Below are 72,089 nucleotides of genomic sequence, written 5' to 3' on the forward strand. Positions count from 1 at the left end.
TGGGGTGGGGTGGGGTGGTGAAGGAAGAATGAAAGGAAAACTGTAATGAAATCTACTGATGAATAAAAGACATTTGGTAAAATTTACCATTATCAATATTTAAAAATAGGAATAAATAGAGACATCCTAAACAGGACAAGCAGTTTCAAACTCAGTGTTGAAACATTTGGGCATGACCACTAAACTTAGAAGCAAACCAGAGGACCGCTATTCTATAGGGTTGTTCTGGACGTTCCAGCCAGGGCAGTAAGACAAGGTCCGGCGGGTGAGGCTTCCGGATACACTGGCTGCTGCTACTGCTACTGCTACGAGTAATAATAAGTTGGTTTTATCTCTGACCCAGGAGTTTCGTGTTCCCTGATAGCAAATTGTCTTCCAAAGTGGCTGCACTGTTTTGCATTCGCACCGGCAGTGAATGAGCGCTCCTGTTGCTCCGCGTCCTCACCAGCATTTGGAGGTGTCAGTGTTGTGGGTTTTGGCCATTCTGACGGGTGTGCGGTGTTGTTTTTAACCTGCATTTCCCCGACAACATGATGTGGAGTATCTTTTCACAGCTTATCTGCCATCTGAGTTTCTTCTTTGGTGAGATGTCTGTCAAGGTCTGTGGCTCATTTTTTTAACCAGGTTGTCTGTTTCCTTCCTGTTGAGATTTAGTTCTTTTATGAGACACATCTTTTGCACATATTTTCTCCCAGTCTGTGCATTGATGCTTTATTCTCTTGACAGTGTCTTTCTCAGAGCAGAAGTCTTTGATTCTAATGAAGTCCAGCATGTCAGTTCTTTCTTGGATTGTGCCTTTGGTGTCACATCTAAAAAGTCATTGCCAAACCCAAAGTCATCAAGATTTTCTCCTGTGTCATCTTCTAGGATTTGTATCATTTTGTGTTTTGCACAAGGTCTGTGATTCCTTTTTAGTAATTTTTTTGTGGTGAGTGTAAGGTCTGTGCCTAGATTTTTATTTTTTGCATGTGGATGTCCAGTTGTTCTCAATCTTATTAATTTTTTAAAATGAAATTTAACCCCCCAAAAAGGAAAATAAATAACACCCATGTTACTGTCATCTAGATTTTACATGTTACTGTGTTGCCAAAGGCTGCTGTCCCGCCTTCTCTCTCTCATTCTCTCTCAGTAGCCATTATGTATACACTAATAGAGCCGTTTCTTAACTTCCCCCTTCGTCTTCCTCTCTTCAGAAAAAAAAGATGATCTTTTATGTGTTTAACATTTGCATGCATTTTTTTGCTTTTACTACACAGGTATATGTCCACAAACAATATCCAATTTTGTTCTGTGGATTTGAAAAATGTACGTAATAGTATCTCAGTAAAGTATCTTTCTGTAGTCTGCCTTCTGTTACACAACATGGTGCTTTGGAGAGTCACCCAGGTTGATTACGTACATCTGGTTCATTCATTCTATCTACAGAAAGATGCTCTATAAATAGACTACAATCCACTTCTTCACTTTTCACTCAAGGGACAGTTAGGTTGTTTCTACAAATACCAGGGCCCTTTTCCAAATGGAGAAAATTGAGTTCACATACAGCATGGACTGTTAAATAGCAGTAAGAAAATTTCTATTTTACACTTTCCACGCAGAATGATACTGTCATTTGGATTGACAACAGTAATTAACTATGTCTCTGAGACCTCTTACAACAAACTGAATTCACCTCCTAGTTACTATCTTCCTGGGAAGTTAATAGGTCAATTACATCGTAACAGTGTAGTTGATGGCGGCTGGCAATATTCAAACATCTCTCTCTCTCTCTCTCTCTCTCTCTCTCTCTCTCCTTCTCCTAGTTTTGCATGTTAAGTTGAGTTGTTCCCTTTATGAGACTCAAAATCCCACTGAAGCCAGTTTTTTTTTCCATTCTCCCCCATGTCCTTGTACATATAGGAAGAGAGAGACAGATTCTTCGAGCCCCAAACATGAGATATTGAGGGATGATGTGCAGATGTTGGAAGCGTCTGAGGATTTCATTTACCATGAATAGTGTCAGTTAATTCAAAGCAGTCATTCTCAAGTGGGGGTGATTTTGCAGCCCCCACCCCTGCCCTGAGAACATCTGGCAGGATCTGGAGACATTTTTGGCCATCATGACTGGCGTGGGGATGACCTGAGAGCATCTAATTCGTAGAAGCCAGGATGCTGCTAACCACCCACATGGGGAGGGCAGCCCCCCACCCTGTAATGGACAGTCATCCCACCCCAAATGTCAGTAACGCGAGGTTGAGAAATTCTGAATTAAAGAAGCAGAAACTAAAATTACATACTTCAGCTGCTGTCTTTATCCCAGGAGAACCACTGGTCCGAGGTCCAACTTGACACTGAATCTGATTGAGGAAATACACTGTTACAAAACAACATCCCTTCTGTCACCTCCCACCCAGGCCCCGTCACCCCTCACAGATGGTTGTAGTTCCTCTTGTATTCCCTGTTCTGTGACTTCCCACCTTCCTTTGAAAGCTCCCCCAGCTCCAAGCCCACGTACCCTTTGGAGATGAAATCCGTTAGCATCCTTCAGCTGCGGCAGCCAGTGCACCACCTCGCCTTTCCGAGTTTACTGCTTCCCCTGAGGCTGTTCTCTCCAGCCCTGAACTAACCTCCGGGCAGTAGCCGAGCTGGCTGGTTCCCTGGGGGTGAACAGGAGGGACTTTCGGCTGTGCTGTGAGAATTCAGGGAGCCCTGCCCAGAGCCAGCCAGCCAGTCTGTTCAAGATTGCCTTAGTTGGATTGACTCCAGCTTTCTGAGGTGACACTGGCTGGTGGCATTCCCAGACACACGTCCAGAAATAACCTGGTGGTGAGGATTAAGAGCAGGGCATCCTCAAGGCAAGGTCATGAGCCTGTGCTGGGTTCTCCCGTTAACTAGCTGCATGACCTTGGGCAAGTCTCTTTCGATATAAGATAAATCACAGAGCAGACAGCATGTTCTTAGGCTGCAGGTACCCAAAGGAGCCCAAAAGAGCTTCTACCTTTGATGGACTTCATAACCTCACATTCTAGAAACAAGGGTTTTTTTTTAAAATTTATTTCACTATTCATATGTCTTATTTTCACTTTAAATTGCAGAGTCTTTTCAGTGTTTAAGATTTCAAAAGGTCTTCATCTAACTCTCGGTTGTGAGGGATGTCAGATCTAGTCTCCAGAGTTTTGGGTCCAGTTATCTCAGTGTTCAGACTGATTCTAAAGACAGAGGGCTTTTGACCCATTCTTTCATAAGAATAATTTTCAGTGCCTATCATGTACCAAACACTCTGCTAGATCCTGGAGTTTGTGGGCATGAATGTACTACAAAGTACAGATCACTTATTATGCAGACATCTACTGAAGCCCGCTCCGTGTGAGACAGTGTATGTATCGGTCAGCCAAGAACGCCTGCCTCTCTGCTGTCACAGTCTAGCGGTCAGAGTAGAGACGTGAGCTCTTCAAGTAAGTGACACGGAGGGTCCTGAAAGTCCAGAGAAGGAACTAATACAGCCTGTTGAGCGGAGGAACCTTCTGGGGGAGGTGGTGTCTCGAAAATATAAACCGTGTCAAAGTCTAACGGCTCCCATGCTTGCGTGTTTGCGTTCATCCTTTCGGTGAATATTTATCGAGTGTCTGCTACGTCACAGGCATTATGAGAAGTTTCAGGAATTCAGAGGCTAGGTAAATGTCACGCAGCTTCGCGTCTGCCAGGCCTTAGTGACCTTGCAATTTAAAGCTCTCACTTAGAGTTTGTGAAAGTGCGGCTTGTAGATAAATTCCACACACAGTCTGGCGGGTAGCAGTTGCCAGGCAGGTCCCCCAAGTCCTTGGGCTTCCTAGGGAGCATCTTCTACTTCGGCAGACTGAACTCCGGAACGGCTTGGATCCTTCAAAGGAGTCGTGTCTGGGGAACTCCAGCCGCACGCGGAGGACGCCGGCCTCGTGTCCGTCACCACGTCCGCCTTTAGGATCTGCCTTCCCGCTGCCCTTGGGTGACCAGAAGCTCACAGAAAAGCTCTTCTCTTGCCTCATACGAGGGTGTGCTCTCCCGTGCGTGACTCTTACAACGCGCTGCTTCTCGGCTGCTGAGGGGAGTCTGTCAGGCTACAGGGTTCTAATGAATTTTATCTTTAGTCTTCTGTAATTTTCAAATTATCAGATTATCCATTCCAGCAATTATTTCCAATGTTATTTTTTTAACCTCAGTGTCCTCTTTCAGTTCCGTATCACTTATTTTTTTTAAATTTTGGCTACTTCAGATGGTCCCTTCTAGGACCATGCACTCATGACTGACAGTTACTAATATTATTAAAATCACTTCTCCCTTGATCTACGTTTCTGTGAAAATGCTAGAAAGGCATCATTAATTCCGAATAGAGTACTGAGGCAGGAATCCAGGAAGGCTTTTCTGTCATGAGGACTTACGCGTTGTCTGCCACGTGGGGTGCCAGGCGCCACGTTGGGCACCAAGGTTACAGAGGTGCAGGGGTCACAGAGTGAAGAGACCGGTGTCCCCACACATGGGAACGGTCACATTCTTGCCTTGAACAGACCCCAAACAGTCAACCAATGGATGCGTTAGGGTATTTCAGTGAAAACTTTTCTAAATAAGACTAATAACTAGTATAATACAAAAGGCAGTAAGTTTTCACCCTAAGTTACTACAAGATACTGAATGTAGTTCCCTTGTGCAGCCAGTATGAGCTTGTTTGTCGGATTTTGCGAGAATCCTCCTGTATTTCAAAGCAAGAAACACTCTGCCAGAGTTCAATTGGTGCTCTGTGTGGTTCAGTGTGTTTGTAGATGTAATTCTCGGTGTGTTTGTGTGGAAGGATACAGAATGACCTGACATAGGACCACCTGTGGGGAGGCCCTCTCTGAAGGGACCGCTTTAGGACAGAACTTGAATGATGGGGGTGGCACTGGTGACACCTTCATCTTGGGGAAGATGATTCCAGGCAGAAGGGAAAGCACTGGGGTTGGTGGGAGGGCGGCCAATCCTCAACTATTGGAGAAGCAGAAAGAACTGTGGGGCAAGGATGGATTGAATGAGAGGAGAGGGTTAGGAGGGGGGTTTGAGGGTAAGCAGGGGTGATTTAATAGGCCCCTGTCAGATCACAACAAAGGTTTTGCTTTTTCTTTTTAACTTTTTCTTTTTCAAGGTAGAAATTTTTTTTAAAAACTCTCTTCCAAATGACCTATTTTCTGTCCCTTTAACCACCTTTCTTTTTCTTCTCCCTTTGTCATCATTCGGAGGACAAAATAGAAGACCTAAGCTTTAAAAAGGCCTGCTGATCGTAAAATATATTGAAAGAATCTATTCCCGGCCCTTACCCATCAGAATTTTATTGAAATAGCCTAAAATTATTTTTTTCTAGTTCTCTAGCTTTTATTCTAGTTTTATTTGCAATATAATTGACGTACAGCACTGTGGATGTCTCAGGTGTACAGCATAAGGGTTTGACTTACATATATTGTGAAATGATTACTGCGATAATTTAGTTAACATCCCAAATCTCATATAAATACAAAAAGAAAAGAAAAAAAAATTTTGTCCTTGTGATGAGAACTCTTGGGATCAACTCTTAACAACTTTCAGACAATAGAGAAGTGGTAACTGTAGTCACCCTTATGTAGTATTACATCCCTAGTACTTAAGTATCTTATGGACTGCGTTCGCACCTTTTGACCACACTCACCCACTCCCCCTCCCCTCCCCGTACCCCTGGGAATCACAAATATGATCTCTTTTTCTGTGAGTTTGGTTTTTCTTTCTTTTTTCATATATATACACATATATGTTTTTTTTAATTGAAGTATAGTCAGTTTACAGTGTGTCAGTTTCTGGTGCACAGCGTAAGGCTTCAGTCATACATGAGCACACACATACTCATTTTCATATTCCTTTTCACCATAAGTTACTACAAGGTATTGAATACAGTTCCCTGTGTTCTACAGTATGAACTTGTTGATTGGATTTTGTGAGAATTCTCCTATATTTCGAAGTGAGAGACACTGCCAGAGTTCAGTCGGCGTTCTGTGTGGTGCAGTGGGTTGTAGATGTAACTCTCGGTGTGTTTGTGCGAGAGGGCGAGCTGTGAGTCTCTGCTCTGCCATCTTGGCACCTCCCCCTGGTTTTTCTTTTTAAGCAGGAAAATGATGTGATCTGACTTTGATTTCTTTTTGCTTTCTTATGACTCTGCTGTGTAAAGACATAATGGGCTGTCAGAAGGCAGGGCTGGAAGCAGACGGGCCAGCAGTCCTCACTGGGGACATACAGGTTTCTTCAACAAGGTGGGGAGCAGTGAAAATGCAGAGAAGTGGGCAGATACAGGCTCTGTTCTGGAAGCAGAGATGAGAGCGCTAACCGTGTGGGAAGGAGGATTGGGCAACAGAGCAGAATCAGGGAAGATCCCAGGGTTTCTTACTTGACCAGCTGAGTCGGTAACAGCTGAGAAGTGGGAATACTCAGAAGAAAGCTGGTTTGGTGCAGTTTTGAACATGTAAGGTTGAGAAAGATTCCCAGTAAATGTCTCCGTGGATATGCCTTCAAGATGGTTGAAGACGGACGCCTGGAACTCAGGAGAGGGCTCGGGACACGGGACGGCACCGCGAGGGTGGTCGGGAAAGTTAGAGAACCTGGGGGGGGGGGGGCCAGAGCGAAGCCCCTAAAACAAGAGAAAATTAGGAACCCTATGTAAAACATTTGGGCTCAAAGGCCTTTCCAACAGTAACAGCCCCTGGGCCATGGGGGCTGCCTGTTGTCAAAGAGGGAAAAGAACCTTCTTCTACCTGAAGCCTGTCCCCTCCAGCCGGAGCCCCAGCCGGAGCCTCGGCCGCGCAGGGGGAGCGTGGCCGCGCAGGGCCCCAGCGATGCCTGTGCTTCAGCAGGACGTCATGTGTTTAACGTTTGTTGTGAATGGAGCCCTAAAGTTTTACCGCCTTCCATAAACGTTTATTGTTTCCTGGGTTTCCGACCCCAAGCAGAAAGCACTGGCACTCTGTCACACAGTCCTTGAAGTACGTCGGCATCAAAGACACAGAACACATCCCGCACGGTGGACCATGGCATGTAGGTCCCGAGGGACAAGAGGCTGCGCCCGAAAGGCGGGAGCCTTGCTCCCTGAGACTGTTGTTACCGCTCGGCTGGTGGGACGTTCACCATCCGTACTGCATTTTCCTATTCCGCTTCCACAAGCTTTGCAGACCACGTAGTTAATACAGATGCTCCCAACGTATTTCACTCCTCTTATCTCACAACTCAAACCTTATTATTGCTCATTGTACTGCAGTAGGGATTTAGATTTTTATAACCATTTTCTCAAATGCTGGGCACTTTATAATGCATGACTTTTACGGCCGATCAATAAATTGCACCCACCTATTATTCAGCAGGGGACATACCTCGCTGAATAAACTATGCTATTGCCATTAACTTTTCAATCCAGGGGAAATTTTAAACTTAAAAAAATCCTAGTATAAGGCAGGAATGAGGAAAAAGAGAAAGATGAGGTAGGATTCAGGAATATAGTAAGGGTCATGAGTACAAGATTTTGCTTTTCTTCTGTGATGCAATCAAATTACAGGGACTAGCAGGGATCTTTATTGCTTTCAAAAATTTTGGAATATATATATATGTTTTCATATATGTGTGTGTGTATCCATATATACACACACACACACATATACATACACATACATATATATACACACATATATATATGCACGACTGGGACATTATTCTGTATACCAGAAATTAACATATTGTAACTGACTGTACTTCAATTTAAAAAAAAAGAAGGGAGGTTCTGTAAGAAAGAAAAAAAAATTACTGGAATCATTGGTTTAGGACAGTGGTTTTCAACAGGGGGTGATTTTTTCCCTCCCTCCCAGGGGACACTTAGCAATGTGTGGAGACACTTTGGTTGTCACACTGAGGAGGAGGCATCACTGGCATCTGGTGGGTGGAGGCCACCCTACAACGCACAGGACAGGCCCCGCAGCAGAGAATGGTCCGGCCCAAATGTCAGTAGCACCAAGATTAAGAAATCGGGTTCAAAACACGGGGCTGAATAATTTTGCCCCTGTTCACACTAAGCCATACCTTCAAGTAGCGGTTTTAAATTTCCTGTGTATTTATATTATCTTCAAATTTCAAGTAGCTCATGAAAGATTCCTTTTACTACAGTTGCAAAATGGCTGGTAATATTAGCTAACTCTTGGGGACTGTGAGCAACCTGGCAATACTGATTTATCAGAATGCCAGTGACTGGTTGAAGTTGAGTTGCCTGGATATTCCTTATAAGCCAATTAGGAAACTCAACTGTCTCCATTCAGCACAGTCTTGTGAGTCTCACTGGAGTGAAATTGTTGGTGAGCAAGATATTTAATCTTGGTTTCGTCATAAACGAATGATTGGCTAATTGACCAACAAAGAGTTTTGTTAGATTAACAAATGGAATTGAAATTATTAATGTATCCCCAGTTTTATTTGGCCAAACACCTGCATATCATTTTAGGACAGTTACCTACTACTTATTAAGCTCTGAATGTATAGGTAACATTTTGTGTTTTATCTGTCTTATTAATGTCTAGCTCTTATGCTAATTTTAGGAAGTGGATAGTTCGCCTAGAACAGATGGTAGACGATGAAACTCTTTAAATTTTCTTAAATGATAGGGAGACACGTAAGTGGATGGAAGTATAAATGTGCATAAGGGCTGAACATCCTAAGGTCTGCAGAGTATTTGAAAGGGGTCTTCGGTATACATGCGTCAGAAACAGCTGTTCAGTAGTCAGAACGAGTTGCCTGTCATCATCACGTACTGAGCAACAGCTATGTCCTAAGAACTTTAAATGCATCAGGTTATTTCATAACGTCTCCAGTAGGCTGACACTAGGTTATCACCACCTTGAAGATGAGAAACACGGGGCTGGCTGAGAGAGCTTGGCGACTTCCTCCGGGTCACAGTGCTGCTAAGAAGCAGGTCTGCATCCATGTGTCTCAGTCCTGAGTTCTTCACCGACCTGCTGTCCATAAATATATCTGCAATTATTAAACATACAAATGTGAAAAGCATTGCTGAGCATAGAGTACTCTTTCTGTCATGATAACCTTTCTCAAGGCATTAAAAAATAAGACTCCAAAGTTTTAATTTGATAAAGACTGAGAGCCGTGATAATAAATCTCTCCCCTCATTTATTTGTGCTTCTCAGTTACTCGCGCAGCATCAGAGATGCCTGGTGAAATCCTCAGCTCCCACAAGCACATCCAGGAGCTGAGCCATTGATCATGAAACAACACACGACCTTCTACCTCTGTCTCCGGCTTTAACTCTCTACTTCAATTAATGCTGTTTCCAGACATATTACTGTACCTATTAAAAAATAAGTAATTGTTTTTTGCAGGGCTGTGTAATTTAATTGAACCAGGATATGTATCTCCCTTGCAGACTAATTAGGTCCTCAACCACTCTTCTGTGTGATAAGAATATTAGGGCTCCAAATAGAAAAGAAAAAACCTTTATCAGCATGGTTAGCTGTGAAGTCTGGGGAAGCAGTGGACTATACTGTCGATTCTTAGAAGCTGGAGCCCTTGGGAGTCGAAGGAAATAGAATGGACATGTTTTCCAGTGTCGGAATCCCCCATAATACTTGTGTCCTGTGGTCACGCAGCATATTTTAAAAAGAATCAGTGGAAATCACTTCATTTCCTGCCCAGGCATCTATTGTGTCTTCAGAATGCTTTAACTTGATGATTTTCACATTGAACTGAGATCTGACTCTTGGAGCTGTGTACTTTGTATAAAAGCCCAACAGAAGCTTCCTGATTAGACCAGGATTAAGTAATGTATTAATTTCTGCCCCAGCTTTTGAGCTGACCCAGCTGGCAAAGAGTGACACAGAGACAAATGTTCCCTTCCAAGCCTTGCCCAACCTCACAGGCTTCAGCAAAGGAGGTTGTCTTTGATTTAAGCCACTAGTTTTGGGGTGGTGGTTTGTTATCCAGCAAGAATTAACTAAAACAATTAAACTAACATAATTTTTATCATTTATTTATTCATCCATTTTTCAGTTATTTATTAAGCAAAGCACCTGCTAAGTGTCAGGGTTGTTCTAGTTGCCGGGTATTTAGCTGCGAGGAAAACATTTTTCTCTTGGAGGTTGTACTGTAGTGGAGAGAGAGAGAAAGAGTATAAAACATAAATACTGATGTCTAATGCTGGAAAGGAAAATAAAAAGGGTACTGGGTAGAGACTGGATCAGAGACCTCAGTGAAATCAAGGAGCAAGTCAAGTTGATATCTGGAACCAGAGTGTTCCCGGCAGAAGGGAAGCAAGTGCAAATGTCCTGAGGCAGCATGTGTCTGGTATATCCCAGGGAAAGCAAGGAGGCTGAGGTGACTGCAGTGAAGTGGGCAGAAGAGAGAATGATAGGAGGTCTGGTCAGAATGGTTGCTGGAGGCCAAGTTACAAAGGCGTCTGCATCGCCTTGTGTGTGAGATGGGAAGCCATGAGGGGGTTAATGAAGTAGTGACTTAGTATGACTTAACGTTTAGAAGGACAACTGATGAGGACCTTTATTATATGCCAGGTATTGTTCCCACACTTAACACTTAATAACTCATTTAATCTTCACAACTGTGTCAAGTAACCTGTAGAAATACAGTACTATCATTTTATTTCATTGTAAATTTTTATGCAATCACATTGTACATCCAGCAAATGATACTTCTTAGTTTTCAATAAATGTATTTGAGTTTAAAAATCAGTTAAGAGGTATCAATTAAATAATAGTATACAGTTATGTAAGACACTGTGAAAGTGGTAAGTAAGAAGACTGAAGTTGGAGGACCATTGGTCTAGGGTAGCACCTCCCAAGAATTCATATGCATTCAGTTTACCTAAAGAGCCTGTTAAAGTACAGGTTCTGATCCAGCAGGTCTGGGGTGGGCCAAGATGTTGTGTCGTTAGCTAACACCCAGGTGATGCTATGCTGCTAGTCTGTGGACTCAGCTTCGGATCTTAGATCCTGTGAACCCAGGATCTAAGAGCCCGTCGACTGCTTACCCAGATCCATTAAACAGGTGAAGAAAATTAGGGGAGAGTCAAGGTGAACCCTGGTCACTTGGACTCTGGTGCAACATTCATTGCATATAATGCTAAGTCATTTGATCATGTTGGTGCAAAACATTCATCAGTGATGCATCTGAAGAAACTTCCAGGGTGCCTCTATTTTCCCACAGGTGCTGAACCAGAAAAACTTTAAAGCCACTTTTAAAAACACAGATCCTTCAAACTATATAATTGGCATCAGCTTCTAACAACTATTTCCCTTCTGTTGAATGAAAGAAATTTCCTCCGGTCCAAACCTGCAATATATAACTTGAACTAATGCAACAAAATCTTGACTCTCCTGCCTTTGAAGGGATTAGTTAGAACAGCCATTTCTTAATTACTGTTTAGTCAAGTCTTTTAATTCCTAGCTCACCTTATTGGATCAGATGCCTTCAGATGGGAATAAAAACTCTGATTTCCCTGTTAGACAGCCGGACCCAGACACCTCGTAGCCACTGAACTTGTCGGCTAAAACAAGGTGACAGTCTGACATTACACTGCTCGCTGCGGTAAAAGTCAAGCAGGTATTCGTGTTCCACAGCTGCCACGTCTCCTTCATAAAATATTCATTCACACGATGTCATTCTTTATTCAGCTGCCAAAAATGAAATAGTCGAGGAACCTTCAAGTCATCAGGATGTAACGGTTGTCCACACAGACACACGGCAACGCATCTGCCATTAATCGGGAGTGCGGCTGGGACAAGGGTCCTTGCCCTTCTGTCAATACTTTAAAAAATGACTAGGAAAAAGTTGTCTGGCTATACCTTCAGACCACCTCGGCTTTAATCGTATGTTGGAAAGAAACATATTTTAAATTGTGGTAAAATATATATAACATAAAAAAATTAACCATCTTAACCAACTGAAGTGCACCGTGTAATAGTGTTAAGTACATTCACATTGTTGTGCAACCAATCTCCAGAACCCTTTTCATTCAGCAAAACTAAAACGTGGTAACCATTCAACAGCATCTCATCTCCCCTCCCCTTGGACCCTGGAAACCACCATGTTTACTTTCTGCTTCTATAGACCTGACGGCTCTAGGGACCTCACACAGGTGGATTCTGCAGTGTTTCTCTTTGTTACTGGGTTTTTTTACTTAGCGTAGTATCTTCAAGGTTCATCTGTGTTGTAGCGGGTATCAGAATTTCCTTCCTTTTTAAGGCTGAGTAATATTTTATCAGATGTATATACCGCATTTGGTTTATCCATTCACCCATCAACAGACATTTCTGTTGCTTCCACGGTTTAGCTATTGTAAATAATGCTGATATGAACATGGGTGTATAAATCTCTCTTTGAGACTCTACTTTCGATAATTTGAATAAACACCCAAAAGGGAGGCTGCTGAATCAGGTGGTGGTCCTACGTTTTTAATTTCTAGAGGGATTACCAAACTGCTTTCTATATGAGCTGCAACATTTTACATTCCCACCAACGAAGCACAAGGGTTCCACTTTCCTCACATCCTCACCAACATTTGTATTTTTAAATTTTTTTTATTATTGAAGCATAGTCAGTTACACTGTGTCTATCTCTGTTATACAGCATAATGTTTCAGCCATACATATACATACATATATTTGTTTTCATATTCTTTTTCATTATTACAGGTAGGTTATTACAAGATTTTGAATATAGTTCCTGGTGCTATACAGAAGAAATGTGTTTTTTAATCTATTTTATATATAGTAGTATTTGCACATCTCGAACTCACAATTTTTCCTTCCCCACCCCATTCCCCTCTGTAACCATAAATTTGTTTACTATGTCTGTGAATATGTTTCAGTTTGTAGATAACTTCATTAGTGTCTTCTTTATTTTCTTTTCTTTTTGATTCCATATATGAGTGATATCATATGGTATTTTTCTCTTTCTGGCATATTTCACTTAGAATGACAATCTCCAGGTCCATCCATGTTGCTGCAAATGACATTATCTTATTCTTTTGTATGGCTGAATAGTATTCCATTGTATAAACATACCACAACTTCTTTATCCAGTCATCTGTTAATGGACATTTAAGTTGCTTCCATGTCTTGGGTATTGCATACTATTGCTGCTGTGAATATTGGGGTGCATGTATCTTTTCAAATTAGAGTTCCCTCCAGATATATGCCCAGCAGTGGGATTGTTGGATCATAGGATAAGTGTATTTTTAATTTTTTTACTGTTTTCCATAATGGCTGCACCAAACTATAGTCTCACCAGCAGTGTAGGAGGGTTTCCTTTTCTCCACACCCTCTCCAGCATTTATTGTTTGTGGACTTTTTAATGATAGTCATTCTGACTGGTATGAGGTGATAGGTCATTGTAGTTTTGATTTGCATTTCCGGTAATTAGCGATATTGAGCATTTTTTCATGTGCGTATTGGCCATTTGTAGATCTTCATTGAAGAATTGCTTGTTTAGGTCTTCTGCTTATCTCTTTGCTTTAAACTGATAGTCATATAAGCTCAGACACATCCTAAAAAGAGCAAAAAAGGAAAACAGTCTACATTTTTGTGCTCCCTTCACCCACCTTTAATGATTTTCATGTCCTCTTTCACATCTTCATGTTTATTCTCTTGCAACTCATTGTAGCTACTGCACTTCCCATTTGGGTTTTCTCATTTCTATAGGGTCCTGCTTCTCTTCTATTTAGAGTAGAACTTTCAACATTTCTTTTAGGGTAGGTTTAGTATTGCTGAATTCTTTTAGTTTTTGCTTGTCTGTGAAGTTCTTTCTCTCTCCTTCGATTCTATAAGATAGTCTTACCGGTTAGAGTATCCTAGGTTGCAGCTTTTTCTCATTCAGAACTTTGAACATATCTCGCCACTGCCTTCTGGCCAGTAGTGTTTGTGTAGAGAAATCAGCTGAGAACCTTTATGAGGGTTCCTTTGTAACTGTTTTTCTCTTGCTGCCTTTAGAATCATTTCTTGATCTTTAACTTTGGCCATCTTAATTATAATGTGGTTTGGTGTAGGTCTGTTTGGATTCTTCTTGTTTGGGACCCTCTGTGCTTCCTGTACTTGGATAGGTGTTTTTTTTCTTTAGGTTTGGGACGTTTTCAGTCATGATTTCTTCAGATATCTTTTCAATCCCCTTTTCTCTTTCTTTCCCTTCTGGGCCCCTATTATGCATAGATTGGCACGCTTTATATTATCTCCTATGTCCCTTGTATTGCTTTCATTGGTTTTCACTTGCTTTCTGTCTGCTGTTCTGATTGGGTGACTTCTGTTGTCCTGTCTTCTAAGTCGCTTATTCATTCCTCTGCATCATCTAGTCTGCTCCTGACTACTTTTCGCTTGGCTCTTAGCTCAGCCATTGAATTTTCTCCTTTTAATTGGCTCCTCTTTATAGTTTCTAGTTCCTTTTTATAGTATTCTGCATTTCTATTCATAGTCTCTCTTGTTCCCGTCAGTGCTTTTATCTCCCCCTTTTTGAAGTCGTGATCTAGTAGACTGTCGAGGTCTATTTCATTTTCTGTTCTTTCAGGAGACTTCTCTTGTTCTTTTGATTGGGAGTGGTTCCTCTGCTTCTTCATTTTACTTGTATTTCTCTGACTCTATGAATTTAGGAGCATCAGTTATCTACCTGGTCTTGAAGAGCTGGGTTTTTTTTGAGTTGGGTATGTTCCTGTGCACATCTGATAATTTTGTCACAAGGGCTGTTTTTAGAATTGATGGTTGCCATGTCTTTCTTATGTGTGTGTTGGCTATTAGCCCCCTGACTGGGGGAGTGGCTTGTGTTGTGACCAGAGCCTGCCCTGGTGGTGGTTGCTGAGCGTGGTGGTTCCTTTTTGTTCTGTGGTTGTCAGAGCCCTGATGGGGGCCAGGTCTTCTCCTCTGTTGTTGGAAAAGAGGCTTCCAGACCCATTTCTGAGCTGCAGTGTGCAGTGCGTGGGGTTGGAGCGCTTCAGCCAGGAAGAAAAGCCACCAAGAATACCTCTGCAGGATACGGTCACGGGGCAGTGCCCTCCATGGCAGTGTCCGTCATGTGTTATGTGGGCTTACAAAGTACTCTGTTGATGTTGCCTGTCCCTGCCTCAGCTGGGGGAGTGTTGGCAGCCCGCTCTGGTGTCCCCCAGGCTCTGCACCCGCGGGGCCATTAGCATAGGTCTGCCAGCATCAGGCACCATGACCCACTGCAGTGAGTGTGCAGTCACACACCTGGATCCATGGTGTGCTGCAGGGTCATCGCAGACTTCAGCCCCATGTCTGTGTGCAGTACATGGGCCGTACTGTGCCGTAATGTATAGCCAAACCTGCCATTGTGAATCCCTTCCTGTCCCCACCAACCTCCCGGCTGAAGAGGGGGCATCACTGCGTGAGAGTGCTTTTCCTCCTTTGCCACTCCCTCCCCACAGGATAGGTCCCGGACCGATTTCCTTGTTTTTTCTCCTACTGGTTTTTGTGAAGAATCTCCTTATATTTTGAAGTAAGAGATTATCTGCCTAAATTCAGTAGGTGTTCTGTGCGAATGGATGGGTCTGTAGATACAATTCTTGGTGTATTCATGCGAGAGTGTGTCCTTCTGTTTTGCCATCTTGGCACTGCTTTTGTGTGTGTGTGTGTGTGTGTGTGTGTGTGTGTGTGTGTGTGTGTTATAGTGATTGTCCTAATGAGTATGAGATGGTATCTCAATGTAGAGAAAGGAACATTTTTTAAAAGAAACAAAAGCTGATGGAGACAGCGAGGAGGGTATGAGTTTAGTGTTTCACAAAGACCACGCTGGCTGCACATTAGGCAAAAATCACAGCCCCACCCTTGAATATCTCATAGTCCAAGCAAAAAAGAAACCAAAGCTTTACCTGGCCAAGGACTTTTGATTAATCGCAGCTACTCACTTTGCCCTGGCCTTAACTCTTACAGATAGTCAACAATTCCTAGGGAAGGACCAGGGATTTATTCCAATGCAGCAAAGAAATCAACTTAAATCACCCTAGCAGTGAGGGAAGAAAAACATGATTTTCAAATAACGTCATGTCATTGTTACTACTTTTCAGTGTTTTGTAGGTTAATTTATTGTCTTAATGAAAGAAAATCCTCCCTGATTCCTCCTTTAAGTTTCAAAGAGTGTAAACATATGTCTCCCTTGCCCCCAACAAGGGAACACAAATGAAGGGAATTATGAATTAAAACTGTATCAGTTAGTTATTGGCAGAATAATGCTACACACAGACATACACACGCAACCAAATTCATTGGCTTAGAACAAAAGTAACTTATTCTCATGGGTAAGACTCAAGTCCTCTGGCGCACGGTTACTCTAGGCACTTGGCTGGGCAGCAGGGAACAGGTTGCCACCCTGGAGTGGACCAGAGGATACTCGGGTTTAATAGGTGTGACCTGCCAGTGACCTGTCCTGCATTCTCATAAATTTCTTCTGTTTGCTGATGATGCTCCAGTGAGAGACCCTCTGGAAGCTTCTAACATGAAAACTCACAAATCTGGCATGGTTTTGTAATCTAGGAGTCTATTAAAAATAAACTAGGGACTGTAACTGTCCAAGGTTCCTTTGTGTTTTGGTGGTGTTTGGAAATTATTCCCAAAATACATTTTGGAGTTAAATTCCCACCTTCTTCCAAAAGCAAATGATTTGGTGGTGGTATTAAACATCAAATAATTCCCTGACAAATTGTTGATGTGTGCATCCTGCAGACCCAGCTGTGTGAACAGCATTGCTGGTGAGGAAATGAGAATGTCTTGATGCCTTACACAGCCCAAGCTGCAAAACTAATATTGCTGTGTTCATTTCTTTCTATTTCCTTCTGTTGTTCATGATATTGGAGGCACAGCAGCAGGAATGTGACAGGAAGGGAATATTTAAAACACAGAAAATGGCTTTCTCCTCTCGTATGTCAGTTCATTTGTGGGAATCTGTCAGCCACTGGCATCAACCCTCATCTTTGGGTTCTCAGTGTTGTTCACGCTTCCTAAAATAAAGCTAATATACTCAGTACACAGGGTATTAAATTCTGCAGATTTCACCTGGTTGAACCCGGGTATCTAGCGACACTTCCCTCCCTGGAGTGCACACTGACTGCCTTCAGGGACCCTGTCCACTTTATTCATCCTTCTGTCCGCTATTTTGCACCCTGTAGGTATTCAAAACATATTCACTGACTAAATAAACGAATAGTGGCCGCATACCACCATCTCCACTTTGCAGCTCTTTCGGCCTGTTGAGAAAGTTTCTCACTCATCCGAAGAGTCACTGACGATGGAGAAGGGGTTTTAACTCTCTAGCTGGCATTCAGGGCTTCCCACCTTCCAGCTGTACGAGTCCTGCAGCCGCCCTATGCTGGGGGCTACTCCATGGAAACCGTCCAGGGTAGCAATTAAGGGTCAGTGCTGGTGTCCTATTTGGTCCTGGTTCAAATCACAGCTCCATTACATTGGCTGTGCTGGTTTGAGAAAGTTTCTTGGCCTCTCCCACCTACTGGAGAAAGTAACAAAACCTGCAGCTGGTCCCTGTGAGGATGTAATGTGTTAGTCTCTGCACAACCAGTATGTTGAACAGGAATAAACGTGGTCATCATCAAAATGCAGCTTTTATTTTCTCCCGCTGTCCTTTCCAATTTTCTTCTTTTTCTTTTTTTTTTAATATAATACAGTTTTACACCAATACTGGCAAAAAAAATTTAGGGGCCACATTGGCGTTCTCAACCTACTAGACCAGACCAGTTTCAGGTTTGGGAAGTAATTGGAAAGTTTGTTTAGGTGGCCAACAGAACCTAGTCTTTGAGAACATGGGCTCCAAAGAAAGATTGAGTGCAACAAGTTACTTAGGGTCACCATGCCTCCGTTTTCTCATCTGTAAAATGAGTTTAGTAATAGTATGCTTTGCATGAAGACTGAACGCGTTAATGTGTATAGAGAACTTAAAACTGTATGTGGGACAAGACAGACACTTCACCATGTTAGCCGTCACTTCCCCCGGTGGAGGAGCATTTCTTTCCCATATGTGTTCTTTTGTTCTCTCTTGTGCCCACACATTCTACACCAAAAATAATGATAATGACAGTAATAATTTAGTAATAACACTAACAACATGTAAACTGCATTTACTATGTCATTCACTCTGCTAAGTGCTTTTCATACAGTTTCTCTTTTAATTTTCACAACACATCTGTGAGGTAGAAAGAATTAGCTGCAAGTCTGATTTTTTTACAGCAGAGGTAGGAAACTCTACATGGTACCAAAATGCAAGTAATGGATCTGGGATTTGAAGGCTGGTTTCTCTAATTCCAAAGCCTCTGTTTTTAATCTCTATGCTCCATTGCTTAAATCTTCAATTACAGATAATTTTTAAAGTAAATTACAGTATAGCCACACAAGGGAACATGTACAGTTATAAAAAGTAGTGTTATAGAAGTATGATTATTTAGATGAAAGAGAGACAAGGTATAATCTTTGGAAAAGAAATAGGTTGCAAAAAGAATGTATATTCTGATAGCATTTTTCTTAAAAAATGCCAAGGTGTGTGTACTCAGAAAAAAATACAAGCTGTTTATAAAAACGTGAACGATTATTTTTTTCTCAGTGAGGGGTTAGGGTATTATCTTTTAAACTATTTTAAAAATAAACATGTGTACATAGGAAACCCATTTTTCTTTTTCTGTTGAAGTACAGTCAGTTACAACGTGTCAGTCTCTGGTGTCCCAGTCGTGCATACAGACCTAGTTTCATTTTCATTAAAGGTTATTACAAGATATTGAATATAGTTCCCTGTGTTATACGGAAGAGATGTTTTTTCTTTTTATATATAGTGGTTAACATTTGCAAATCTCAAACTCCCAAATTTATCCCTTCCCACCTACTTTCCCCCAGTAACCGTAAGACTGTTTACAATGTCTGCAAGTCTTTCTATTTTGTAGACGAGTTCATTAGCATCCTCTTTTTTGTTTCTTTTTAGATTCCACATATGACTGATACCCTATGGTATTTCTGTTTCTCTTTCTGGCTTACTTCACTTAGGATGACAACCTCCAGGTCTATCCATGTTCCTGCAAATGGCATTATTTTAATCTTTTCTATTGCTGAGAAGTATTCCATTGTCTAAATATACCACAGCTTCTTTATCCAGTCATCTGTCAATGGACATTTAGGTTGTTTCTATGTCTTGGCTATTGTATATAGTGCTACTATGTAGTTCCCCATGTATAAGTCTTTCACCTTATTTTTATCTTTTTTTTTAAACATTTTATATTGATTTTTAATAATTTTACAATGTTGTGTCAAATTCCAGTGTAGAGCACAATTTTTCAATTATACATGAACATACATATATATATTCATTGTCACATTTTTTTCGCTGTGAGCTACCATAAGATTTTGTATATATTTCCCTGTGCTATACAGTATAATCTTGTTTATCTGTTCTACATTTTGAAATCCCAGTCTGTCCCTTCCCACCCCCCACCCCCTTGGCAGCCACAAGTTTCTGTTCTATGAGTCTGTTTCTGTTTTGTATTTATGTTTTGTTTGTTTTTGGTTTTTTTAGATTCCACATATGAGCGATCTCATATGATATTTTTCTTTCTCTTTCTGGCTTACTTCACTTAGAATGACATTCTCCAGGAGCACCCATGTTGCTGCAAATGGCGTTGTTGTCAGTTTTTATGGCTGAGTGGTATTCCATTGTATAAATGTACCACCACTTTATCCAGTCATCTGTTGGTGGACATTTAGGCTGCTTCCATGTCTTGGCTATTGTAAATAGTGCTGCTATGAACATTGGGGTGCAGGTGTCTTTTTGAAGTAGGGTTCCTATATATATATGTCCAGGAGTGAGATTCCTGGGTTATATGGTAAGTCTATTCCTAGTCTTTTGAGGAATCTCCATACTGTTTTCCACAGTGGCTGCACTGAACTGCATTCCCACCAGCAGTGTAGGAGGGTTCCCTTTTCTCCACAACCTCTCCATTTGTCATTTCTGGATTTTTGAATGATGGCCATTCTGACTGGTGTGAGGTGATACCTCATCATAGTTTTGCTTTGCATTTCTCTGATAATTAGTGATATTGAGCATTTTTTCATGTGCCTATTGATCATTTGTATTTCTTCCTTGGAGAATTGCTTGTTCAGATCTTCTGCCCATTTTTGGATTGAGTTGTTTGGTTTTTTCTTATTAAGTCATATGAGCTGCTTATATATTCTGGAGATCAAGCCTTTGTCAGTTTCATTTGCAAAAATTTTCTCCCATTCCGTAGGTTGTCGTTTTGTTTTACTTATGGTTTCCTTTGCTGTGCAGAAGGTTGTAAGTTTCATTAGGCCCCATTTGTTTATTCTTGCTTTTATTTCTATTGCTTGAGTAGATTGTTCTAGGAGAACATTTTTGAGATGTATGTCAGATAATGTTTTGCCTGTATTTTCTTCTATGAGGTTTATTGTATCTTGTCTTATGTTTAAGTCTTTGATCCATTTTGAGTTGATTTTTGTATATGGTATAAGGGAGTGTTCTAGCTTCATTGCTTTACATGCTGCTGTCCAGTTTTCCCAACACCATTTGCTGAAGAGACTGTCTTTATTCCATTGTATATTCTTGCCTCCTTTGTCGAAGATTAGTTGACCAAAAGTTTGTGGGTTCATTTCTGGGCTCTCTGTGCTGTTCCATTGGTCTATATGTCTGTTTTTGTACCAATACCATGCTGTCTTGATGACTGTAGCTCTATAGTATTGTCTGAAGTCTGGGAGAGTTATTCCTCCATCCTCTTTCTTTTTCTTCAGGAATGCTTTGGCAATTCTAGGTCTTTGATGCTTCCATATAAATTTTATTATGATTTGTTCTAGTTCTGTGAAGTGTGTCCTGGGTAATTGGATAGGGATTGCATTAAATCTGTAGATTGCCTTGGGCAGTGTGACCATTTTAACAATATTGATTCTTCCAATCCAAGAGCATGGGATATGTTTCCATTTTTTAAAGTCTTCTTTAATTTCCTTCATCAATGGTTTATAGTTTTCTGTGTATAATTCTTTCACCTCCTTGGTTAGATTTATTCCTAGGTATTTTATTACTTTGGGTGCTATTTTAAAGGGGATTGTTTCTTTATTTTCTTTTTCTGTTGATTCATCATTAGTGTAAAGAAATGCAACTGATTTTTGAACGTTAATCTTGTAACCTGCTACCTTGTTGAATTCTTCGATCAGCTCTAGTAGTTTTTGTGCGGACCTTTTAGGGTTTTCTATATACAGTAACATGTCGTCGGCATATAGTGACACTTTTACCTCTTCTTTTCCAATTTGGATCCCTTTTATTTCTCTCTCTTGCCTGAGTGCTGTGGCTAGGACTTCCAAGACTATGTTGAATAGGAGTGGTGATAGTGGGCATCTTTATCTTGTCCCAGATTTTAGTGGGAAGCTTTTGAGTTTTTCACCGTTGCGTACTATGCTGGCTGTAGGTTTGTCATATATAGCTTTATTATGTTGAGATACGTTTCCTCTATACCCACTTTGGCGAGAGTTTTTATCATAAATGGGTGTTGAATTTTATCAAATGTTTTCTCTGCATCTGTTGGGATGATCATGTGGTTTTTGTTGAAAGGACAAAAGGTTTTTGTCTTGTTGATGTGATGTATTACATTGATACATTTGCATATGTTGAACCACCCTTGTGTCCCTGGGATGAACCCCACTTGGACATGATGTATAATCTTTTTTATGTGCTGTTGAATTCTATTTGCTAATATTTTGGTGAGGATTTTGGCATCTATGTTCATCAGTGATATTGGCCTATAATTCTCTTTTTTGGTAGTGTCTTTGCCTGGTTTTGGTATCAGGGTGATGTATTCCCTCCTTTTCAGTCTTCTGGAAGAGTTTGAGAAGGACTGGTATGAGTTCTTCTTTGTATGTTTCTAGAATTCCCCAGAGTCTTTCACCTTCTTGATCAGATTTATTCCTAAGTATTTTATTGTTTTGGATGTGGTTTTAAAAGGGATTGTTCCTTTACTTTCCTTTTCTGATATTTCATTGTCAGCGTAAAGAAATGCTACTGATTTCTGTATGTTAACCTTCTTTTATCAGCTCTGGTAGTTTTTTGTGTGGAGCTTTTAGAGTTTTCTATATCTAGTATCTTGTCATCCACATATAGTGATAATTTTGCCTCTTCTCTTCCAATTTGGTTCCCTTTTATTTCTCTTCTGGTCTGATTTCTGCGGCTAGACTTCCAAAACTATGTTGAATAGAAGTGATGAGAGTGGGCATCCTTGTCTTGTTCTAGATTTTAGTGGGAAGGCTTTCAGTTTTTCTTCATTAAGTATTATGCTGGCTGGGGGTTTGTCATAAACAGCTTCTATTATGTTGATTATATATCCCCTCTATACTCGCTTTGGTGAGAGCTGTTATCATAAATGGATGCCTTTTTAAAAAATCACTTATTTTCATATATTGCTATGATGAAAACGCACGTAGCCACATAGAAACATACTTCAAAGAAATATTTCATAAGATTGGAAAATATTCATGATACAGTGGATACACTATGAACACACTCTTCACTATGATCCCTGTTTTGTTACTTCTTAAAAAGAAATATTTTAAATATTACTAAGAGCAAAAATATGTGTTGGAAATCTCTGGATATGGAATTCTGAGTGATTTTTATTATTACACTTTTTTTAGTTTTCTAGAATTAATCATAGGACAAAAATAAGAGCTAATCCTGAGTGTGCTTGTGTATGTGGGTATACTTATTTTGTGCTGGACAATGTCCTAAATGCTTTCCATGCTTATGTTGTTTAAGCCTACCATGGAGTAGATACTACATACACATTTTATACTTGAGAAAACTAAGGCTGAGATTAAGTAACTTGCTCAAGATCATGCAGCTAATATGTAACAGAGCCAGAACTTTAACTCAGACCTGTAAGAACCAAAAGCAAGTCCTTATGAATTGTATTAGTCAGGGTTCTCCAGGGAGAAGGAGAAATGTATTATAGAAATCGGCTCACATGAGTATGAAGGCTGAGAAGTCTGATGGTCTGCCATCTGTAAGCTGGAGAACAAGGAAATCTTGTGACGTAATTCATCCCAGTCTGAAGGTCCGAGAACCAGGAGTACAAATAGCAGAGGGCAGGAGAAGATGGATGTTCCAGTGCAAAGACTGAATTCACCCTTCCTCCTCGTTTTCATTCTGTTCAGACCCTCAGTTGATTGGCGAGGGTCATCTGCTTTACTCAGTCCACCAATTTCAAATGCTAATTTCTTCCAGAAACATCCTCAACACACACACTGCACACACCCAGAAATAATGTTTTACCAGCTGTCTGGACATCTCTTAGTGCAGTCAAGTTGACACACAAAATTAACCATCACAGATCCTCTCTTGTCACCCACATGCATCTCCTAAAACCATACTTAATCATCAAATACAGATAATGGCAAGGCTGTAACCCCACCTACCACGATACAGTCAGAGTGCACACAACTGACACTGCGCTAAGCCCCTTCCCAGAAGGGGAGGGGAAGTCCTTGAGCGATGGCTACTCTTCTCCTGATGTTCCATAACTTAAACATTATGATTTTAAATTAACAGTATTTAAATATTGATATGAAGCTGATACATCTTATATGATAAAAGAATGAGGAAAGAAAACAGATATTTGCTTAATATATGTGTAAAGACATATATTCATAATAAAGTAAAGCAGAAGTATTCATGGCCATCAGTCCTAATTTCTCTAAACAGTTATGTGGTCATAACTGGTATTTTTAAGTACCTCCTTCTACTAGCGATTTTGTGTCCCCTTTGCCTTCAGCAAGTCATAGTTGGTCATAGTTGGTCATAGTTCTCTACCTAGAGGACTGACCCAAATCTTCATTCCTGAAGGATCTGGGCCATTAGTAGTTCTGCCTGGTTAGAGTGGTTGTAGTTTTCCACTGACCTTAATCACAGGGCAACGTAATACTACGAGAAGCCCTAAGGATCTCCTCTGTTCCAGACCTACCCTTCCTTGCCTCCACTGTGGAACAGTAGTCCAGGTTCCCCTTGGCAGTTCAGGACAGTCACTCCAGCCAACACTGTAACTCCATTCTTTGCCTATGAACGACACGAGGGTCCAAAAGTAGCCGGGTGGCAGTTTAAACGTCCAGTTCAAGGAGGAGTCATTGTTGGGTCTCCTGGTAGAAGCATTCCTCCTTCTGGAACTGCTCTACCTCGAGGCCAGCAGAGCATAAACTCCTGAGAACAGGAAGCAGAACTTCTGCTAGCTGGTCACTACATAGTGGCGCCACTCTCACTTCTGCCCCTTGATTCCTGGAACCCAGGATCCTAACTGTCAGAGAAACAGCACTTTAAATCAGATGCTGACTCTGAGGGCACATGCAGTCTCCTAGAGAACTTAGATTAATGGTGACCTGACTTGACTGAGCTTCCTGCCAGTTTTCTCTAAGGGACGCCCAGACGGCGAGTGAAACACTGTCTGGGGTGTTTCTGGAAGAGATCAGCGTGTGAATCAGTAGACGGAGCAGAGAGCATGACCCTCACCGTTGCAGGTGGACATCAGCCAATCCACTGGGAGTCAGAATAGAATCAAAAGGCTTTGGCTTCAGACTGAATTGCACCATCAGCTTTCCTGGTTCCCTGCAGACAGCAGACTGTGGGACTCTGCAGCCACCGTACTGAGTGAAGCAATTCCTATAGGTCTCCTCGTAGAGATCCGTATGTGTCCTTGTGGTTGTGTTTCTCTGGCAAACCCTGCCTCGTACCCGGAGGCTGGGAAGTCTAGGATGAAGGCGGCAGCAGGTGAAGAGTCTGGTGAGAGCCCATGTTTTTATTACATCCTCACCCAGCGGGAAGCAGAGAGCAGAAGTAAGCTTTGGAATCTTCTCTTGTAAGCGCACTGACCCCATTCTCATGGGCTCTGCCCTCATGACCTAATTATGCCCCAATGGCCTCACTGCCAAATACCATCCGATAGGGGGTTAGAATTTTAACATATTAATTCTGAGAGTACGTAAGTGCACAGCAGGGGGAGAGTCGGGGGGGTTGAGCTCTAGACAGAGTGCTGATGACAGTGAGTGATGTGAGAGGCTGTGTCTGTGTCTGAGTAATTAGTACGCCCCCAAGTGCACGTCAGACAGCAAGTCTGCTCCGGGGACTACGTGGACAGGGGCTGAAACATATAAATCTACTTTGGAACATACCAGTTAACAACTGCGCACACATCCTACTACAGGTGGTCATTTTACTAGGACTTGCGTCCCTTAATCTGCATAGACTTTTGAGTGGGTGCTAAGATTTCAGATCAACTCTGACAAGCGCTCGTCTGCAGCGTTTCTCTAGTCAGTCAGCTGAACAGTCGTCTATCAGGGAAACGCACTCCATTCTCCCCTCAAAGGAGAACAATCTAATGAGTGGCAGATTTTTTTTTCATATATGAGAAATATTTAAATTGAATGACACCACCTTAATTTCAATCCAGATTGTGTGTTATTTTTATATTGTTTGCAAACCACACAGGTGCCATTTCTCAAAACGAGTTGTAACGTGATTAGTTACTCATCAGTGATTAAGAAAACTTTCCTTGTCTTCCTTCCTCTACATACAGGTTGACATTCATTGTAATAGAGCATAATTTTGAGGCTTGGTTTTTAAGCCTCCTAATTGTATGTGCAAAATACATGATATGCTTCCTGTAAACTGAATAATGGAAACAGGAAATGTTGATTAGTCTCAGAATAAGACAAACATCATCATGCTTCTCCTGTTTCCCTGGAAAGTGCAGGGAAAATTATAGCACCTAAAGTGACCAGAAGTAAATCCATCAGCACTTCAATTAAGGAAAATGCTTGGATTGAGACATGCAGTGACTATCCTACAGTTCTAGCTGGCCTAGATGATAAGAATCCTTCCATCCATGCAGTTCTCTGCTCTTCTCAAAGTTCTTTCTTATCATCCTGTGGTCCCACGTTCAACATCAGAGAAATGGATTTTTATGTCCATGTTTTATAGAAATAGAAACTGACATTCTGCATGATGAAGGGGTTCACTCAGGGTCACATAGCTGATCAACGTTGGAACTGAGAGTCAGGTGGAGGTATTCAGAGTGGAAGTCCACAGCTCATTTTGTGCCCCCAGTCTCCCTCCCACTTTAGATGGGGTAGATACAGTAACAAACGGGACACATCCAATTACAAGTGACAGAAAAAGCTAGCCCAACCCGGCTGAAGCCAGAAGTGAGAGTCAATGCCCTAAGTGATTTTAGAGGCCACAGGTGAGACTGCTCTAACACAGACTGAAGTTGGTCGGAGGCAGAAATGCTATCATCACACATGAATTTCTCCCCATCTTTCAGCCCTGCCCCTGGCTTTACTGGCGTTAGTCTCAGGTTCAGAGCAGGGGTGCCCAGCCAGTCCAGGGCAGGGAGCGGACACGCTTCCTGCTGAGACTGGGTGACGTACCTGCCCCCGCACCAGTCACATTGGCCAAGGAGGTGAAACTGTGCAGGCTAGCCAGAGCTAGGACTCCGTCCGAACCAGGGAAACTGAAAATGGAGGACTGGTCCCCTAAAAGGCTGAGGATGCTTGCAAAGAGGATGATGGATGGAAGATCCTCAGAAGAGCAGATACCCATCCACTGCAAAGTTACGAGAGACAGACGCCCTTGTCTGACCCCTGCTGACAACCCCAGGGTCTTTTTTTTTTTCTTACTTTTCTTAACTAAAGCATAGGGTAAGCAGTGATTACATTGCAAATATGAAAACTTATAATTGATCAACTAACCTGTTACCCTTTCTGGTTAAATACCTTTCAGTTATGCTACTTTGCTGCACCCTTCTCCCTATCACGCTTCTGGAACAGGAAGCGGCCTGATCTGGGTTCAGATCACAGCTCTGCCACCTTCCTAGACTTGGACAAGTTAATCAACCTCTTGGGGCCATGATCCTTTTTCTCCATTTATAAAGTAGGGATAAAAAAGAATACTCACCTCACAGGGTTGTTGGGAGAATGAGGGACGATGCACAGAAATGAGCAAGAATCCATGCTCAGCGATGTTTCAGGCGGCGGTTGTTATCAGCATCCACAGCTGATGGACACAGCCCCTCACACTGAGTAAGTGATCAGTGAATGCTCTTTCTTTGCTCCTTCCACCCTGTCCAGGCCTCCTCTTAGCTGGTGTTCCTCTGAGACCCAAGGAAGGATAGATGCAGACTTTCCCACACTGCATTCAGGTCAATAAGCACAAAAGAAGCCATCACAGGTTGGTGTGTGTGAAGCCCCCACATCTGGCTATTGGACCACAGTGCTAATTGCTCACTAGAATGCTTTTAGAAAATAATGCCTTTCTTGCAAACAAACTTTGCACTTGGCAAAAAGAGAAATCAGCCTTGTACCCTGAATTGCCTGAGCTCTCCCCAGTCTGCAGGACAATGCTCAGAATGGAAACAAACATATAAACCACAGCCACAGAAAATGCAGAAGCCTAGATTCGGAGCACGCCAATTCAGCACCTCTGGGAAATTAGAAACATAGCCTCTTTTTAATTTAATCCCTCTTTGACTCTAAAGATCAGCTTCATTGGGCTTTGTTCTCAAGAAAAATAGAAGTCACAGTCAGAATTAAGTTTCCTGACACCCACGCGACTATGACCTTTGTCCCTACTCTTAACTTACAACTGTAAATTTGGTCATAAATGCTTGCATGCAAATGTTAAGCAAATGCTCTGGAGGGAAGAGGAGGCAAGGCAAGTTGACTGTGGCTGTCTGTGTCAGTCATATCAATGACCAGCTTGGGCTCATGGCGTTGACCTTTGAAAATCCCCATTGCCTGCACCACCAGGCACCTCCAATTAAGCTAGGTTTTGTGTAGCTGTGGGTGAATGTCAAGTGGATAAACAGACTTAAGGCAGGAATTGATACTGGATGCTCCCATATTAATGTGACAATATCAGGATGGTTTTGGTGGTGTTCTTAATACTCTGTATGTACACAGAACTTCATGAAACACTTAACTCCTACCTTGTCATTCATGCTTTAAAATAACCCATTCAAGTTGTTCATTGTGTTCATTTTCTTGGAGATGGAAATTGTAGTTTGGTGAGGTTGAATTGAGTAGTTCATCGAGATTGAATGTAGGTTTGCACAGCTTTTAAGAAGGCAGGAAGCCAGCCAGGCAAAAGCAATATGGAGTCAGTTTTGTGTCATGATTAAGAGTGCTTTTGGGAGTTGGGCTCCACCTGTGTGGTCTGCAGAATGTTACCTAACATTCTAAGACTCAGTTTCCACCTTCACGAATGATTATAGAGGCCTGCCAAGGAGTAAATGAGTTAATATGTGTAGGGCATTGATTCTAGTACTAAGTTCTCAGAAATGGTAATTATAAAACCATTGAGGTAAGTGTAGCTTTTAGTATTAGTTATTCTTTTCATTCTCATTCTGGAATTTTGTATGCAATGCAGTTTCTATAGCCAGCAACCTATGTGTATGGTCCCTAGTGTGAGCATTTTGTACAGAGAAATGAAAATAATTCTATGTCTCTAGTAAAAAATAGTCTCTTAAATTAGCTCATGATAATAGACAAGTTGATAGAGAAAAACCCACAGCACTTACATGATGATTGCATTTGAGACTAGGTTTTCTGGGATTATGTGTGTAGGTATTTATTTAATCTCCATTGAAAATTGTTTCCTTCCAGGATAAGCATGTTTGAAATAGCCAAAGAAATGGGCGTAGAGTCTCCTAGATTATTGACTTGAAAAAAGAAATGTTTAAATGTCGAACATCCTCCTGAAAACTTCCTGACAGCAGTGACAAGTTAAATTTTTCACACAACAGTTTGGCCTCTAAAACAATCAGGTGCGAAATGCCAGGAGTGATCAGGAGGGATGATTCATGACTCCCACACCTGCTCAGAGGTGGCAAGAACCAGCAGTGGGCGGCAGTTACATCAAAGCAGCCGTTTGCACTCTCCTCCTTCTTGGCCAATTAACTCTAAAAAAGACCTTTTGAGTTTGTGAGAAAAATGACTTGGGCCTAACTCTTGAAAATTTGCAGGTTGGCGTCTATGAGTGCATATTGGGATGTTCTGATCATTAGGCAAAAAAAAAAAAAAGAGGGAGAGAAATATACTGTAAATAAGTTGGCTTTTAAAAAGCTGGCCGTTTTTCAAGAGCCAGTTCATTGCTTATAGGGCTTCTCAAAGCACGGCATGCAGCTCACCTTTGCAAAATTCATCCAGGGCCCTTAATGAAGATGCGGATTCCAGGTCTTGCCTCGGATGTGCTAAGTTGGAATCTTTGTGCGCGGGGCCCTGAATCTTCATTTCTAAAAAGAACCCAAATGAGACTAATGCGCGGGGCCCTGAATCTTCATTTCTAAAAAGAACCCAAATGAGACTAATGCACATTAAATTACACTCACTGGTTTTGAAGCACAAAGTAGAGTAGACATTACCGCCAAATGTGCAGATCTTTTCTGATTATTCAGTTTTTTAAAAATCAGTGTTTGGCTAGATTTCAACTCAGAATCGCTCAGATCCTTTTCTAAATACATCCCTTCCCCTCGCATGCAGGGTCTCAGGCTCTCTCCCTGCGCCAGCTCTCAGTTGGGAAGACGCTCCGGGCTGTAGCAAGGTGTACGGCGTGGAGCGTCGAACCTGCTGGGCACCAGGGGAGTCAGAAGCTTTTCTTCCCCCCTGGTAGTAGTTTTCTCCTCTTATTTCTCATGTATTCACGGTCCTTGGCTCAGTCATTTAGAAAATGGGATTAGAAATAAAATTCCTGAGTCTGCTTGTCATCATTTAAGCAAATCACTAGGCAAGCATGGTAAAATCTTTTAAGTGTGTTGAAAACCCACGTGCTTGTGAAACTGCACAGACACACAACGTTGAGATGTCCAATCATAAAATTTTAAAAATATATATTAGTAATTATATAGTATAATTAAGTCATATGATTGTATATACTTGAAAAAAAAGACAATTTTACAGCTCCTTCTTATTTTATCCAGCCAGTCCCCAGGGCCCCAAAGTTTGGAACAGAAGTAATTCTTTTAATGACATTAAGGGGTAGGAAGGTTTCCCTCGTTTTTGCTTATTAGAAGCAATAATGTTTACCCCAACCTGACACAGAATGTAAAATGCCCTTTGCTCTTAATTAAAAACAAATTTTTTTTATATCACAAAATTATCATAGGAAAAGAAACTAAATTAAACCTGTGCTGTGCAATTAAGTAAAAAATGTTTTCACATCATTTCTCCAGAGTTACTGAGAAGTTAAATCTGCAGCAGGGCCCTCCTTCCATCTGTAAAGACGCCCCATGGAATTAGGGGCCAGTCTCCAAAGGCTGGGTTGTGGGAACCCTGTGAGGGCCCCGTAGGGGGCGGAGCTTTACAGCCAAGCCCCTCCACAAGCCGAGTACCCTCCTCTTTTATTCCAGGCCATAACAGATGCCTCACATGGGATGGAGGGAACTGAGATTTAGTGACTTAATTGAATGTGTGTATTACTTAGCGGACATGTATGTTGTTTCAGTTAGTCCTCGTAACTGCCTTACCAGGCAGGCGGGATTTGCTCCAGGAGGATACAAACATCCAGGGAGGCTAAGCTACTTCCTGAGATCACAAAGGTGCCGAATGGGAGGAAACCTTCCATCCAGGTGGGCTTGCCCAGGACTTACCTTTTTCTTCCCTGGGGGCTCCAGATCCAGGACGTTGCGTGCTCTGGCCATCACTTGCCTCAACGTGGAACCCCCACTGCCTTCTACTCATAGTTCTCGTCCAAGGACTGGCAAACTCAGGCTCAGGCCAGCCTCCTGTCTGTCCTTGTAAGTCAAGTTTTATTGGCCCACAGCCACCTCATCCATCTCCATATTGTCCACGGCTGCGTTTGCTCTGTAACTCGAGGTGAGTGGTTGAGATAGACGGGACTACTGCACGGCCTGGAAAGATTAATACATTTATCATCTGGCTTTTCACCAAAACGGCTTATCAGTCCCTGCTCTGGTCATAGTGACCTCCTCTCTGCCCCAGGATCAAGCCAGTGCTTTTTCTCGGGCTTAATCCTCTCCACATGCTGTTCCCCTGACCTGAAGTCCCTGTGTCTCCTGCAGGGACTCCTGCTCATCTTTCCGTCCTCATTTCACATGTCATTTCCCTGAGGGGACTCACTGCGCACCCCAGCTAAGTGGTCCTAACTTCCTTTCTTGACCTGCGTTTATGGACTTTCTGTGTCTCCAGCCCTTGAATGGAGCTCCATGTCGGGAGGGTTGATAGCTACTCATTCATCCCTGCATGTCCAGGGTCCAGCAGGCGATCTGTCACAGAGCAGGTGCTCGTATAAGGAACAATCAACCTGGAAGAAATTCAGCAGAAGATAAACTACAGCAGAGATCTTCTCTCTAACTTACTCCAGAAAAGCTCTTCCCTGTTTAAAATGAGAAATACTCTTTGGAGAACCACCCATGTATACAGATACAGAACTACATGGAGTTAAAACATATTTACAGCCATAGAAACAGACATATGATCAAGCTGTTGTTCAGAAGGATTCAGCTACCTGCCCGACTCTAGTTAAGGACAGGGGGCACCTGGGCTCAGGTCAAGTTTTATTTCAGAAGTTGGCTTATTAGAACCCAGACTGTGTTTCTATAGCATCAGTGTCATGCCTGGTGGCTAAATGCCACGCCAACTCTCAAAGTCTGTTTAATTAAAAAGACGTTCATCATCTTAGTTACAGGGAAAGGCAGGCATTCAGCACAAAAGAGAAGTTTCTGATGTCTCCTTTCTCAGCTGAAAAGCAGACACCACGGGCATTTTTAAAAACAGATCAAAAGCTTATCTTCTCCTGGTCAGTCTCTTCCACCTGACTCTTATTCCGCCCCTCCCAGGCCCCCATGAATGTATGATTTCATCTAGCAAATAGGAACTCAAGGATTTTACAATTAAATGGCATAAAGCATGCATACATAGAATTGTGGCAGGTGGTGACCTTCAGAAAAATGATAGAAAAAGTGCTGCAATGGCTAAGAAAAAAACACTATACTGAGAAGTGGTTTAAAGCATAGGATTAGATTCAAATTGGTGTGCCGGGGGGGGGGCAGGGTGTATTTGGCTAATAATATTAATAATAGCATAAATGTTACCTGCTGGGTGTATAATTCTGCTCCAGTGTTTCCACATAGCAATGTGTTATTTTGTAATCTTAGATAGCCTCCTCATTCTTTTTAACCACTATATAATATTCCACGATAAACTGATGAATGCTTGGTGTTCCCAAAGCACTTCAAGCTTCTGTTGCAATGACCCCCATGGCTGTGGGCAACTAAGACAGTTGGAGCAGGGGAAATAGTTCTGAGAGTGTGTTTACAAGCTGGGGGTTTTTTTTATTTTTGATTTATAGTTGATTTACAATGTTGTGTAAGTTTCTGTTGCCCTGCGTCATGCAAGTTAGGAACTGCATGCAGCTGTCAGACTTAAAGTTTTAAAAAGGAATTAATTCTTAAAATGAAAATATATAGGTGAGTATAGGGAAGACCACGATTACTAGCTGAAATAAGATTTAGTGAAAAGCATTTAGATCACTTTCGTGTTTGGGCCCCAGAGATACATCTGAAATGTTCAGCAGCAATGTTCAGCAGCAATGGAGCCTGGCAGAGAAATACTTTTCCAGCAAAATTCTAATACACTGTTAAATTCTGTTTGTCATCCACTTTCTGCCTCCCAGTGCTATCAGGACACCCTACTAGCCTTTGTAGATACCTGTATTATTGCCCTGCACTGCCCTGATTTGGTCACGTGTCTGTTTCCTTTAATCAGTTCTGAGATTATTTTGAAGGTTTATTCATTGATGCACCACCTGTCTCTTACAGAGTACCTAACACAAAGTAGGTATTCAAAAGAATTTTGGGAGCCAATGAATTAACTAATCAATGACTTCAAAAATATTTGATTCATATGACAACCTCAGGGAGGCAGTTAGCTTTGGGATCAAGCAAAACTACTGTTTGACAATGCTCTGTCATTTATTTTACCATGTGTGTATGACTCTGGGGAGAACAACCTAAGTCCCCCCATTTTCCACCTGTGAAACAGGGGTGGTAACAGCACCTACTTCACATAAACACTGAAAGGATTATAGGAAATAATGGGTCTATATTGGTTAGCTTTTGATGCTTCTGATTGATAATGAACCACCCCTAGATTGACACCTTAAAATCATAAAAGTCTATTATTTCTCATGACTTGGAGTCAGCTGCTCTCAGCTGGCCTCACTCACCTGTCTGACGCTTGGCAGGCTGTGGGCTTGTGTGCAGGGTCTCTGCTCTGCGTGGCTTTCCCAACAGGCTAGCTCAGGCTCGTTCTCTTGGTGGCCCTGGTGTCCAGGTGAAGCAGGAGAGTGAACACCCAGATGTGAAGCACTTTCCAAGCCTCTGCCTGCATCGCATGGGCTGTTGTCTCATTTGTCAAAGTGAGGCACCTGTCTCATCCCAGAATGAATGTGAGAGGGGACTATCCAAGGTGTGGCAATGATTGTGGCCATTTCACAGTCTACCCAAGCGTCGGAAATGTTTAGCATAGTGTCTGACATTAAAAAAAAAAAGTTAGCAATAATGATCAGAATGCAACTATTGTTACATAAAGAAACATTGTCTACAATGCAAATTATCATTACCATCATCATCATCATCAAGTAGAATTCCTATACTTCCCTGGACTCCTCAGCTTCTAGCTGCTCAGTTCTGCGCCCGCTCCCACGTCAGGAATCCGTCATGCTTCCCAACATCGTCTAGCCAGTAGCCAGGAGGCTGGCTCGGTTATCCTCTGCCTCTTGCCTCCCATTGGTTGAGGGTTGGTCGTGGGGCCTTCATCCCCATACTTGCACTCGGGGACTCTCAGGTCAGTCCTACAGCGTAAGTTACAGAGACTAGCAGGGCGCACGTGAGCTGGGGCACTCAGTGGGAGGCGAGTTGGAAGTGGTCACCCGACCTGCAGCTGAAACCAAATGTGGGCCAAAGATACGCCAGAGACACCAAGAGCATCGTCTACAAATGGTACCTGGAGGCTGGAGGCTTTGCAGGTGGGAGCCTGACACCATGGCTCCACGGCATGACTGAACCCTCTCTGCCCTCAGAGACTTCCTACTCCTGGTGCATTTCTGCCAACACTGCAAACACATCCAAGAAAATGAGAGCAATACTTGTCCCAGCAAGGGAGACACACAGTCTGGCCAATAAGCATCTGTTTGTTTCACAATTTAAACAATATTTGTTTCACTGCAACTCTTTCTTCAGAAATTTTCTGAGGTACTTCACATAACCTAGTACCCATTTGTTCCTCTCTTTGAACAGGTGTCTTTAAGAAACTGCCTCTCATACAAGGAACACTGGCCATCAGGTTTTTCACACGAGCACTCAAAAAAGGAAAATTTTAAAAAACCATGAAGAACAAAAGCTTAGGGTTGTATTTATTCTAATAAGTTGGTGCTTAAGGATTCAGCGTGATTTTCTTTCTTGCCCTTTAGCAATAGTTGTCTTGGCACATCCTTCATCAAGAGAGCCAATTAAAAATCTTCTGTATTTATGTGTCCTTATGTTTGGGTAAGATGATTTTAAATATAGGCATCATTGACATAGAAATGATACCCTGTCCAACTGTCTTGCAGACACAAGGAACCTCAGGGTTTAAAGATGGATGGAAGGAAAGAAGGAGGTCAGCTTGGTTAAACTGACAACACTGAACAGGTATCTTGACATCAGAACCCAAAGTCAAAGACAAAGCTACCAGGCCATCTCAGGTACTGCCATCTTCTCAGCTTGCACAGGAAAGCATGTTTTCTTTCATAATTAATCACGGCTTAGGCATGTAGCATGTAAGTGCCTGTGACTTGCTTGGAAGCTGGCGGGCACCCAGCTGGGCTGGGAGGGCTACGAGATCAAGGCTTCTGAGATCGTTCTTGGGAATTAGCTGATAAATAATGTATGGAACATCCCACTGATTCGAGGAGCACCAGGTTTGATCTTAGAAATTCACTTACGGAATTTTTGTAAATAGATGGGAAATGATTTCTGATACATGGCATGCCTTTCCATGAATTTCATGTAATGGATTGCCGCACACAGGTGGTCTGATCAAGGCACGGGTGTTTGTGTTACTACTTCTTCTTTGCAATTTGACAAGACTGTTCTTACCTCAGAGTAGTTCCAGCCAACGATGGACGAAACATGCTCTTCGGTTGCTCTTGTGATTTGATCTGAAATAAATATAATGACAAGGCCTTGTCCTGCGTAAATGTGATTTTTGGAACAAGGTGAAATATACTCAGATTTGGAAACGCGGTATTAGGGTTTCAGCAGCTGCATTATACACACGCACTCTGGTGATCTTGCTGGAAAGGAAACGTACTGAAGAAAAGGGGCTTGAGAACACTGGACACGGAAGTCGGAAATGCACGATCTCATGGACAGGAACTCGATGTGCCAAGGTGAGAGCAGGGGCTGGTTAGTTCTGATTAACACGTTGACAAGATGTCAGTCATACAGTCTCTGGGCTGCACCCTGCAGTGCATCTCCCAGGGAAGGGGGCACCCCGCGGAGCAGACTGTACCCCCGACTCGGCAGCACTGAGCCCCTGCGAAAGGAAGACGGCACAGACAAACGAACCGCACCTGAAACTTTACTCGTGAGATGTTTTACATTCTGATTTTCAAATTAAATTCAAAAGTTGATGTATATTTTATACTCAGAGTACCTCTTAGTTCAGACTAACGACATTTTAAATGCTCCATAGCCACATGGGCTAGAAACTAGCATAGCAGACAAGACAGGTGTAAGTAACCCTAGGTCATCATGCCTGAAAGAAAAGCTTCATCGAGGGGCACGGTGGCGGGGTGGAAGGATGCTCTCAGCTCATCCTCTCCCACGAATACACCGAGAGAGACACATCCACGGACCCACCCAGCCACTCAGAACTCCTGCTCGACTTTGACAGGACATCGCCTGCTTCAAAAGACAAAATTCCTCACAAAATCTTGTAGAAGAGAAAAAATGAAAAGGAGGAACTTACTGCAGGACCTGTCCCGCAGGGAGGAAGTAGCAAAGGAAGAATAGTGCTCCTACGCTGGGACGTCCCCTCTCCAACGGAGAGGTCAGCGGGGACGGAGGGGGAGCCTCCAAGGAGTGCAGAGCAGCCGCCTTGGCCACCGACAGAGCTGAGAGACACCAGCACCAAGGGTCCCTGAGAGCCTAGCTCTGGACGGCAGCCGGGCAGAGGGCTGGGGCCGACGGCTCAGGGGCAGCCCCAGGGGGCTGGAGTGTACACAGAATAGCCAGGGTCCCCCATAAACAAGCAACACTGCTGGTGTGCGCTGGGGGGAGAGGTGCAATGCGGCTGGGCTGTAGCCACTGTCCCCGCGGCCCCATCACTGGCGTGTTCTCACCAGAAGACAGGCAGGGCGTGGGCACAGCCACCATGGTCACTGGTGCGCAGCTCCCAGGTGGGATCGAAACCTCAATCCATACCCAGAGGCTCAGAGCAGAGGGGACCGATTTGCTCCATGGGTGCCTTTGTGGACCGGTGCCTCTAAGACGGATGAGCAAAGAGTGGAGTTCCAGGGCACAGCAGGGCCAGTGCAGGTGTAGTGTGCAGCAGACCTCGTACGGTGTAGGGGACAGCTCTGACCCGATGGTGCACCCCAGTTCAAGTGTGTGACCTAGATGTCAGCAGATCCGCACTGGTAGCTCTGAGGGAGCAGAGTACTGACATTCCTGCAGGGACAAGGGCAGCGTCAACAAAGAGGACTTGAAGCGCTGCAACCCCACCTACCACGCACCACAGCTCAGAAATGGGTCAGGAAGCTTCCGTTCCAACAAAAGGGGAACAGACCCTGCCCCTGTCAGGGCTGTGACAGCCACAGAACTAAAAGGAGGCCCCACTCAACAGCCAGGGCAGGCTCTGATCACCACACCAGCCACATCCCCAAGCAAAGGGCTAGGCTAGCAGCCAACACACATGGAAGACAGACCTGGCAACCATCCATACTAAAAACAGCCCTCACGAGATCAGACACACAGTCTACACAGGAACGCATCCTCTTAAAACAAACAAACAATAACAAGAAAAAACAGCCCTTCAAGACCACAGTAGATAACTGATACTCCGTAACCCATAGTGCCAGAGAGAGAGAAGTAAAAAGAAGCAGCAGAGGAGCCACTCCCAATTAAAAGAAGAAGAGCAGTCCCCTGAAAGAACCATCTAATGCAGTTGTCACATTTCCACTCAGGGTTTTCTTGTTTCTTTAGTGTCCTGCTTCTTTTCTATTTAGACCTTTCACTATTTCTTTCAGCATAGCTTTACTACTGATGGATTCTTTTACTTTTTGCTTGTCTGTGAAGTTCTTTCCCTCTCCTATTTCTAAAGGATACTCTTGCAGGATAGGGCAAAAATCACATGATCATCTCAATAGATGCGGAAAAAACACTTAATAAAATTCAACACCCACTGATGATAAAAACTCTTACCGAAGTGGGTATAAAGAGAACATATCTCAACATAATAAAAGTGATTTATGACAGACCCACAACCAGCAAAACATTCCACGGTGAAAAGGCGAAAGCCTTCCCACCAGAATCTAGAACAAGACAAGGATGCTCACTCTCTCCACTTCTATTCAATACAGTACTGGATGTCCTGGCCACAGCAGTCAGGCCAGAAAAATAAAAGGGATCCAAATTGGAAAGGTAAAACTATCACTATAGGTGGATGACAAGATACTAGATATAGAAAATTCTAAAAGCTCCACACAAAAAACTACCAGAGCTGATAAAAGAATTCAGCAAGGTAGCAGGATAGGAGGTTAACATACAGAAATCAGTAGCATTTCTTTACACTAACAGTGAAATATCACAAAAGGAAAGAAACAATCCCTTTTAAAATCACATCCAAAACAATAAAATATTTAGGAATAAATCTGATCAAGGAGATTAAAGACTTATACATGGAGAACTACAAAACAATGATTAAAGGAATTAAAGATGACTTAAAGAAATGGAAATATATCTCATGCTCTTGGATTAGAAGAACCAATATTGTTAAAATGGCCATACTGCCCATGGCAATCTACAGATTTAATGTGATCCCTATTCAATTACTCAGGACATTTTTCACAGAACTAGAACAAAGCTGGAGGAATAACCGCCCCTCTAGACTTCAGACAATACTACAGAGCTACAGCAACCAAAACAGCATGGTACTGGCATAAAAACAGACATATGGATCAAGCCCAGAAATAAACCCAGACTTATGGTCAATTAATCTTTGACAAAGGAGGCAAGAATATACAATTGAGAAAAGACAGTCTTCAGCAAGCAATGTTGGGAAAACTGGACAGCAGTATGTAAATCAGTGAAGTTAGCATACTCCCTCACAACATATACAGAAATAAATTCAAAATGGCTTAAAGACTTAAATATAAAACAAGACACTATAAAGTTCCTAGAAGAAAACACAGGCAAAACACTCTCTGACATAAATCTTAGCAGTGTTCTCCTAGGGCAGTTTACCCAAGCAATAGAAATAAAAGCAAAAATAAACAAGTGAAACCTAATTAAACGTATAAGCTTTTGCATAGTGAAGGATAGCACAGTGAAGGATATGGTAAGTAAAACAAAAGGACAACCTACATAATGGCAGAAAATATTTGCAAATGATACAACTGATGAAGGTTTAATTTCCAGAATATATAAACAGTTCATACAACTTAATAACAAAAAAACAAACAACCCAATCCAAAAATGGGCTGAAGACGTAAACAAGCAATTCTCCAATGAAGACATACAAATAGTAAGTGCATGAAAAAATGCTCAATATCACCAATTATCAGAGGAATGCAAATCAAAACTACAATGAAGTATCACGTCACACCAGTCAGAATGGCCATCATTAAAAAGTACACAAACAATAAATGCTGGAGAGGGTGGGGAGAAAAGGGAACCTTCCTACACTGCTGATGGGAATGTAGTTTGGTACAGCCATTATGGAAAACAGTATGGAGATTCCTCAAAAAAACTTGAAACAGACTTACCCTATGATCCAGCAATCCCACTCCTGGGCATACATCTGGAGGGAGCTCTAATTCAAAAAGATACATGCACTCCAATGTTCATAGCAGCACTGTATACAATAGCCAATACATGGAAGCAACCTAAATGTCCATCAACAGATGACTGGATAAAGCAGTGGTGTATTTATACAATGAAATACTACTCAGCCATAAAAAATAATAAAATAATGCCATTTGCAGCAATGGATGGACCTGGAGATTGTCATTCTAAATGAAGTAAGCCAGAAAGAGAAAGAAAAAGACCATATGATATCACTCATATGTGGAATCTAAAGAAAAAAATAGGACACCAATGAACTCATCTACAAGACAGAAACAGACTCACAGACATAGCAAACAATCTAATGGTTTCTGGGGAAAGGGGTGGGAAGGGATAAATTTGGGAGTTTGAGATTTGCAAATGTTAGCCACTATACATAGATTAAAGAAAACAAATTTCTTCCGTATAGCACAGGGAACTATATTCAATATCTTGTAATAACCTTTAATGAAAAAGAATATGAAAATGAATATACGCACGTATATGCATGACTGGACACTGTGCTGTACAGCAGAAATTGACACATTGTAACTGACTATACATCAATTAAAAAAATCTTCATCTGCTAAAAAAATAATATAAGAATAGCAGTAGTAGTAACAATGGCCATCACTGCTATGGTCTTATTATGCATTCTGGTCTAAGCACTTCACAGGTATGAATTTATTTACTCTTCACAATTATACTATGCGTATAGCAACCTGCTTATCATGTGAAGAACATAAGAAAAGGGAAGGTTAGTACCTGTCCAAGGTCCCAGTGAGACCAGACTCTCAGAACAAAACTAGGAGGTGGGAGAGAGATGGAAGGGAAATGCACTAATTACCTCATCTTATTACAAAAGGAGTCAGTGAACGTTGTTTTATTCTGAAGTTACTGAGACATGTAGGATTCAAATATGCTAATTAAAGACATAAAAGTAACATTAAGATTCTGCCAAAATGCAGGAGGCGAAACACGCAGGAAAATATTGACATGAGAATAGACCACAAAAAAGGAGACAGCGAGGAGACACACTGAGCCTGTAGTGATGATAAAATAGGAGCAAGGAATGTCTCAACCACAATAAATTGAATTTCATGTAAATTAAGGAGACTTTCAGATTTAGTCAAAAAATCATAATATACGGTACTACAAAGCCCACACTCGAATTTTTTTGAAACAAAAGGATGGGCAGAAATATACCAGAGAAATAGGAAAAAACGAAGCAAAACACTTGGGATCATATCGTCATGCCTGGTATTACTGACTGCAGTTTAAAGAAGGGAAGCCCTAAACAAAGGGAGAAGTCAGGCTTCAGGGTGATTTAAAACAGAAAAAACTCCACCTACTAAATTCAGGAGTACTGGAATGTAGAAGGCAGTGTTCTCCAAATTTCCATGATTCACATTTTAGTTCCAGGCTGTGTCTTCACAAAATTTATAATTCTTAATATGATTTCCTTAAATTTAATTTTTTTAATTAAGTAAAAACATTTGAAGAGAAGTTCTACATCATTATCACAAATACAAAACCAATTTCTACTGCTGTAAAAAAAAACCCAAAAAACAAAAAACAAGGTAATTATTACACAAACCCCTAAAAAAATACATTAGTAGATTTCCCCAGATGCTATTGTCACTGAAGAAATAGGAGGAAATAGCACCTTCAAACTGGATAATAAAGGAGTTTTGAAAAAAGACTGTTTATAAAGCTGTGGGCTGGTAGGGGGCAAGTTTAGAAATCAACAAGTAATAGTGCAGTGCCGTGGAGGGAGCAACAGCTGGGAGCAGTCACGGCCCTTGATCAGAAGTTGCAAAGAAATGGAGTGGTAACTAGACACAGAGTGAACAGCAGTATGGGGAGGACCAGCAGAGAGGATCTACTGCATCTGGTGATGGAGTGCAGCCGACCTGAAGCAACCCGCAGAGAAGGAGCCAGGGAAGTGAAGACCCTTACCTCACGACTCTCCAGTCTCTTGCCACTGCCTTGTTGGTGGGATCCAACAGAAACCCAGAGGACAAGGAAGTCAGATCATTCAGAACATCCTGGTCACCTCCTAGGGCAGAGGGCAGAGGGAAGAGGGTTGGAGAATTTGTGTGTCAGGGCAAACCAGATGCACAGAGCATCTCTATATTCTGCTTAATATTCTCACCTGAGGGGATCTTTTCTGTTATCACATGGAATGAGCAGAGTTAGCGAAGTCAGAAACATACGCTACCACCACCAAGCTGGGATTTTCTTCTGTCACAGTGAAAACCTGAAGACAAATGAGAAGGAAAGAACTTCCTCACCATGTTATCCAATGATACTAATTCTATGCCTTTTAAAACAGCTTACTCTTTAAACCATCTTACCATCACCTTTATAAGAATCCCACACTTCGGAATATGTATTAAGCTTTAAAAAAAATAGAAGACGAACTTAAATATAAAACAGAAACAGACATAGAACACAAACTTGTGGTTGCCAGTGAGGGGAGGAGGGGAGGGAGGGACAGACTGGGAGTTCGAAATTCATAGATACTGGCAGGTATATATAGAGTAGATAAACAAGTTTATACTGTGTAGCACAGGGAAATATATACAAGATCTTGTGGTTCGCTCACAGTGAAACAATGTGACAATGAATATATGTATATTCATGTATAACTGAAAAGTTATGCTTTACATCAGAAATTGACACAAGATTGTAAACTTAATATAACTCAATTAAAAAAAATAGCAAGAGCACAAAAATCATATAAATACACTAGTTCTTGGAAGCATGTCATAATGTTACATCTGTGACAAATCAGAAAGATAGAAAATAAAAGTTACATAATAACACAGTCCATGGGTATAGAACATAAATATTGCTATAGACAGCTACAGAATGTAGCTGCTTCTTAAGCCTACATAGGTATTTATAAATACTAATCTAAGTTAGACTCAAAGCAAATTCAAAATTCCAAAGACTAGAAATAAGACATAGTCATCCACAGTTCCCAGTAATAATGCTGTGCACCCAGAAACACAGTACAGATGAAGAACCAAACCTTTTGACCCCTGGAAATTTAAAAGAAAGTATTCTTTAATATTAAATAACTCTTAGGCCACAATGATAATCAAAAGTACATTGCTGACTAGAACAGTGATACTGAAAGCTCTCTATATAAAGTGTAGAATGACGCCAAAGAGTTGCTTTAAAAAAAGAGGGAAAAAAAAGGCAGCATCATAAACGTTTTCCTTAGCCCAGAAAAGAAAGGACAAAAATGGATAGTGTGTTCGAGATAAAAATACAAGAAAAAGAACTCAAAGAAAAAGCTAAGAAAAGCAGAACAATAGAATTAATAAATATAAAAACAAATTTATTTACAGGAAAGGAGAAAAAGTAGAAATGACAAGTGCACAAAAAGAATTGAAAAGAAGAAAAATGCAGTTAATACACCTAAAAGCATACATTCATGTACTGGAAAATAGAAAAAGTAAAAATGATAAATACATAAAAATATGTCTTTGAATAAAAAATAGATAAACTACTTTCTTAATAAAAAGAATACATTAACATCCAAACTTAAGGATGTGAAAAATGGAACTGATTAAAGGGATTCTAAAAGAATAATTTCTCAAATATATGCTAATAAATTTGGGACTGTGAATAAACCATTTTCTAGAAATACAAAAGTACTGTATTGCAAATTGACTCAACAGAAGATAGAATACTTGAATAGACCCAAAACCAAGGAAGAAATTGAGAAAGTTGTCAAAGATCTGCTTCTCAATAAAGTTCCAGACAATTTCATGCATGAATTCATTCAAACCTTCAAGAAACAGATAATTCATGAGCTTTTTAAATTGTCCTGAAGCATAAAGTTAGAATTAACGCTTCCTAATTCTTTTCACAAAACCGCTATGGTTTAAATACCTGAGCTTGACAGGGATAGCACTGAAAACAAAACCTATAAACCAAACCCATGAATATTGACTCAAGAGTCACAAAGTTCCAGCAAAGACAATCCACATCACATTTTTAAAAAGAACACACTGAACTAAGTGGATTTTAGTTTCAGGTATTAAAAAATAATTCAATATTAGAAAAATACCATTTTAATTCAGCATATAAGTAGGCAGAAAACAAAGTAATAAAATAATACGGTTCTATGATTAAGTGCCAAAAACTGATCTGATGGAATTCAGCAGCCAATTCTACTAAATTCTTCTAAAAACATAATGTCATTTCCACAAAGTTAGATATAGCTGCTAAAATTTTAACATGATACAAATAAATTAGACTTTCAATCAATTACTAAAGAATGAATCATGATGATTTGTTTCCATTTCAACAGTTTTCAGTTTTGACAGGAGAGAAGGAAGGAAAATAGAAGTCTGATTAGGAAAGTGTGGACTTGAGATGTTGACAAACACAGGTGCAAAGAGGGTTCCACCAGCAATCAGCCTGGTGACCACAACCAATTATATTATCTGCCCAAGTCCCAGAGTTTTCTAAGAGCAACATGAGGACAATAAATCCGATCTTGCCAGGTCACTTTGAGGATTATAGATAATGTATGCAGAGTAGTCAGTACACAGTAGGTGCTCAATAACTTCTCCCTTCAGCTTCCTTGTTGCTAGCTGTTGTACTAACAACGTATACAATTTGCATTTGAATCTGAGCTTACACAGGAAGTATTTCCTTAAAAGACCCTCACCCACTCCACTCTCTATTGAGAGAGAAAATGTAACAGGCTACAGTATTTTCCCATCATAATTCTTGCTTATTTAGGAAAAACTGGGGAAAAAATGAAAATACACACTATAGAATTAAAGTCTCTCCATTCTCTCTCGTAGGCATCATTACATTTTGACACATATCCTTCTCTGCTTTGGATCATACTTGGAATTGCACCTTTTAAATAAAATTTTAAGATAGAACTTTGAAGTCTTCAATGGAAAAGTCTTCAATGGAGAGTTTAAATCACTTAATTTGAAAACCTCATTTCACATGTAATTTTAGTTACCCATTCATTTTTTAACATCAAAACTGGCACCATCTGTTGCTTAATCAAAAGTCTTACGTATGTGCTAGTCTGTTAATGTGTGTAAACCGTATCATCAGACATTCAGCTGGATCAGTGAAAACTGTTTCCATGCTCACAAGCAAATCAGAGGTAAATTCCTCTTAATGGTAGTTCAGTCATAGCCATTATCAAGTAGGAAGGACCACAGATACAACGGCTGGTACGGAATCCTGCCCAGTGCCCTGGGGGAAAGCTTCATTATTTACCAGTCTAACAAAAAGTGAAGTGAAAGTTGGACAACTTTGTAGTCAAGTCCATCAATGCAGACAACTCAACGGTACATTTGAGTTCCTCGGTGGCAAGTAACACAAGTGAATTCTTATGTCTCCTGTTCAAGATTTTCTGTTGCCTATGGTTAAAGTTGGCTGCAGTTAAACACAAGACTGTTGCTTAAAAACCCATTATTGTCCTTGTTTAGCTGCCTAATTTCCTTCCATTAGTATGTTCGCAGAGCTGTTCCCCACCGCTTTTTCCTGGCTAATTTGGGAAACACACTTTACGAAGAGCAGGTAATTTTAAAAGCATCATTCTGATGTTGGTCTTTCATTCTCTAATAAACAGCATAACTGGTACGGGCTGAGGCCACCTACAGCTCAACCTTTGGACAAACCTTGTATATTCAAGTTATAAAACTTCCTGAGCCCAACTGCATTATCTTATGGGAACATATGAGAAACATTAAAGTTGTAAGTTTTTTTTTTTTTTTTTCATGCTTCCCTTGCCCCGCTCCAACCTCTGTAAAACATCATTTATCAGTTCATGTCCTGGAGAATCAGACGTAACTGCAGGAGCTCTAAGAAATAAAGGGAAGAATCTGTCACATCCTATTTTTATCAACTTTGTTTTGAAAGCTTTCGATGTGTAATTTCTTTTATTAAATGATTTTATGCATATGTTCTCTGCAAGAGAAGATGTGTGTCCGCTGTCCGCTGTACCTACAGTGTCATTTGGAGAATCAACCTCAATTAAATCTAATTATATTCCCCTTCAACTAGAAAACCATGAAAGGGGTCCAAAAACTTTATTTTAATTGTAGTCAATTATATTGTCAAAGCACAGAAAAAACATTAAATGGGTATGACAGAGACAACCTACGTGCACCACAGGCTGTCATGCAAAGAGATTTACTAGTTAGTAGTGGATTGGCTTTGCAGTCCACGTTCAAGTGTTATCAGACTATTGTTCCACTATTGAACTAAGACCACTGTTTCCAACGGAGACACAACCGCATGTTCAAAGACATCCTTGTTGTGTAGAATGCAAGCGTTCATGCAAACCAGTCTTCCAAGGGAACAGACTAGACAGGGATTCTCTTAAATTCAGATAACCAGCCTGATTGCAATTGTGGCCAAACATAAGAGCCATGGTTTTTATAGACATTTTTGATCTTTCTTAGGTCTCTGGGAATTAACCCCATAAAATCATCCCAGAGAAATGTGATATTCTGGGATTGGCCAGGCCAAAGTCACATAGCCCCTCCTGAGACTAAGGGTGGGGTCAGCTCTCCCCAGAGCACGCGGGCAGAGAGGGCGTTCCCAGCACAGAGAACCGACTGGCAGCCCTCAGTGACAGACTCCAGGTGGCATCCAGAACCGGTAACGCAACCGTTTAGGTTAGACTCAGCTGGGAGCTTGAAAGGGCTCAGAGCGCTGATGCCCGGGCCAGCCCCAGAGATTGGGGTTCAGCTTGCCTGGGAAGGTGTCCAACATCACTGTTAAGTGTTCCCCGGGGACTTTCACGGTTTAAAACTACTGTCCTGAGACCAAGAAGAAACTAGTCCCACAGATAAAGAAAAAAGGAGGAGAAGTTTCTTCTGAGGGGCCACAAGATATCTTTTCAAAAACATCCATCCCACGGGCACGAAATTAGAGCCCTTTATTTGGCTGAAGATAGGATGACATGTTTTATCAGCTCCAGAGGGTTGGTAGTGGCTGCCAAGTGCTGAAGTGAGAATGATGATAACTGTGAGGTTGGAGTGAAGCCAAGCAGGAGACAGCACAGGGACCCCCTATCAAGGGCCACCATGGGTGCAGGACGAGGCACTTCATCAGGTAGACCAGGTGTCTGCCAGCCCTCCAGAGTTAGAGCAGTGTCTACAAATGGGCTCACCCGACCCTCTGCTGAACACAGGACTAGCTCTGACACAGAGCTGGCTCATAAGAATGAGCAAGAAGAGGCAGGTGGATTTTTTGAGAGAAAACCAGATCAGAAAAGAACCATAGCAGGTTTCTCAGAGTATGACCTGTAGACTCCTAGAGGTCGGCCTTTTAGGAAGTGCATGAAGTCAAAACCACATTCATAATAATGTCAAGATGCTGTCTGCTTTTTTCCACTGGGTTGACATTTGCACAGATAGTACAAAAGCACTGAATCAATGCAGTGGCACTAAATCAAGGCAGTGGGACCAAACAGGGCTAGGAGTCACCGTGCTCCTCACTTCCAAGCACTCACAATTTTATATATAATAAAATATATATATATATATATATATATATATAAAATATACATATACTTATAAATAATATGTGTATGTTCAACTGCCATGTATACCATCTATCCACTTTATCTCTGAGAGTGACTGCCTCCTTAAATTCTGAACCCCCAGGCACCTTCCTTGCTTTATTCCGTCACCCTGTTTTCTTCAGAGCACTTAATCACTCCCTGAGATTACCTTGGTTATTTACTTATGTTCTCCACCTCCAGTTTGGTAGGTTTCAGTTATCACTTATGGGAGATGGATTACAAAAATGTCCCCAGTGGTGTCCCTTCCTGGGTCCATGTCCCTTGCAGTGTGGCTTTGCGCCTCCTCCCCCAAAAGAGGCAGAAGTCTACGCCCCCACCCTTGAATGCAGGCTGGCCTGGATTTGCTGTAGGCAGCACAACGCAGAGGAATGACAGTGGCTCACTTCTGAGAACAGGCTCAAGGGTTTACCGCTCTCTCTCTCAGAACTCTGGCTCCACCAGGAGAGCAAGCCCTGCTGCACTGAGGGTGAACGATCGCACACACAAGTGCCCGGCCGTCCCAGGCGAGGCCAGCCTAGACCAGCCAGAAGCCACCCAACCCCAAACAGAGAGTCCAACCAAGATTAGGGGCTGCCTCCCCTCTCTGGGGCTGACTTCCGGTACAGGAGTGAGCCCGGGGGAGGGCTGCAAGCAACCCAGACGCCCTGTACATGTATGAAAAATGACAGATGCTTCTTGTTTTAGACAGCTTTCAGCTACTGTCGATGATTTGCAGCATTTTTGTCAACAGACAATAGATTTACTGCCCTGTTCCAAGAACCAAGAGTTGTGCTTGATCCATAGGAAAATATTTGGATAAAGAAAAATAATTGGTAAATGTTTGGAAGAATGAAGAAGTGAACTAACCAATACCTCTTTATACACTAGCCCGAGGACGTTTTCCCCACTTGGTCTAGAACAAACCTAAACACTATAATAAGTTTGCTCATGCAATTAATTCAGTTCTTCTGGGCATCCACACCAATTACTGGAAACGACAAAAACCCACATTAGAATAGACACTGCTGCTATATAAAAGGTATTCAAGTATTTATATCCATTCTCTCTCTCTGCAGAGTCTATAAATACGCCCGCCCAGACAGGCTTTATTGGTATTAGCTGAAGCCGATTACAGCTAAGAGACAGCCGTGGTTTCCCACTTCCCTTTGAGCTACTGCTCGCTCATCTAGAAGGAAGATGCCCCTGTTTTGTTTCTGCCTAATCATTTATTGTAATGCCGAAGGGAAGAAAATAAATCTGGGAAAACTCTGACCAAAAATCAGTTTAGTGTTTTTCATTATCACAGCAGGAGAGGGAAAATACGGGTTTTCATTTTTTAAGGATAATCTCTCTTAAACTAGCTAAGTATAAATAATATTAGGAGCGTTTGAAACGTTGTTTGATGGATTCAGGGCTGCCCTGGTCTCTGCCTTTCCATCCTGAAGGCAGTTTGTTGCTGCCTTCGTCTCCTCTCCGCCGTCACAGTGGCGCTGAGTGCTCTGCACATTTTTGATGCCACTGACTAATTCAGAGAAATCCCTGGCTTAGAACGTCTAAATGAAATTACTGCTTAAAAATTCCTTATCGTATTAAACATTTTTAACAAAATGAATATCTGCTTTGAATGTGATTATTGTTTTAATTAATTTCTATTCATAATGCGCTATCCATTAATTCAATTAAAATATTGGGCTTTTAAAAATAATCAAAGAGTTTATATGGAAGCAAGTTTCTTTTTGTGCGTGTGCTGACAATCTTCACGCATTTATCCATATGTCATGAATCGTTTTCTTTTCTCCTCCCTTCCTCTCTCCCTCCCTATGTTTTTTTGTTGAATTAAAATTGATTTTCAATGTTAATTAGTCTCAGTTGTACAGCATAATGGTTCGATATTTTTATAGATTACACTCCATTTAAAGCTATTACAAAATGATGGCTGTATTTCCCTGTGCCGTACTTCCCTGTGCAGCACGATATATCCTTGCTGCTTATCTATTTCATACATAGTAGTTTGTATCTCTTAACTCTATACCCCATCTTACCCCTCCCCACTTCTCTCAGGGAGAAAGAAAATGTGAGATGTATATGTATATATACACATATACACACGATGGAATATTACACAGCCACAAAAAGAATGAAATCCTGCCATCTGCAACAACATAGATGGACCTAGAGAGTATTACGCTTAGTGAAATAAGTCAGGCAGAGAAAGACAAACACTCTGTGTTATCACTGGTATGTGGAATCTTAAAAAGTAAAATAAATGAATGTATATAACGAAACAGATTCACAGATGTAGAGAACAAACTAGTGGCTTCTGTCTGTCTTTATCCTTCTTTCCTTCCAGCCTGCTTCTCTTTCCTCTCCCTCTCCCTTCTCATCCCTTCTTTCTTTCCTCCCTCCCTCTGTCGTCTTCCTTCCTTTTCTCTCTCTCTTGCTTTTTCTTTCTTTTTCTCCTCTTCTCTTCTCCTCCCTCCCACGTCATGCCCCTCAGTGGCCACTTAGTAAGAGCCCCACAGATAAGAAAGGATATTTCTTCCCTTAGCACATTCACTCAGATAAACCACAGCACAAGCCCCACACATCTAAGCTGCTCTGTTTCTTGCACTGACCGTAATAGAGCCTAGCAGAGAATTTGGTGTATCCGAGAATCACTCAGCTTTTTTTACTTTCCAACTGCAAACTGAATTCTTCCCTCCATGTCTTAGAGGTCAGAAAAAAATATTACATCTTTGGGCTACTTTCCCTTTTCCAAGTAATCAGCTTCCACATTTTAAGTATTTAACGGTTTTAAACTTAACCATAAGGCTGTATGTATGTGGTTTTGATACTGTAATAATGAAACGCATTACCACTTATCTTGGTTAGTTTTGTGAAATTACAGCTGAACGCTCAGTACTGTCATTTGATCAATTTGTGACATATACATTTGACTTGTATCCATTTACATTAATCGGGCCAAGCCTTTTGACCAAATCGGTATGCCACTTCAGTAAGACTTCAGTTTCATCAATTTTCTCAGTTGATTATCTCAGATAGTTGGTGTTTTCATTTTTCTGTATAACCTCAGGATTTAAGACTAGCTTTGTCACTGGGATTCCAAAGTTAATACATTTCTAATAAAAGACTGAGAAAGAACACAATTAGGATACTTGTTAAAGTAGATTTTAAATCAAAAAGACAAAATTCAAAACAGAAAATGATAACCTAACTGGATTTAAAAATTACTGTGACTTTTAACCCAATATTGATGTAAATGTTGTAAAATATCTACAGTTATGCATGCCTATCAGTAAAGTTCACTGTTAGGAGTCTTTTGTAAGAAAATTTGAAATACATTTTACAATAACTATAGAAATGTTTATAAACTTGATGATTTACCACAGGAAAGAAGAAACACTCCATCTAAAAGACTTGGAAAAATTTCCAGGCACAAAGATGTGTGTGCATTGTGGTGTTATTTGTAATAAAAAAATATTAAAACCAGCATTAAAGCCCAACAATAGGACAAGGACCAAATAAATTACAGTAACATGAAACTGACGGGATTTTGTACAGCCGAGAAACACAGAAATCATGAAGACTATACAGGGACATGGAACTCCCCACTTAGAGGAGCTGTGTGCATCATCTTGAGATACTTAATCTCTTACAGTCTGTTTCTTTCTCACCTGCAAGATGGGAATAAGACAAGTAACTGTCTCACGGAGGGCTTCCATACATCATTACGTGCAATCTGTTTAACACAGTGCTTGGTGGATTCGTTTGCTCAGGCAACCATAACAAAGTACCAGGGACATCTATCGTCTCACAGTCCTGGAGGCCAGAAGTCCAAGATCAAGATGTTGGCAGAGTTGACTCCTTCTGACAGAGGGCTGTGAGAGCGTCCGTGCCTCCCCCTTGAGTCTGGTGGTTGCTGGCCGTCTTTGGCAGCCTTGGCTACTGGAAGCATCACCCCCCGTCTCTACCTGCATCTTCATGCGATGTTCTCCCTGTGTGCGTGTCTCTCTCCAGATTCTCACTTTTTTAAGGATGCCAGTCACACTAGATTATGCCCATCCTAATGACCTCCTATTATGTTGATTACCTCTGTGCAGACCCTTTCTCCAAATAAGTTTTCAGGAGCACTGGAGGGGAGGGACCCCAGCATATGAATTTAGTGGGGGGAGTCCTCGATTCAACCCAGAACACTTTTCATATTGTGAGCTTCCAATGAATACTAGCTACTATCATTACCGTTGTTACCAATACTGTAAAGCGAAGTGGTCATATAGTACCATGATCGTGCCCGCGGCAAAACCAGACGAGCACACCAGTGAGGATGAAGGCAAGGTGATAAGATTCTAAGTGACGAGGATTTTTTTTGCTTTCCTTATTTTGTTTTTTCTCACTCTTATTCTAAAATTTCTGTAATGCCTTTCCTTCCTTAGAGTGTGTGCTATTTAAAAGGAGGGGACACCTAGACTATCTCTTAAACATAGGCAATTGCCATTCAATCAGAAATGCAGGGCCCCACACGTCTCGCTGGTTACTGTCCTCAGAATACTGTCTTCCCCCCTCAGACAGGAGCATCTGTGCAGAGCCCAGCTCACCGGTGGGAGGAGGGCGGCTCCCCTTCCCTTCATCTGTGCTCCGCAGCCTTTAATTAATGTGAAAACAGTTCAAGTTGTTTATTCTCAGCTGCCTCTGTGTCAGTTTCTAGGATTTTATTTCAGCATGTCTGCTTCCCGGCCAGAAGAACAAGGCATAACTTTCCAGTTTCTCTCATCCCTCCTGGCCGCTGCGTCCTGATTATGACACATGTCTTACTTACTGCCTCCAGATTCCTTACAAGGAAAGGCAAAGTGGCAAAATCTTTGACCTTCTTAGAGTTATTCTCTTCTCTCCCGATCTTTTAAAATTATTTTCCTCCAGGTATTTCAGCTGTTCACTTTCTGTCTTCCTGGTGTGTCACGATCCTTGAATTAAGGACCCAACGTTTTGTGTTCAGAATAAAGCACCTTGAATTGTGTGGATTTCAGATTAAGAAGAAATAAGTGATAAAGCTAACCATCAACTTGAGAGTAGTTGATGAGCCATTTTAAAATATATATATATTATTCTATAGGTTGCTCAGCTAAAATTGAAATGCTGCATAAATCCACATTAAGAACTGTGTCTATGAGGGGTATTTAATTTCCAGACACAGAAAACCCAACTGACAATAGATTCTTCCTTACAAGGATTCTCGACTGCATTAGGCCCACCTGGATAATCCAAGGTAATCTCCCCATCTCAGGATCCCTAACTTAATCACATTTGCAGACTTCTTTTCCCCGTGTAAGGCCACAGTAGCCACCGACTTCCAAGACTAAAGCATGAACACGGTTGAAGGAACATTATTCTACCACATTCTTCTTGCTGGATGGGGAGGCAATATTCTAAAGATACGACATCTTCCAATTTTACTTCTAGATTTACTTTCATTCCAATCAATTTCCCATTGTTTCTGAAATTAGTGAAAATTTTATGTATGAATTAGTCCTGAAAAAGAATAACAAGAGAGGGCCGGCGCTGCCAAGTACAAACACAGGGAAAAGACCACCTTACACGCTAAAGGAACGAGCATCACTATTAATGAATGAAGCATAGGCCAGCAGAGATGTGGGCGGGCGAGTGAAATAAATGGACGATTCATAAAATTAAAGCACAAAAAACTGCTTGTATCAGTCAAGGTCCAACCAGAGAAACAGAACCTGTAGGAGATACATGTTAAGGGTTTTATCGCAAGGAGTTGGCTTAGATAACTGTGGGGCTGGCCGATCGGTTGCCGTCCACAGACAAAATTTCTTGACCAGGGAGCCCCAGCCCTGCCCTTTAAGGCCCTTCAGCAGACTGGCTCAGGCACACCAGGTTATCCAGGATAACACTTCTTACGTAAAATAAACTGATTACAGACTTGTGTCACCTTCACCACAACCCAGATGAGTGTTTGAATAATTGGGGACCAGAGCTCAGCCAAGTTGATGCATCAAACAGACCATCAAAATGTTCAATCACACTACTAATCTAGGAAAGAAACACTAAATTGAAAAATCCATTGTTTTCACCTAATATTTTAAGACTGTGTATAATTTATTAAGACTCCGTGTTAACAGGAGGGTGAGGTGGAAGACGATCCCTGGGGACCACATGTCATGAGCCTGTCTTCCTGGCAGTGCATCCGCATAGCTCAACGTCCCTAGGATTTTAGAAGGAAATTTCACGTGCAAGAAAACAGAGGGTCAGTTAAATGAATTACTGTTCATCTCTGTGATGGGATCCCAGATACTCACGAAGCCCTGAGTTAAGGACCACATTTCATTTAAAACGTTCACAATACATCAAGAGAAAGAGCGAGTTAATAAATATCATGCACATTCGATTTTGTGCAATAACTAACGGGGGTGGAAGCCTATACATCAGACTTCAATCATGATTATTTCTTGGTAATAGCACAATAGGGAAAAGGTTTATTCGTGGTTTTAGCAATTTACAGTTTTTTAAATGAACACGCACTGACTGAAGTCAGGGTCTCTCACAATATTGAGAAGCTAAGTAAAGCCATTATGTAGAGAATCTTAGCTAGATAATACGTTGGGGGCTTGAAATCCATTCACTAATCACTCCACGTTAATTCATTCAACACATACATACTACCCTTTTACTCTATGGTAATCGCTGTAGAGGATCACGATGTAATAGTGAGCAAAACAAACTGAGTCCCTGCCTTCATGGCGCTCAGGAGGGAAAAGGGAAACCAACCAAGGAACCACCCAAATACATGTATCAGTACAACCCGTAAGTGCACCAAAGGAGAGAGACGGTGCCATGAGAGCCCCATGGCAGGAAGCCCACACTGGTATTAACATTTTAAATTATTATCTGATCATAATATATATATGCCTGCTGAGGTGTGTGTGTGTATGTCTGTGTGTGTGTGTGTGGGTTGTGTCGTATATTGTGTGCTGTCACCAGCTCCAACATCTCAAATCAATGCACCAAAACTAAGAAAAGGAAATGATAGGAGAAAATATGTAGAAATACCTGAAGGGACTGAAAACTCCTCAAAACTAATATTGAAGAAAGACACTGAACCACTGCATAATGAATCCTGGGTAACTGGCTGAGACCCTGAAGGGCGCACCTCCCACGGACTTAAGAGTTTTCCTCTGTGCTCATACCGTTCACACATTTTCCCCTCGAATATGAAAGATAAATCTGGCAAGCCCTGGATATGCACTGGCTCAGATGCCATGGTTTCGGCGGAGGGAAGGAGACGTGACTTACTCCCTGTTACCATTGGGTCCCCTAGTAGGAAGAGGAGTGGCAAGGAGTCTGGATAAGTCAACATGTCAGGCTGGAGGTTTGGTGATAATTCAGACTGCGGTTGAGTTGAAGCCACCATTCAAACAACAGGGAAAACACAGATTCCTTTTAAACTCCAGGAAAAGTGAGAAGAGGAATCAGGTTCTGAACTCGGGCATGATGACTCAGATCACACAACTGGAGACTTGCCTGCTAAACTAGGCCAGTTCTAATTTTCCCTTCTAGGTGAGACCAAAACGGTGCTCCTTCTGGATGTGTTAGAAGTAGGGTTGCAAAGAGGGGTTCATGCACAATCAGGAAAGAGAGATCTTGTGCAAAGATACTTTGGCATACGTGGCCATAGTGATTGCTTCCTCATTTTCTCGCAGATGCAGTTTGAGTGTGTTATTTCTCCTCATAGAGCTGCAGCCAGAGAGATCATATCCTCAGAATGAGAGAGAAAGCAGGTTTAGAGACTAACCATGACTTTTTGCCAGTGGAGACACAGCTGTCTAATATTGCTTTAATAACTAAGCAAACTTCCAGTAATTTTATGGCATTTTCCCTTCTCCATCTGCTTTAGGCCAAATTCTAGGATGGCTCCGAAAGTCCCCATGCCTTGGTGTGCGTGCCCAGCATAATACCCTCTCCTTATGTGTGGGTGGTCCTGACAGAAGCAGGTGGGTCCTTCTAAAAGAGGCTGTAAAGACAGAGATAGAGGAAAGAGAGATCTGAAGAAGCAGCAGATGCTCTCCTGTTGGCCTTGAGTAAGAAAACTGCCACACTGTGGAGTGGACCACATGGTGGGGAACGTTGGAGCTGAGGACCTCAGTCCTACAACCACAATGAACTGAATTCCAACAGCAGCCAGTGAGCCTGGAAAAGGACCCCAACCTCAGATGAGACCCCAGCCCTGGCTGACACCTTGATCACTGGCTTGTGACACCCTGAGCAGAAGAACCAACTATAACATATCAGATTCCAAACCTAAGAAAACCAGGAGATAATAAATGTGTGTTGCTTTAACCTGCTAAGTGAAAAATAATTTTTTAATGCAGCAGCAGAAAACAATACACCATCCTTACTTTCCTTCTGTTTTCTTAATTCATTTAGGTGAACTATTTCTTCTTCCTCCATTGCAACTTTGATCGTGATGTATCCAAAGCCTGCTGATCTGAGTACAATATAAATGCAAAAACCATCCCCAGTGATCTGTTTTAACAGTTTAAGACTAATATTCAAACTGAGATCATTTCTTTGGGTTGAGTCTCTTAACTAAAGACTAGGAACATCATAGCAGTTAGCTCCTAGAACTGTTATCTGAATAACATCAAGGTAACCCACGTTACTGGTTTCTTGCTCTGTTCATTGCAACTCGCCCTTCACTACATTTTGTTATTTAACTGTCCCAACAACCCTATAAGCTGGGAGATGTATGATCCCAATTTATGGATGATGAAACTGAAGTTTAGAAAAAGTCAAGTAACCTGCCGAGGGGCACATGGTTACTAAGAGGTAGAGACTGGATCTAAACCCCTGCATCCACCTGCTTCTCCAGCTCCATTTATGAGCGACAGGCTGTGCCTCACTCTCCTGCAACCACCCACTCTTAACCCGGAAAGTAAATCCATCATCACAGCAAATGCCTCTTGCCTTACTGAACAACAGATGCTGACAATTCCTTCTTTTCTCTCTCTTTTTTTCCCCTCTCCATGCCTTCTTTAGTGGGATCCCGATTTCTGGTTTCTGGAAGTGATTTTGTTTATGCTATCACTTTGTAACATGTTTACTTAGTTACAGTAAGAACAACCAAAAAAGAAAAGGATAGAAGAAACCCCGCAGCTGGTGTGGGAATCTGCAACTGGAGAGGCTCACGGTTGCTTCTCTGTTCTGCTCGCCTGGGCTCTGGAGCTCCCACTGCTCGGCTCACACACATTTGCTTGACTCCCCGAAGCAGCGTCAGGCAGTGTATCACTTTCCAGCATCAATAAAGCAGGTCTCATTTTCCTAAGTTGATGAGGGCCTGATAGATCTGATGACCTTTTGTTGGAATGTCATTTACAAGTATGATTAAATTATTCTCCGTGGCCGAACTGACACCTGCAGCGGATAGATCTTCCTCCAGAGGCAGGAGAAACCACTGCTCTGCCCTCTCATGCATGGCAGAGATCCTTTGTAGGCGGATTATGGATTTTCAGCTTCGGGTTTGAAAAGGTGACCCTGGTGGCAATGACTTCTTTTTTCTAATCTGTTTTAGTTAATATCATTGTCTCCATCTGATTAACTAGCTCGGACTATGCCTTAAAAGGCTATGTATTTACTTACTTTATTAGGGAAAGTAGAAAGAAAGTAAAGGAACACTAGTCAAATTTCTTGGACCATGTTTTCCTGGCAAGTAAGAAAAGTAATGGACATTTCTGAGCATTGTCTACTTGCTATGTTAAATGTTGTATATGCATTATTTTATTTAATCTTGACAATAACACATGAAGTATAACCTTTGCATTTAGCGTATATTTTGGTCAAAATGTACAAACTTCATGGATTCAGGTTTTTTTTTTTTCCCACCAAAGTATATCATTTAATTGTTCTCACAGAGTAATTTTGGTGAGGCTTTCTTAATTTGAATATACCTGAAAATGCCTTTTTGTCCTGTATTCTTTTTTTAAAAAATAAACTATTGATAAATGCAAACATGAAGAAACAGCATAAATCATACTGACGCAGTTCGATACATTTTTACCACCACTGCTGCTAGTAATAGTAAGCACTTGGATGCCCAGCACCCATATCAGGAAATAGAAGCTGACCAGTATCTTAGACCCCCACCATGTCTCTCGAAGTTACTGCCCTCTCTCCCCGCCCCAGAGATAATCTTTACCCTGCCTTCTTACCCCATACATTAGTTTGCCTGTATTTGAACCTCAAATTAATGAAATAAGGTCATTTCGGACATATTTACCTTTTAGCTCTTTCTAACCTGCTTTTGCCAACGATGGCGTCCATGTCACGGTCATCTTGCAGAAATCAGGGTGGACCCCACCCAAAGTTTGGTTCGGGTGTTGGGGCAGATGCCACACACACCAAAAGATGATGTGCAAAGGTTTATTACTTGTGCAGCTGAGGTCTCTGGGAGAGCAGGGCAGGGCTCTCAGGCAGGTCAGAAGCGGCTTGAGAGCGAGCAAAGGAAAGCGGCCGCCCTGGGTCTGCATTACGGGTAAGGATGCCGCCAGCGTGAGCGCTCCCTCCCGGGCAGGGGCTGCTGTGGTCTGAATGCCCCGTTGGTGCCAAAGGAGACAACAGCAGGCTTTCTTCTTAGCTTGTACAGATGTGGACGGAAGGGGAAGAGAGAGGGCTGAGGCTTAAAATCTGCCAGCAGTCAGACCTCAGAAAATGGAATCAAGGTCCTCACAACAGACTATTTTTTATGAATCTTTGGCTCTACCATTGTGCGTCCCACCAGGCTGGATTCCCTGTAGCCCACTCGAGAAATGCTTCCAGATGGACTGGAGTGGGAATCTTTTTTCCCCTAATATCTGATGGAAACTCTAAAAGAGTAAGTTCTTTGTAAGAGCATCAAGCTCAATCACTTCATCCAAAATGCTAGGCTTCTGGAAAACCGAGCTGACACTTGTCGAGTCCACCCAGCCTGTTCCTGCCACCAGTTCCCTCCCTTGGTTGTTGGAAAAATGCCTCCTTCCATAATTAGTCTTGCATCCCTGCTCCGAAGGGAGGCTCAGTTCTGTCTGTTGATTGCCTTGGAAGTCAGACTTTTACTTCTTCCGGCAGAATCTGAGATTAGGTCAGCAGATCGTCTTCTATTGCACTGTGGTCTCATCCCCAGGACCTGAGATGAATTGTGAGTTCAACCATCACTCCCTTCCCCTTTGGCATCTCTTGGTTGATCTGTGCTGATGCTTTAGGTTATGTAGGAAAAAGAGAAAATGCATCAAATCTGTTTTCCTCCCCAGTGTAAAGATGGGGCATGTACACACTCTACTTCCTCAGTCTTGCTTTGATATTCACGTATTATAGGCTGCATCTGATAGTCACTAAAGCCTTAGACACTTGGCTAACTGTAACAGCATAAATTAACATTAATTTTATCATCATATCTAGACAGGAGAAATGGAGAATGTCATTTAAGTATTTGTCACCATTTTGCATTCCTATAAATATCTAGCTTAACAAAAATAGGACATTTATTTCTGTGTATATATGTGCACACATGACCAGGACCTGAACGTCTGTGTCCCTTCAAATTTCGTACTTTGAAACCTAACTTCCAAGGAGGTGGTATTAGGAGCTGGGGCCTTTGGGAGTCAGAGGCAGAGCCTTCATGAATGAATTAATGCCTTTATAAAAGCAGTCCAAGAAATCTCCCTTCCTTTTCCACCATGTGAGGTTTCAGCAAAGAGACAGTCATCTACGAAGTGGGCTCTCACCAGACAATGAATCTGCCAGTTCCCTGATCTAGGACTTCCCAGCCCCCAGAACCATGGGAAATTTCTGTTTTGTAAGCCACTCAGTCTGTGCTGGCTTGTTATAGCAGCCGGAACGGACTAAGACGCGCACACATGCTTGCTACACGTTGGTTTATGTAAACACTCAAGCCAGTTAGTTACACCCAGGATAGAGGCGAACAGCCCTAAACCTGAAACACAGTGCTTATTCAAGAAAGTACACACGGTGACTTTTTTTTCCTCTCAACCCTGAAAGCTTCAGTCAATTACATTTGATCATGGAAAAAAATAAATAAATAAACCCATGAATGATAACCTAAAAAATCTGGCCAAATAAACACTGGGATAATTACATTATTAACTCTGATACCCTCAGAAACGTATCTGGCAGTCACAACCTCTCTGAAAGGACTGGGTAAACTTTTAAATACCTGGTGCTTCACCACTGAAAGAAGTGTCTGTGCATATTTCACAGAGATTTAGATTATTTTAGAAGACAGTTTCTGAGAGGAAAATAATAATAATAATAATAATAATAATAATAATAATAATAATAATAATAATAATAAATAAAGCATTTTTTTCTGCCTCTTCATATCCAAAGGTCTCAGAGAAAAATTAATTTGGGGGTTTTGATGACTATTCTGGGTTAGAGTGCTCTAACTGTAATTAATCAGAGAATAAACTTCTCGTACACAATTTCCATTTCCAAAGTCATGCACTAAGTGTCTGATTTTTCATGAGTTTGCCAGTGGGAGTTCATCCTTCTTGTCATGGAATTGGAACCCACTCTCGCAGGAACAGTTCATCTTGCCCTGGTGGCCTCTTGATTATGCTGAGCAATTTGGATCTGAAGTCCCACAGCTCATTTTTATATGGAAAAAGAAAATACACATTTACTCCTAATTGGCATTGTCAGCTGTCAACCTATCAATGATGAACATATTTCATTTTCTCAAATTCAAAAAAGCTGCTTCCTCATGTCTAAAAGTTGATTCTGAATAGCACATATGGTATTATGCTATTTGTTTACTCAAAGATGCCGGTAGCTCTGTCTAGAGGTCTCTGTCCATCTCTAACTAGGCATGTATGTACGCCTTCTTTCTCACTGCTGACGTAATTATAAGAAGAGATGCTGGTGGTTATCTCTGGAGGATAGGGTTAGAAGAGACTCATTTTACATTTTGCATGTCTGTATTTTCTGAGGAATTCACAATCGTCTTTATTAGGTGTAAGTCTCAGTCTACAAACTCAAGCATACAAAACATCTTTTCTCAGACTGTGTTTTATTTCTGCAGGAGAACGCACCTAGTGTTGAAGCAGCCAACTGGAGAGTGGGGCTACAATCTGGAGTTTTCCATTTTCTTCTTTTCACCTTGGAGTCTATAGACACCCTCGTTTCTGTCTGGCTTTTACATGCTGGTCCATGGAACCAGCTGCACCTTCCTCTTCCTGACTATGAGGCCTCTTCGCACCCTCTGGATATCCTAAAACCAAGTTTTTTTCCTGCTCCCAGACATATGGAAAACATCTTCCATGTCTTGTGCTGCTGTGGCTGGCAGAAAACTCTATGAGGACAAACTGCTCAAATATGTTATAAAGATACCCAGTGAACAAGATACGTTCAGACAATAAGAACTGCTGGGAAGGATATTAAAACTCAATATTATAATAGGGAGTGACTGGGGTAGGGCCCCTACTTCAAAGGGCCAGTCAAGGATGGCTTCTTGGAAGTGGTGCCATGTAAGCTAAACTGCCTGTCACTGTCTCCATCACAAGAATGTGATCCCTGGCCACACTGCCCAAGGCAATCTACAGCTTTAATGCAACCCCTATCAAATTACCCAGGACATTTTTCACAGAACTAGAGCAAATAATCCTAAAATGTATATGGAATCACAAAAGACCCAGAACTGCCAAAGCAATGCTGAAGAAAAAGAATAAAGCTAGAGGAATAACCCTCCCAGACTTCAGACAATACTACAGAGCTACAGTAACCAAAAGAGCATGGTACTGGCACAAAAACAGACATATGGATCAATGGAACAGAATACAGAGCCCAGAAATAAGCCCACAGACTTATGGTCAATTAATCTTCAACAAAGGAGGCAAGAATATACAATGGAGAAAAGACAAGTGGTGCTGGGAAGACTGAACAGCTGCATGTCAATCAATGAAGTTAGAACACTCCCTCACACCATACACAAAAATACATCCAAAATGGCTTACACGCTTAAATCTAAGACAAGATACTATAAACTTCCTAGAAGAAAACATAGGCAAAACATTCTCTGACATAAATCTTAGCAATGTTCTTCTAGGGCAGTCTACCCAGGCAAAAGAAATAAAAGCAAAAATTAACAAATGGGACAGAATTAAACTTGTAAGCTTTTGCACAGCAAAGGAAACCATAAGCAAAACAAAATGACAACCTAAGGAATGGGAGAAAATATTTGCAAATGATGCGACTGACAAAGGCTTAATTTCCAGAATATATAAATAGCTCATACAACTCAATAACAACAATAACAACAACAAAACAACCCAATCCAAACATGGGCAGAAGACCTAAACAAGCAATTCTCTTATGAAAACATACAAATGGCCAATAGGCACATGAAAAAATGCTCAATATCATTAATTATCAGAGAAATGCACATCAAAACTATAATGAGATACCACTCACACCAGTCAGAATGGCCATCATTCAAAAGTCCATGAATGATAAGTGCTGGAGAGGCTGTGGAGAAAAGGGAGCCCTCCTGTACTGTTGGTGGGAATGTAATTTGGTACAGCCATTATGGAAAACAGTATGGAGATTCCTCAAAAGACTATAAATAGATTTACTATATGATCCAGCAATCCAACTCCTGGGCATATATCTGGAGGGAACTCTAATTTGAAAAGATACATGCACCCCAATGTTCATAGCAGCACTATGTACAATAGCCAAGACTTGGAAGCAACCTAAATGTCCATCGACGGATGACTAGATCAAGAAGATGTGGTATATTTATACAATGGAATACTACTAAGCCATAAAAAATAATAAAATAATGCCATTTGCAGCAACATGGATGGACCTTAGGATTGTCACTCTAAGTGAAAGTAAGCCAGAAAGAGAAAGAAAAATACCGTATGATATCCCTCATATGTGGAATCTGAAAAAAAAAAAAAAAGGACACTATGAACTCATCTACAAAACAGAAACAGACTCGCAGACTAGTAAACAATCTTATGGTTACTGGAGAAAGGGGATGGGAAGGGATAAATTTGGGAGTTTGAAATTTGCAAATGTTAGCCAGTATATATAAAAATAGATTTTAAAAAACCAAGTTTCTTCTGTACAGCACAGGAAACTATATTCAATACCATGTAATAACCTTTAATAAAAAAAATGAAAACTAATATATGTACATTTATGCATGGCTGGGACATTGTTCTGTACACTGGAAACTGACACGTTGTAACTGACTGGATTTATAAAAAAAGGGAGAGATTGTGAACTTCAGGTAGGGACATAATCAGACTCATTAAAGAGCTCAAAGACCTAGCTTGAAAGGGGTACAAACGCTGCAACAAATGATGTCCAGGTAGCAGATGTCAATCAGTCATCACATCCGGGCATGGGCTCCTGGGTGGAATTAACCCCATTGTTTGTTTTCTCCATCCTTGTTAGATTCCATTCCATTCAAGACTCAAGATGCTCAGATCAAGAGTCTAAGAGTGCAAGCTGGGGTCATGTGCTCTCTGCTGGGTAGGGAAGATCAAGACATCTTTATTTCTAATTTCACCAATAATTCTCCAAAAGGAAGTTGCACTGTAAGTTATCCCACCAAAAAGTGGTGAGCGGATGGTAGCAATGAATACCAAGCAGGAAAGGAACCGCAAATACCTCTAAATATTCTTGGGGCACACGAAAGGCATTCTGTTTACTTGCTAAACAATTATTGCAGTTTTTCACAATCACATTAATACTACGACTAGGATCTCACTACAGCTCCATTTAGTATATTCCATTTTGAGAGGGAAAATTGTCTCTTTGGGTCCTGTTGGCTCAAGACATAGTGAAGTTTCTTCCCTAAGAATGGATTAATGTAAAATTATCTCCTGCCCTTCCCCAAATCTTGTTTAAGAAAGCTGGTAAGTAGAATTTAAAAGAATTTAAAATGAGGCAGACATCCTGACCCATCCCAAGGAGGTGTACTGGCATAACTACCCAAAGCCCCTTCACTAACACAGCAGATGCGCAGTGCTCTCAGTGCTGAGACAGCGTATGGAGCTGGAAGGAGAGGCGTGGGTTTGATTTTTGTCTTTATTCATCACTAATAACGTGCTTGGGTTACTTATTAATACCACTAAAGCCCCTTTCCTCATCTTTTAAGCAGGAAAATAACACTACAACCTTTGTTTGTGTGAGCGCAAATAGCATAAGGTCTACGAGGAGGAAGTGCTTAATTAACTGCACGTCACTGAGCACTAACACCAATGTTTGAAAGCCAGTCCTTTCCACCGACTCAGCATTCACACCAAAGAAAACTGGCCACAGTGGCGGTTAAAACCACGGAGGTGCTCTGAACTCTGGCTCTTCCTTCATTTGACCTGTCCTTCCTTACCTTACAGTTGTTTCCTGTTCCCCCTTCTCTGGGCTAACTCTAAATTATATTTGCTTGCATGGTTATGAAACTGCATTTTACAAGTCACATGATGCTTGGATTTTAGTTTTGCATTAGGTGGCTTGAGGTGGGGGTGGCTTCAAGCAGATTACGCTGGATTTACAAGCATTCCAAACAACCCTTGCATATAACATTTACCGTCTCTAAAGAGCATTTGTCTATTTAATTGAGGAATTTAGGCCTCCTAAAAGTTTTCCATTTTGCAGTTCCTCCATCTTCACCTTCCCCTAATCCTCTGTTCCAAAAGTCACTATTTAGTTTATTTATTTTCCAAAATAAACACATCATTGAAAAAGTATAATGGTCTTTTGAATTGGCAGTAGATCTTATCATCGGACAAGCTTTCAGTGTAATTAAATTGTTGGTTTGAAACATGGACCTCTCCTTATTTCGGTGGTGTGCCATGGGAAGGATGGCTTGGCGTCTGGGAGAATGTAATTAGAGAGGAGCTGCAGTCAGAGAGGATTTACCCCACACCATCCACTTCGCCTCTGTGATTGCCATGAATGTTAAAGGGCAGCTTGCTTGTTACACACCCTGAGGCTCCTTACTCCATTTGGGGGTGGAAATCCACATTATCATGCGGTTCTGACTCTAGACATAGTGAGGATTCTTCTTTTAAGAACAGTCTAAAATCAAGTCTTGTTTAAGCAGTAGCTTAAGGGCTGACTACGTTGTTTGGTAAAAGCAGAGACGGAAGATAGCAAGGAACAATGAAAACTGAGCAAAGAGGCGGGTGTCCACATCTGTAACGATTGTATATATAGTCTTGAAATATATGAGACTTGACTCTTAAGTCAATGCTTAACATTTCCTCTTCTTCCTCATGAAATAAAGTAAATAAGTTCACGGAAGAGACTTATAACACGTTCTCTGACAACAAAATCCATCTTCATAACAGATGCACGGAGTGAATGCTGGAGAGAGCATCCTCATGGTGTCCTCCTAGGCCGGGAGCCACAAGACCACCCACATCCAACGTGCTGTTCGCATTTCTCCTTGTGTCACGTGGTCACCACTAGGCCCTTCGATAATCATGTTTTGTTTATTTGTGAAATGCCTATGGCTGTGTGTTTCCATTGTGACTGTGGGTTTAAAAGGATTTAGAAGATTCAGGCTTCAAATGTCAAGCAGTTATTTGACTCAGGTTAGGCTGATTTAAAAAGAAAGGGAAGGAAGGAAGGAAGGAAGGAAGGAAGGAAGGAAGGAAGGAAGGAAGGAAGGAAGGAAGGAAGGAAGGAAGGACAGTCAGGGAAATTGAATACCCTTCCTGTGGGTCGCTATTGCTAATGGAGTCAGATGCCGGGGCTGTTTCTATTCTGGCAAAGAAAATTACGTAAAGTTGTCCTATTGTTGGGGTTTCCCACGACCAGGAAGGTAATCACCATTAGTTTCCTTTTCTTCAACAATGAACATTGCTGCTTACATGCTTTTAAGAATATATTTTGCCTGGTTCTATAGCCAGATATGCATGTCTAGCCTGCCTCTTAAAGCTTAACTATACCGCAGAGGACATCTTTTAGACATTTCCTATCCCCAGTAATTAAAATACTATCTGAACTCAGTGATGAGAGAAAGACATGGATGCTCGAGGAGCGAATGAAAGAATCTCGGGGTGAGAGAGGGGAAGGGACGTAGTCTGCCAGACTGACATTAACATTCCTAAATTATTGCAGATATTTCACTGTTATGATTTAGGAATGGATTAATGATTTCCTTTACAAGTATTAAAAACACCTGGGAGATACTAAAAGAGCTTCACGGCTAAGACCATGGAGTCTTAATTTATGCAAGATGGCAGTTATCGCCCCACCCCTACAAAAATGTGTGCATATATATAACAATATATTTCTTTTCATTTTTAATCATATACTTTTATATAATTTTCTTTTTATTAGTAAACCAGTTTAGTCACTGCGATGACTCTGACCCAGGTTTAACATTACCACCCAGGCATTTGCAATAGCCCTTTACTGAAAAGAGGAAAAGCATTCCGAAGTGTTCTCCTTGAACTTGGAGGTCAAAACTAGAGGATACTATAGTTGCGGTAGATAGATAAACTAGGTGTTCCTTTTGTTTTACACAATACGCCCCACCCTTTCAATTTACAAACGTAGAGAATCAGGGTGATATGGCAGTGAAATGAAAACCCTCTTTCAGTTTAGAACAACCAGCATCTACAAAATCGCACGCAGAGACTGACTTGAAGTTCAAGGCAACTTGAAGTTACGGCTGCAGCGGAAGTGAAATCTGTTGAGGTGCTTTTCTCTTCTTCCTCCAGGGGTTTTCTAAGGTGACAGCCAGCGAGAGTGCGGCGGCGGTTGGAGCAGTTAAGCAGTGACAGAGGTGGTATTTATTGTTTCAAAGCAGCATCAGTGTCACTTTGATTGGGCTGTTTGTTTTTAAGGCCACTGTCATTTGGATTTGGATTGGCTCCTGAATCACCCCTTTATTATTGACTTGTGCATTGTTATGGGGCTGATAAAAATGTTTGGGTTCGTTACAAGTTCCAAGGAGTTTCAGGAAAGCCTGCAGCACAATTCCGTGTGCTCTTTGGAATCATTCACTTTCTAAGTGTCAGGATGTGAAAAGACTTCTCTGTATAGAATTGAAAATCGTTTGTGCCTGAGGACCCGGGCTATTCTTTTCTACTGCACAAATGTTTAAAACCTCTAGTAGTTTTTAACGTGACTTTTTATAAGGGAAAAAATGCATTCATCATTTCAGAAAAAAAAATTGATAAGGAAAACATTCTGACACATCTTGAAAGCATCACAAATGATGAGAAGGGTTCCTCATTAAGAGTCCTCCAGTTTCTGTGTTTGTTTTCCACACCGAGGTGCAAAAGACTAGCACACTTACGTGGCTGGAACCATCCTCAACTTTTGTTGTATGTGTGTGTTTCAGGCAATGAAATTCAACAAATACTTATCTAGTATCCCTTCATTAAACACAATCCATCTTTTCAGTTTAAACAAAAATTTAAATTAATCTTTATCCACCCTGTTTTTGAAAAGCCCACACACAAAGGGAGGCAGAGGGATCCGTTTTAAAATACAAATCCAATGAAGCTGCTACTCTGCTCAAACATATGTAACAGAAAGAACCTCATGATGATGGACTATATATCCATGGTAAGTGGCGGCGCCTGGATTGCTGGTATTAGAGACACAAACGAATATTCTCTCTCTCTCTTACTCTCAATCTTCCTCCCTCTCACCCTGTCCAACCTGCCCCACCCCCATCCAGTCTTCCCCTCTCCTTCATAAAAGAGAAAAACTCAAGATGCTTCTGAAGTTTGGAGAGGGTTAGAATGTCAGAAACCTGAGTCTGCACATAAACACCCCAAGTGAATTTCTCGTTGAGCATGCGACACCCCTGGTCAGAGTCTGCTACCAGAAAATGGAAACAACCATTTCCCATTTTATTTAGAAAGAATAGAGCACAGCAGTTAAGATCCAATTAATCCTGGCTCTGCCACTTATTAGCTGTGACTTACCCTTTAGTACATAGGGATAATTACAGCTCTACCTCATGAATCTGTTGGCGGATAAATAAATTAATTCACGCAAAGTACTTGAAAATGTATCTGACACATAGTAAGCACAGAATAAACATCTTCTTAGATTCAGGGCTGTTAATGATTCCTGTGTAAGAATGTTCTCATGTTCATTTTAGATATTACTTTTAGCTATCCATTTAATAAAATGCCTGTTGAATGCCAAATACAGAAGATGCGAAGACAAAAACTATGGTCTCTTTCCTCAGGAAGAGAGGAATGTGGTGTACAAATAATTATAAATACAAATAGCAAAGTTACTGCAACATCTGAAGTCCAGTGGGTTTAAATGAGTTTTAAAACATGATTTAACTTATTCACTGTAGACTCATTCATACTGACTCCTTTTTTTAAACATAAATAACAAATTTAATTAAAAATAAAATAATCAAATGATGGAGGATGACAAGTATTTTAGAGATGACTTGGAAGCAGAAATAATAGATAACTCAGGAAAGATGCAGCTACACCTAAGTTGGAAATGAAATGTCAAAGTTAAGAATGAAATGTGACATGGATAAATTAATTTGTAAATGAGCAAGAAACTCAATAGATGGAATTAAATTGTATTTGAGAAAGATGTCATCATTGTTTTAGAGTCATGTTTACTTCTAAACTCATGTAGAAATGAAAGGATAATAGATTGGAGAGCTGGAACTAAGATCAGAGACTCAAAAGGAGAAGTAACAGTATCAGAAGAACTGAATTAAGTGAACCTAGTTCAGGTTAAATTCTCTCTTCAGCTTCTGTAACTAAGGGGGCAGCTGAAGACCAGGTGACTCTCCATTAAAGCAGGACCAGGTTTCGTAGGGGAGGGAAGTTTGTGTGCACGCCCTTGAGGCTTAAGCAGAGGAGCAGCTGGGGCCTTGAATGGACAGGAACTTGTAGGCGGGAGATGACGCCTGTTTTTTGTGTGTCTCCATGATGGATGGACAGCGTGGGCACAATTCCAAAAACCATCAGAATGGTCATCCCAGAGAACTGTGTTTGCAAGCCTTGTGAGAAGATAATGAGGGCTCACAGGCTGAAGAAAGATGTGGGGAGGGAAAAGAAGGAAATCAGAAAAGAAAAAATAAAATAAAAATAGAAAACACTACAACGTAAAAAAGAGGGCAAGTAAGGGAGAAGTCAGAGAGAAGCTGGGACACTCCATCCAGAACGTCCGTTCCCATAGCCCTTTCCCACTGGCTTCAGTAGATGCCCCGAAATGAACAGACGCAGTCGTTGGTCCTTAGACAGCAGAACATCACCTACCCCAGGACTGTGACTGACCGCCTCCAACGGGGCGTATTCACGCGCGGCAAAATCCCTGCAGGACAATTTGAAGGTTGGAGAACTGAGTACCTCAGTTTCCGTGCGGAGCACGGGTTCCCTTAAGGCAGCAGATTTTGACTTCCTGTTTTCTAAAATGATTTACATTTAGAGATTTTTTTTTTTTGGTTGTCGTCGCTTTGTTTGGTCTTTTGGCCTGAATGTGGAATAAATTCAAGATGATTTAATCAGGGGGAGTTTGGCCACTGATCTGGGAGTAATATATTAACTGTTAAGCATAAAAACAAGAAGCCAGTATTTCAAGAAAATGATATTCCCACTCCAGGGCAGGACTTTTCAGTTTCCTTTTTTAAAATGTCTTGCTCAGAAAAAAACAGCATTTATTAGTATAAAATAGTCATGTCATTTTTTTTACTAGGGCTGTTTAACACAGTAGAATAATCTAGATACAAATGATCACTTTAGAAAGAAGACACTCTCCCATCTTGATCAGAAATTTGCCAGGAATGTCATTTTTATCAAATGATCTACGGAGCCATTCTACAAGATTATAAAACAAAACTGCGAAATATTTAGAGTGCAATACAAATGCAGTGCTTTGGTTGCCTTCCATACTAATTTCTACATTTATTTTTACATGAAGGAATACTGAGTAGTTTGAAACATGAAATCCTTCACAAGAAGGGGTAGGGCGCAGACAGTGAAGCACGCAGACGGCTGTAGGGTGGCTCTGCCATTTTGGCCGCCTACCCCCACCACCCCCATCCCAAAATTTACAAGAAGCTTAAACATGCCTAGTACTGGCTTCAAAGACAACTAGCAAGGACAGAGATTCCCAGTTATTTTTTAAAGCCACGTTCCCCTTTGATAAATAGAAAACATTATATGCTCTTCTTATAAAGCTTTCTGGATTTTCTGGATAATTGGTTATTATTAAATATGAATGAAAGCAAAGGGGATAAAAACACTTTATTTTCAAATGCCGCTTTATCTCCCAAGAATGCAGTCCCTCCAGGGGGCAGAGGACACGACCTGCCTTCTGTACCCCCTCCGCCCACATTCACCACTGCTCAAGATCCCACAGATTTATGCCTATTCACCAGCTCTTTTTATGTTATAATGTCCTCAGCAGTTTGGGGGAATATCAAAACAGGTAAAAATTATTGAGGCCTGACAGCTGCGAAAGGTCACCAAATGAAATTCATAAGGGTTATCTCCAGTGCATCATAATACACACAGAGAGAGAAATTAACTGACCCTCACACTTTGTAAGGAACACCCTCCAATCCTTTTCACCATCTGGTTTCATAAAAGAGCCAGGCTTCTCTGACTACTTTACACACCACAAAAAAATCAGAGTATAAATTAGCCAGTTGTAAAACATGCACTAAAAAAAAAAAAGACCTTGATTATCAGAATGAAACCCAAAGAGTTGTGAGGAAGGGGGTTTGGGAGGCTAAAGGAGAGAAAGACAAAGTAAGAGAGAAAGACACAGATAATTAAAATTTTGATTCATTAATTGGAAGTGGAGAAGCTCTATTCCTGCCCTCAAAATTTCTGGAACTGAATTTCCCAATACTTTAAAGAGCAGGAGCTCAGATACTGGTTTAACTTAATTTAAGCAAATATATTTATAGGTTTCTTTCTTCTTGTACTGATGCTTCTTAAATGTATAACATTACATAAATTTTAAAAATATAGTATTTTTACACTGAATTCTCTAAATTTTAAAATAATTAAAATTACATAAAAAAATTTTAAATCATCAATAGTTTAGGGATCTAGTGGGAACACGAAGAGGACATTTGAAAACAGAGCGGGGTAAACAGGGACAGGACTGGTGACCCCAAGGGAAACCAAGAGGGCCAGCTTTTACAGTGGGGACACTGGAAACAGAGGGGGTGGGGACGCCCAGATTCCTGGAAGAAAGCAGATCTATCGAGTAGTCAGTCACTTTTCTGCTAAAGGGCGGAACTGCATGTCACGTAGCAGAAGCCTGAGCACCTGAGACAAATGTTTCAGATTTTGAAACGACTCCCCTCCCACCCGCCCAGTGCTCCTGCTTCCTGGACTCACGCCGTGTGCAGTCACATCCTGCTCCCGACAGGCTGGCGACTCCCCTCTGGCTCACACTCTCACTCTTTCACTCCATCGCTTCCATGAATACGGAAGCTGTGCGCTGCCCCACCTGGCAGAGAGGGGGCCTCCAGCCCAAGGCTAAATGAGGAGCTGGGACCTCAGTTCAACCATGAGTGAACTTGGAAGCAGATCCTGACCCAGGGGAACCTTGAGATGCCTGTGGCCCCGGCTGTCACCCTGACTGCAGCCTCGAGAGACCCCAAGACAGAGAACCCAGCTAGGCTGCTACCCATTCTGGAGCCCTAGAAGCCATGAGCTAAGTGTGTGTTATTTTAGCCACTAAGTTTTGGGGTAATTTGCCACACAGTAATAAATAACTAAAACAAGATTTCCTCAACATCACTTACTCAGTCATGTATCACCTTGACAGCTTCTTCCCTATATGTTGTGACAATGCTTCTCCCCACAAAGGTGCCTACATCTTGATCTCAGGAACTTGTGAATATGTCATCTTATGTGGCAAGTGGGACTCTGCGGATGTGATTAAACTGAGGATCTTGAGATTGGAAGATTATCCTAGATTTTCCAGGAAGAACCAGTATAATCACAAAGGTCCTTATAAGAAAGAGACAAGAGGTTTGAAGTCAGAAAAAGGAGATGTGAAGCCAGAGAGGTTAGAGCGATGGAGGAAGGGGCCAGAAGGCAAGGGACGTGGGCAGCCTCTAGAGCTGGACAAGGCCAGGGGCCCCCCAGAAGAACACAGCTCTGCCAATACCTTGACTTAAGCCCACATGACCCATTTTGGACTATTTATCTCCCAAACTGCAAGATAGTAAATCTGTGCTTGTTCAGGCACTACGTTTGTGATAATTTGCTACAGCAGCTACAGGAAACTATATGTATGTACACACTTTGATACTCTGCCCTATTAACGTTCAGTAAATCAGCCCACTTTGTGTACATACCCACGTTTATTCTAAAGAAGGTGCACTGTGAGTTTGGTGTGCTGGTGCTGCACTCCCCCTCCCAACACACACAACATATGTAATTAAGGTGAATATGTTTCTAATGAAATGTCAAGGTCTATGCATCACACCGCCTGGGATCACCTAGTGTACCGAAGCGTGCGAGGATCACACTGTGGGAAACGGGGCCCGGGAAGAGAGAGGCCACGTCGTGACTTTCAGAACTTGGTCCTGTGGGCAGGATGAGGAGTTCTTTGTCCAGGACCCTTTTGGCTGTGAGTGCAGCAGAGTTGGGAGTGATCACCAACAACTGTGAATCCTCCAACTGAATTTGCTCATTTAATTAGGCTTTTCAGAATTGGAGAGGAGACTTCACTGGGTGCCAATCTGCCGACTACACGTAGGACTTCCCCTTAAAAAGCATACATTTTTGCTGTCATCATGAAACTGACCTGGGCTAGGACAGGCTTTGCTTTAAGAGGCTCCCCTGAAGAGGGAATGGTGGTCTATGTAGAACCATGGTCTGCAGATGAGTCAAACAAGCCCATCAGGACTGGTGGCTTTACTCTAGGCCAGTGGTTCTCAAATCGGGGTGATTTTATCCCCCAGAGGATATTTGGCAATGTTGGGTACTTTGGGTTGTCACCACTCAGGACTGCTAGTTGGCATCCAGCAGGTAGACTCCAGGGATGCTGGAAAGCATCCTGCCATGACCAGGACACCACCCCACCCCCCCGCCACGTACAAGCACACAACAGATAACTACTCAGTCCAAACGATGTCATTAGTGCCAAGGATGAGAAATTCTGCAACAGACAAGGAACCTGCTGGATCGATTAAATTACTGAAAACTCAGGGAAGGGCAGGATCAGAGAAACCAGTCCCCTGGTGTTCCTGTAGATTACCCCGCGAAAGGATATGCAATTAAATGCAAACAGCCCGGGCAGCTGCATAAGGAGCAGGACAGTACCCAGAAGGAGAAGAGAGCTGCGACAGAGGAGTCACAGCAGAAGCGATGACTTCTCTCCAGTATCAGATGC

The 72,089-nt window shown here is 41.6% G+C and overlaps 1 long non-coding RNA gene across 1 annotated transcript; it reads right to left on the bottom strand.

Moving 5' to 3' along the window:
* Positions 1–8,462: 8,462 nt before the first annotated feature.
* LOC116657853 lies at positions 8,463–30,927 on the bottom strand. The gene is made up of 4 exons (XR_004313002.1): positions 30,689–30,927; positions 29,231–29,335; positions 27,001–27,234; positions 8,463–9,018 (listed from the first exon to the last, which is right to left on the bottom strand). It is a non-coding gene; the product is annotated as an uncharacterized LOC116657853 (long non-coding RNA).
* Between the last annotated feature and the right edge of the window lie 41,162 nt (positions 30,928–72,089).

This window comes from Camelus ferus, chromosome 19 (assembly GCF_009834535.1).
Source record: "Camelus ferus isolate YT-003-E chromosome 19, BCGSAC_Cfer_1.0, whole genome shotgun sequence".
NCBI classification, from domain to species: domain Eukaryota; kingdom Metazoa; phylum Chordata; class Mammalia; order Artiodactyla; family Camelidae; genus Camelus; species Camelus ferus.